Here is a 72089-nt window from a genome sequence, read left to right as displayed (position 1 = left end):
CTATTTTGGAAAGACCCCCACCTAAGAATCTTCAACATCTCATATCTTTTCTACAAATGTGCTCTTGGTACCGACGTTTCATTGAGAATTTTTCTGCTATAGCCCAACCTCTTACGAAATTAACAAAGAAGGATGTCCGTTGGGTGTGGAGTACCGAACAGGAAGAGGCCTACAACGCGCTGAAAACCCGGTTAACTACCGCCCCTGTGTTGCGGCAGGCTGACGAAACAAAGCCCTACATTCTAAAGACTGATGCCAGTAGCTATGCGCTTGGGGCAGTTCTGGTCCAGGGGGAGAAGGAAGATGAGCATCCCGTTGAATATGCGAGTAGACTGCTCACGGCCGCTGAAAAGAATTACTCTACTACTGAACGAGAAGCGTTAGCCGTAATCTGGGCGCTAAATAAATTTAGAGCATATGTTGAAGGTCATCCTGTGACTGTGGTGACTGACCACCAAGCTTTAAAATGGTTAATGAACCTAAAATCACCAGCTGGACGTTTGGCCAGATGGGCATTACAACTCCAAACATTCAACATAATCAATATAACCTATCAACCTGGGAAACTGAATACTGTGGCTGACGCGTTGTCAAGACCACCATGTTGTGAGGACAACACTATCTGTGAGATATGTTCTGTAATCGTGGATATGCCCACGAGGAGCGTTAAAGAAATCCGAGAAGAACAGATGAAGGATGATAGAATCCAGAAAATTATAGGAGCTTTAGAAGAAACTAAGGGAAAAGAGGATGCTGTATACTGGAGTAACAAGGGATACCTTATGAATAATGGTATGCTATACAGATTACACCCTGACTCCGAAGCTGATGATGCTCAGCTCGTAGTACCTAGTCACGAGTGGGCAAACGTTCTCAGTGCTTACCATGATGATCCGTTAGCAGGTCACTATGGAGCTGAGAAAACTTATCAGAAGATAGCCAACAGATACTATTGGACTGGTATGCGTAGTTATGTTGCAAGTTACGTGAAGAATTGCTTGGAGTGCCAACGGTATAAACCCTGTAATCAGAAACCGGCTGGATTACTGCAAACTACAAGCATGTGCCAACGATTTGAAGTAGTTTCTTTTGATTTGTTTGGACCGCTACCACAAACCGAAGATGGAAAAACTTGGATATTAATCGTTGAGGATGTCGCTTCCCGTTGGGTGGAGCTTTTCGCTTTAGTTACTGCCACAGCTGAAACCTGTGCAACAACTTTGATCAACGAAGTTTTCCTAAGATATGGGATGCCGCGCCGAGTAATAAGCGATAACGGAACTCAGTTTGTGAGTGCTGTGATGCAACAAGTTATGTACACCCTGAACATAAAGCACCAGTACACCCCGCTGTATCATCCTGAGGCTAATCCTGTTGAACGCAAGAATCGCGACCTAAAGACTCAACTCGCTATAATGGTACAGAGAGGAAAACATAATATATGGTCAGAGCTTTTACCGGCGATTCGTTTTGCTATGAATAGTACCACCGGCTCTACAACAAGTAAAACCCCGGCGTATTTGACGTTCGGAAGAGAACTAAGATCCCCCCGTGATAATGAGGTTGACTTCCGAAATATAGTCACCTCTGAAAATATAATACCAGAGATAACTCCAAAACTTGTACAACTAGCGGAGACCTTAATCAAGGCAAGAGAAGTACAAGAAATGAAGGAAGAGTCCCGTAAAGCATATGTTGATAAGCATAGGCGTGAACAGCCACATTATCAACCCGGCGATTTGGTACTAGTTACCCTGCATCCCGTGAGCAAAGGAACTCAAGGTACAACTGCCAAGTTTGCGCCACGTAGGGATGGACCATACGTCATCCTCAATAAACATGGTCCCACCTCTTTTAAAGTGGCTTCTCCAAATGAACCTACCAAGCCAATTGGCCTCTATCATGTTTCCGCCTTGACTCCATATAAAGGTAAGAGTCTGGAAACGGTTCCCGAACCCGTGCAACCACTTCGGAGAAGAGGACGACCAAGAAAGGAGAAGCCCATCAACCAGCCCTCATCGGGGCCCAAACGAGGACGTGGACGCCCGAGAAAATAATAATCCCACTATCCAGTCCACCACGCCGAGACGTCTTTGTGGACTGAGGGGGAGATTGTAACACAGCTTATGTTACTTTACTGTTTAATTAGAATACCTTGTATGTATTAGATATAACCCATACCAGTTCATTGATCCACTTGCCTTTTAAAGTTTTCGTAACTCACCAAAAGGTGCCGTTGTGCTACATTTCTAAGGTTCGCTCTGCTAAATTTCTAAGGTTTCATCACTAGATGGCGCTGTGCCTATGACGCGCATTTCTGCATCGCGGTGTTAAGAGTCTCCGGGACTTAATGACCCTCGCTGGATCAATGAATCTCGTGGAAGACAGCGACGTAGGGAGTGCATCCTGGGACTTCGTCCTACTTGGAAAAGTCACTAGGGACACCTCTATTAGCCGTTATAAACTAGTCTCTGTAAGGAGTTATTTTTGGATAGAGGGACGCTTCCCCGACCTTCGTCCTAAGGTCTTGGTCGAAGGAAGCCATCCCTATTTGTACGTCCATAACCGATTGTCGTCAACCGATAATTCTGTGTATTAGAAAATACATTCCTGAGTCTACGTGCGTGGTTTTACTTCGTGGTGTGAAGACCCCAAATTCCTTCTACATTGATTAATTTCCGAGTGGATTTGTCACTCGGTTTTTCCGCTCGGAAAATCCACCCTTGTGAAAAACTTAGGTAGAAAAACACTGCTTTCGATTTCATTTCGCAGAAATCTACAGGAGTATTACGGAACTAAGGATGATTGGATTAGTAACTGATTAAATTCGACTTGATTACTTTTAAGTGTGTCAGTTTCTTTACTTTCACCCCAGTTGCCTTAACATTGATTATATTTAACTAGGCGAGTCTACATTTATTACGTTAACACCCAAATTTTATTACATCTAAGTTCTTCATTTCTTTATCTGTCCCAACTCTTACAAAGCGGATGACAACCACATTATTCAATTAATCAACTAGACAACTAAATTCAATTCACGAGACCCACAAAAGACACTCAATTTCGAAAAAAAACCCTCTTAATAAAATCCAAATAAATCTATTGGAGGTAATGAAATAACAACAGCAGGTAACCCAGCTCCTAGATTGGTTTTAGGGCAATAATTGATAGCATTTGTTTGTGGGGCCCTTAAAACGTCTATTCAATTTCGATACGCAACGATTACCCCTATTGTAAAGGTTGGGAGAAGAAAAATGGCGGGCGTACGAACCCAATGGAGTTGCCAATCCATCTGCGTTTAAATAGTCGGGGAAAAGTAAATAGAGGGTGTTTTTCTTTTTTTTTTTAATGGGTTTGGATGTACTTCGAATAGTAGGTAAGGGAATTGTCTTCTATTTGGGAATTTTCGTGTTTAGAATTTGATGAAAATACTAACTATATTTTTTGTTTCTACTTTATTTTCGTTGCTTCTTGCTATGAGAACAGGTCTGCGAGCTCTGCAGTGGGACAGTAAAAAGGTTGAAGCTAATGATTTCTATAAAATCTGAAATTAAAAAAAAAACCAGGCTGTAATATATAATGCACCCAATTGAAGATTTTATTTTAACAATGCTCCAAAACTCAAAGAAACTTGAATTTAAATACATTCCAAGAGCTTATAATACTTTCGTACGATCGATACTTTCGTACTTAAAATGCCATGACCATACCAATTCCTTGTTGGATTTCCGCAAGCCGTAACGGGAAAATCCTAAACATTACATTTAACACAATTTATCGGAATACCGTTGTTCATTCCTTTAAATCTAAAGTCTTAACAAATTCAGTTAACTTAATAAATTACTGGATTTGTTGCCAGAAGTAATCAGAGAGGAACGCGAAGAATATTTTTATTTCGACTCAGTCAAATTTCGACCTTATTCCTTTAGCCATAAAGATTTGAATAGCAAGAAGAATGGTATAACCTCATATCATAAGCAATTTAAGCTGCAATGGAAATTAAACTGTATACATTAGAATTAAAGTTTCTAATCCTATTTGAATTTAAATAGCTGACGCGTACCTTGGTGGTGTTATTTTAGTGTTATTATTTCTGTGGAAATCTCCTTTATTGAGTCAGCAACAAGTTCACCTGGTTAAGTTCTTATTATTATGTTAATAGGCTTACTTGAAAATAAGAAGCTAGGTACTTATTTTCATCCTCACTTATATTATACTAGCTTCCGTCCGCGGCTTCGCCCGCATAGAGTTCGGTTATATCGCGTTTCCAAGAAAATTCTACAAAAGTCTGGCATAAAAACTATTCTATGTTCTTTCTCAAGGTCAACTCTATCTCTGTACAAAATTTTATTAAAATCAGTTCAGTGGATTAGGCGTAAAAGCGTAACAGACAGACAGACAGAGTTACTTTCGCATTTATAACATTAGTAGGGATTATCTGAAAATGAGTTTGTTTGTCACACTTTTGCTGAAAAATGGCGGAATATGTTAGGGTGACATTTTACACAAAGATGGCTGTTTTATCCAGATCGCAAATTGAGGTGTACGTCCTTAAGTTTCGAGTGAAACCGAGAGCAAAATCAAGTTAAGTAGGTATAATTGCTTTATCAAGTTGTTTACCTGCCTCACCGAAATTGGACCTTTCTTAGCGCAAGAAATAAATTTGCTTTCAATTAACTCAGTGGTACTTTATTAACCGAATTCTATCCGCTGGTTCTTTCTTTTGTTTGTTCTGTTTTATGTGCTTATTTGTGTTTTAACGGAAGTTCAATGGCTATAAATATTGTTACTGATATTTTTATATTACTAAGTTTTCTGTTTCATTATTAATTTTGTAATTATTTTGAAGCCAATTTTTTTGGAACACTAATGCGCTTATTTCTTATTTTAGATCTATTTAGAAGTAAATTTCCTTCACTGACAACATATAATATCAAACCAACTTTCACAAACGGTTGGCTAGCCTCAATGTAAGCTATTGATTAGCTATGTTATCGGTGCTTAGACAATATAAAAAAAACAAAGACCTATTACGCTTGCCATTTTGATTCTAAAAAAGGCTTCAATAAACCCATTCACAGCAGTTATTAAACCTTATAACGTTAACACACTTCAATAACAAACAGCTCGCTGAATATAACCAACAAAGTTGAATTTGTCGGGAACTTCAATCCACAACAGAACATTAACCTATATCTCTATGCAAGTAGAAACTGCATTCATGCAACGCAAGATCAACATAGAAATTGCGCCAACATTCAAATAGTTTGTACGTATGGTGTATACTCTCATAGCAGAGGCAGCCAACTTAGATTCAACAGAGCACTAATACTGATTTGTAATTTTTGTGATGAAACTATTTTAAGAGAAGAGGAAGACATATTTCACAGTTAAGAAATAAAGTTGGCTCAAAAGCGTGGGAGGATTGTTGGATCATGATTGTAATCTATCTATTACGTACCAATACTGTCTAATCAAAGAAAGTGACTTCCAGAGAAAAAAAAAGGTCATTTTCACTGATTGGAACTCAAATTACTCCTAAGTAAAGTAATAATAAAAAATACATTATTTTGTCAATAAGTAATTTATTTTATTTATTTATTGACACACCAACGACTTATTCACTAACACATTACATTAGGTATTAAGTTATATTGAATGGCGTTGCGGTGAATTCGTCACTTATAGGCGTGCACAGCACTTCTATAATCATTAATGAGAAAAAAATAAAAAATGGAATTACATGATGAAAAAAAAAATTAAAACAATAACAGATACAGTAGGACATTACATTAATAGCAACAATTAAAATTTAGAGGATAAGATTGAAATTGGTAACAAAAAATATACATTATAAATTAGAAAAAAAAAAAATAATAATAATAATCAGTTGTAAAATATAAAATGCATTAAATAAGGTCACACAAATTACCCTTTTGTGAAAGAAATGAACAATTAAATCGATTAACAACTGAGGATGTTACGTATGAATTCATTCAGACTGTTTGAAAATATGTCTAAATTGTTAGTACGCGTGATTAGCTTGTTGTAGCTAGACAAAAACCGGTATAAGGGAGCTGAACGACCAAGATTAGTTCTTTTTTTAGGCATTTTAAATGTTTCTGTTTTAAAATTGGATCTAAATGAGGTACGGCGGGGCACAATTAGACTGATCTCCGAAAACAACTCCGGTACATTCACCAAATTGTGGAGGGTCTTATAAAGGAAAACTAAGTCTGAGCACCTTCTTCGTTGCTCCAAGGAGCTCATCCCAAAATGGCGGAGCCTTTGAGGATAATCAGCTTCATGATCACAAGTCTGTGATCTGAAGCGGAGGTATCTCGTAAACTTTTTTTGAATGCATTCTATTCTGTCAATGTGGACACGATACGCGGGATTCCATACAGGAGATGCATATTCCAGTATACTCCTCACCAGAGAGTTATAGAGAACCTTGAGTGTGCCACATGAGCGGAATTCCTTGCAAGTTCTCTTTACAAACCCCGACATTTTATTTGCTTTGGCGACAATAGTGTCGAAGTGATATATATAGGATAGTTTACTATCAAGTTGGACTCCCAAATCACGAATGGTATCGACTTTTTGAAGGATTTTGTCGTTTAAGTGATATGCTGAAGGATGTATCAACTTTTTCCGTGTGAAAGTAATATGATAACACTTCTTAACGTTGAGAGTCATCATGTTACTTTGACACCACTCGCGAATTGCGTCCAAGTCCTCCTGTAGCAAAGCAACGTCAGTACCTGATTCAATTTCCTTGTATAGTTTTAAATCATCCGCAAACATTAAGCATTTTGAGTTTTTAATGGAGTGTATGATGTCGTTCACAAAAACAAGGAAAAGAATAGGACCGAGATGCGATCCTTGTGGCACCCCAGATGTTGAGGGATAAAGTGGCGACTGATAACCTTTTATAACAACTCTCTGTTGACGTTGTGAAAGATATGATTCGAACCAGTACAGCAAATGACCATGCACACCGTATTTTTCGAGTTTTTGAAGTAGAAGCACGTGATTTACTTTATCGAACGCACTACTAAAGTCCGTGTAAATTGCGTCCACTTGCACACCGTAGTCTACGGCTCTGCTGATATCATTAATGTATTGGACTAGGTTGGTGGCAGTGGATTTATTGTTACGGAAACCATGCTGTTGCGTAGCCAATTGAGTTTGAATGAGCGAAGTTAATACAGGACAGACTAATGATTCGAACACTTTCGAGAAAATTGAAAGAAGTGATATGGGCCGATAGTTCCTAACATCATTAGGCTCCCCTTTTTTAAATATAGGAACTACGTGTGCGATTTTCCACTGCTCGGGGAACTTAGAAGACATAAGGGATCTATTAAAAATAAGTTTGAGCGGTAATGCTAAATGTTTGGCACACTGCCTTATGAAATTCGGTGGTATACCGTCCGGCCCTGGACCCTTGCAGATATTCAGTTTTTTTAAACTTTTGAGAACGTCTCGCTCTGTGAAATAATGGCTTCCTAGCGCAAGCTGAGGGTACTCTTTGGACATTGTTTGTGTCGCAGCTGTACCGGTTGGAGATGCAAAGGTGGCAGAAAAATGTGAGGCAAACAGTTTACTTACTTCTTCTCCAGAAGTTGCCATTTTCCCGTTCCAATACATCTCAGATGGGATGCCATTAGATTTGGCTCTCTTGGCCTTCACGAATGACCAAAATGCCTTCGGATTCAATCTGATATTATCTTCAGTGTTAGTGACATACGTTCTGTAGCAACTTTTGATCATGATTCTAGAACGTTCCTCCAATATACGGTACTCGTATTTGTCCCTGGGAATAATTCAGGAGATAATTATTATTTTTCTCTATATTCAGCACCATATAATTTGCTAACGTACCGAGAATCTGGCCACGTTTTAACCACCTTTACGCTTATAGTACATTCCGTGTCCAACGTTTCTCAACATTTGTAAATCGCCCCTCGTCTAAGCCAGATTTAAACTTTGCCTCACGTGCAGTGGAATGGACTGCCGTGCATGCTCCTATTAACACGATTGCCAACTCTAAAACCTCAGTGTGAGAGACGATGAAACAAAATTGGCTGAAAGGCGGGGATTTAGATCAGGATTACAATCTGTATCAATTCAAAATAAACCAAAAATATGACTTCTAGATAAAAAAAATAAGTCATTTTGAGCAGAATTCTAATAACTATGGGAATCGATTTTCAACAAGCAGGTAATGTAAAAAAGAGATAATTATTTCCACAATATTTTCGTTTTATCTATATTTTGGATCTTTCCTACCTATAATCTGGCCACGTTTTAACCACATTACGCTTACACATTCCGTGTCCAACGTTTCTCAACATTTGTAAATTGCCCCTCGTCTAAGCCAGATTTAAACTTTGCCTCACGTGCAGTGAAATGGACTGCCGTGCATGCTCCTATTAACACGATTGCGAACTCTAAAACGTCTGTGTGAGTGATGATGAAGTTTTTAAAATTCTTTTATTTACGTAAGAAGATTTCAGTTGAACGTGTCTATTTTAAAATAAGATGATATTTTATTTGTGCTGTGTAAGTTGAGTAACAATCATAATGTGTTCTATATATTTCTCTTCCAACGTGTACTATATTTTTCTTACAAAGAAATGAACTACCTATCAATATTATTGGCTAGGTACTTTAATCCAGTGGCTGTCAACATTACGAATCGCTTAAACATCTAAAAGTACATCGCAAACTGACAACTTTTAGTCGGCCGACAGTTTGTTCGGTCTCATAACTCAGTATGGAAATTAATTTTAGTACGCACATAACAACGACGGACAGTCTCTCGACTGTACTCTCTCTGAAACTCTGATTTGAACCAAGATTTTCTTTCTTTTCTTTATGCTCGCCGGCAAGGTGGACGAGGCCGTCATCGACGTCTTGTATGGAGCGAACCTCTGCGCCCTACGCAAGAGGGATGGTGGCATTCGTCCAATTGCCGTAGGGACTACTTACCGTCGCACGGTAGCCAAGATTTGCTGTAAATTTTGTAGTGAGGGTGTTTCGGAAAAATTTCAGCCCCTTCAGCTGGGTTACGGCTCAAGAGGGGGCTGCGAGGCTGCCGTGCACGCGTTATCGACCTATTTAAATTGTGGCAAAGGAGAGGTCATTATGAAGGTTGACATAAAGAATGCCTTTAATTCAGTCAATAGGGACACCTTGCTGGCAGAAACGAAAAAAGAGTTACCCCAAATTTACAGTTTTATTTGGCAATGCTACAGACATCCATCTAAATTACTATATCAGGACAACCTTCTGGAATCTTCTGTTGGCTGTCAGCAGGGTGACCCACTCGGGCCTGTGATTTTCAGTTTAGCCATAAACCCTATAATTCGGCAGCTAAATTCGGAATTTAACGTTTGGTATCTTGATGACGGAACCTTGGGGGGCAAAGTAGATACAGTACTTGGTGATTTTTCTTTTCTCCAAAACAAATTTCAAGAAATAGGTCTAAATTTAAATTACTCCAAATGCGAACTTTTTGTACCGGACAATACTGACAGACAAGACACACTTTCAAAATCCAATGCAATAGCCCCGGATATTAAATTAATTGATAAGGACTCTCTTTGTCTCCTTGGTTCCCCAATATATGAAAATTCATTTTCGAATTTTATTCAGGACAAAATACAAAATTTCAATCATATTTCGGAAAGGCTGCTCCAAATTAACATGCACTCAGCCATCACAATCATTAGATATTGTTGTTTTGGCCCAAAATTAACATACTATTTGCGCGCTTCCACTCTATGGAAGCACACAAACCTTTTGGAACAACTTGACAAAATTATTAGACACACATTAACATCAATTTTAAATGTGGCCTTGGACGACCGAGCCTGGATTCAGGCTACTCTTCCCGTTCGCATGGGAGGGCTTGGCGTCCGCAAAATTTCAAGTATTAGCCTACCGGCCTTTATATCCTCCGTCCATGGTACTGAGCAATTGACCAGGAAAATTCTTCCTATCACACTGGCCAATTGCGAGGTACCATGTCTGACTGAGGCTGTAGAGGCTTGGAAAATCACCTGCCCGAATACTGATCCACCCGTCAACCCGTCCTCCCAGAGACAGTGGGATGAGCCGCTCTGCAGAGTTATACGGAATAATCTGCTAAATACGTCAATTTCTTCTGCAGAGCGAGCGCGCCTTCTGGCTGTGGGCGAATGGGAGTCGGGTCTATGGCTTCTGGCACTTCCGTCGTCAAACATAGGCACATTGTTTGACGACACCACTTTCCGGCTTGCTGTTTGCTTGCGTTTGGGTGCTCCGTGCTGCTCTCCTCACCGCTGCCACTGTGGCGAAGCTGTCAGCAGCCTTGGACACCACGGCTTGTCGTGCAGCCGCAGCGCGGGACGTTTTGCACGGCATGCGAATATCAATGACATAATCCGTCGCGCTCTTGTTGCCGTAGGCGTTCCAGCCATATTAGAACCCAGTGGTCTGGCACGCGACGATGGCAAGAGACCAGACGGTATGTCGTTGTTCCCGTGGAAGATGGGTAGGTCTTTAGTATGGGACGCGACTTGTGTCGATACTCTTGCACCATCTCACCTTCCTAGCTCGGCGCGATGTGCTGGTTCCGCTGCTGCGGCTGCAGAGAACCTCAAACGGCGCAAATATAGCACCCTGGTTGGTAACTATACCTTTGAGCCGTTTGGGGTTGAAACCCTCGGGCCGTGGGGTCCAAGTGCTCATCTGCTTTTTAAAGATCTGGCAAAGCGACTTGCTGACACTTCAAGTGACCCAAAGGCTGGTTTTTATTTTGGTCAAAAATTAAGCATTGCCATCCAACGTGGCAATGCTGCCAGCCTCTTGGGTACACTCCCGGTGGGCAGCGATGAGGAGTTTTTTGATGCCATTTTTTAGTTGTATATATGTATAAATAAGGCTTTTTTTTACGTCATGTAAATATGTACATAAACTGAACCCAACAATAAAATCTTCTATTATAATAATCTCTGAAAAAAAAAAAAAAAAAAAGATTTTCTTTAAAAAATCTATTTGCCATACGTCGGGCCAACTGTCGGCCGACTGTTCAGTTTGCAATGTATACGGGTATTTTAAAGGAGTTCACGTTCCGTGGTGGAATGGAGTTCCGTGCATGTCTCCGTAATGGAGATTGGGTTGCCTTTTAAAACGTCAACCTGTACAAATAGCCGGTGTAAAAGTTAAGCTTTGATATTTTTGGCTTTTTATATTTAGAGCTTTTGATTTAGATGTCGGGACTTATATTAGGACATAGACGTTCTAATTATAGGGGTACCGAATGTTTTGTGCAGTTCACAGATGTCAATTTTCAAGGGAAAATAGTGGTGTTTATGTTGACTGAGATAATTTGTCAACTACACCGCGATCGGGGTATATAAAAAACTAGCTTCTGCCCGCGGTTTCACCCGAGTCCCGGATGGCGACAAAAACTATCTCCCCTCTAATTTTCAGCCTAAACGGTTCAGCCATTTTTGAGTTATAAAATGTGTATCTAACATGACTTTCTTTTATATACATATTGATTTTCTGTCACGTGACAGACTAGAGGCTTTTTTCGGATGTCAAAAATTAAACAATCATTTTGTCATGCTTTCCAAAACTAAAGTCTAGTATACTGAGGTAAAGTAATAGCATATTGAATGAATGAATTGAACAATAACATGTTTTACTTTTATAAGATTCAACTTTAAAAAGGTTTGAAATCATATCAGAAAATCTACAATAATGTTCACTGTACATTTCTTAGCCACTGTTACTACATTATTTTGCACTATTTCCCTTGTGAGAACCACAACAAAAAGTAATTGAGTTCTGGGAGAAAACCAATGTTTTACAGCAGTATATTATTCCCTCGAACATTATAAAAAGTCTTAATCGAGTTATCAGTTTAATAACTTTTTGGTTAAATATTCTACAGATAGTTTATTATTTTCCAACAAATATACCCAGTTGTGTTTTTCAACGAAAATTAAATTCACCGAATAAATAGTTCCTTTTTCAATACCTATAAAAATTTTGTCGAGATAATCCACTTTTGAAAAAATGTTTTTAGTTGACAGCCACTACCAGCCCGTTTTCTCGAAATTTTTATTCCATTTTCTAGGAATCCAAAATATTCCAGTTTATACTGAAAAAAGACTTTATTTAACCGTGTTCAAAAACGAGTCCATTTTATTCGACTTCTATACCGGGAAGTGGTAAAAATTCACACCAACAGCACGAAAAATATCCACGCAATCAACAGAGCTGGAAAAGCTTAAAAAATAGCTTGATATTTGGATGATAACAATGCGTCGAAAATTCTAGATCACAATGCAGAATTCTAGTTCAAACAAGCAACCGTAGCGCTGCAGAATATCCCCACTCCATCAAACGAAAATCCCACTTCCAGAACCGCTTTAAATGCAAAGACTTCTATTGTAGTCTGCAGTGATAAAACATGGCCATTAGCTACCTTTGAATATCGTGAAAACTTTTCTTTTAACAAGTTTTCTGTAGCTGTGAACACCGAAAATTGTTACGTTCTATGAAAGAGGAGCTCGTCTGGCTCCTTGCAGCCTTGTGGGTAGATCGATTTTAAGGTTAAGCGACGCTTAACTATGTTAGTGTTTGGATGGGTGGCTATTTTTTAATGACGAGTTTTAGAAGGCACGTTAAATTGATGGGTCAATTTAAACATACTTGGCAGTTGCCAAGTGGTATTTTGCCCGGGTTTCTGGGCCGAGGAGGTCAGTAGACCGACGCTTCATGTAAAACACTGGTACTCAGCTGCATCCGATAAGAGTGGAAGTCGATTCCAACATTTTTCCTATATCCAATAAAGCATCATATGAACACAGTCATATGGACAATAGATATACTGAAAGCCGACCTCCATAGTTAAAAGAACCTAAGCACTTGACCTCTGTACATCGTAAAAGTCGGCTAAAATAACAGTTTTCACGTCACTACTGTTCTGAACCGATCAGTTTGCTTTTTAACGTCGAACCTACTCGTAAATGTCCATAAAACGAGACCGGTTTTATTGTTAGCCTCTAACCGTCTTACCACAAAAACTTTTAAACGTCAGTTTATGCCTTGTCTAAAAAAATGTCAAATTATGACGTTGACATATGGTTCATTTTAGAGCCACATTTTTTTTAGACAAGTGTAAAACAGTGGTTAAAGTTTTTGTAGTAAGGCCATTTACGTCCAATTTACAGGCTGGCACGAATTGAACCGACATTTTTAAAGTGGACGTTTTAAGAGTACGACTTTAATGCCGATTTATTGACCTTTCATCTTCGGTCGGGCTAATAAAGGTCCTTAAGTTGGCTGATTTCTATGACCTAGTACTTGCCTTATGAGGCCCAAAGTGGGTTTAATATATGGACGACTAAGTAGGGTTTCTACTTAAAACGTATTTTTTTAAACCATAAAATATTACTGTAACACTTTTGTTCCATTTTGAAAGGATAAGGAATATAAGAAATTCCACACTACTCGTAATATTTTAAGATTTAATTAATTGGTTTCTGTCCGTTAGATGCTTATCAAATTCAAAAAGAAGTATATTTTACCTTATATATTTTAAAATACACGTTATAGACAAAGCTCCTACATAACACTAAAGTGAAGTATAAAATACCATCTCCACCCAGCATTTTAGTGTTCCTCTTAACACTAACAACCATACATTAACACTGTACTTTCAAAGAGTACTAACAATTCGAAAGCACGGACCGTAATGATAAAAGCCAAAGGCATAAAGACTAATGTACGTAAAAAATAGCTGACTTCCATATTGGATGTAACAGAGTCCATGTCTAACAGCCAACGTATACTGCGAACTTTTAGTCGGCCGACATTTGAATCGGGCTCATAAATCAGTATAGAAGTGCCTGGTTGTGCGTATATAACAACTAAGGGCTAATTTCACTGACTATCGTGTATGTTTGCAGTTTAAGCGACAACTTTTTTTGCTTTGTAGCAGTTTTTTGTGTAGCTGAAATTGTGAAAGCTACATACTTTTTGTAAAAGCTTTTTAATCATTGATAACTTTAGGAACAAAAGTCCCAAATAAAATGTTTGCCTTCGACTATTCAAGGTTTTAATTTATATAAATAGATGTTAAAATGATGTTGTTTGAAGATTACCGTGGGTCTAATAGAATTTTATTTAAAGAAAGGTCTAATTGGACAATTTTATTTTTAAATTGTCCAATTATAACTTAATTGGACAATTTTATTTTTGGTGGAAAAGAGTTTAAAAAGTTCTATTAGACCCACGGTAATCTTCAAAATATACTGACAACCGAAACATTGTGCCAACTATCGGCCGACAGTTTAGTCTGCAGTGTCCGCAGCCTCTAATAGCCCGGTCCAATAAAGATATATCTTCATGTATTAGTGCACTGTCAGATGCGGCCTCATAAACTTTCTCCTCGTAAATAAAGACCTCTAAATAAAACTCGCAGTATCTTTCATCGTTGTATGCGCCTATAAGGAAATTTCGGTCAACCCATGCGAAAATATACCTTATGGGCTTTAGCGCTTAAGTCATTTCGAAATGCAAATTGCACAAGTTTGCTTAAGACTACAGAACTACAATGACGTAAGTGCCAAAGACAATAAGGTTGATATTACCGTGGACTGACATAAATGAATGATATATGAGTTTTAGCAAAAATGTATGCGAATTGTTCGAGGAAAATGATAAGTATTATTGACAAATTAGATAAGTAAGGTATGTATTAGGAAATTCAAAGTAAGGTCTCTTTGTTCTGATGTGTTCAGCAGCCTTTTTCTTTCATCTGTAAACGGATGATTGCTTGTGAACTGAGAGTTAATGAAGTGTAAGAGAGTAAGATGAATATAGTTAAGGAATACTTTATAACATACCTTTTCATATATATTGTTATACAAAACACAAAAGGTCACAGCATATTTTTATTTTAAATCTGTTTGTTTGTACACAAAAGGCTCCGAAACTACTGAACCGATCTGAAAAATATTTCACTGCTGGAAAACTACACTTATCCCGAGTAACATAGGCTATATTTAATCTCGATTCGGGCAGTAGTTCTCACAGGACGCGGGTGAAACTGTGGGAAATCGGCTCGTATAAAAAATAAAACCGACTCCCAAAAACACTGAAAAGCAAAAAAAACTATTCTTAGGCGCATCGGCCTAGAACAAGGTGTCTAATAGATGTTTCTGAGTTTATACGCCATCGACTTCTAGGCCGATGCACCTAAGAATAGTTTTTTTTTGCTTTTCAGTGTTTTTGGGAGTAGGTTTTATTTTTTTGTAAAAAGTTTTTTTATTTTTGGCTTTTCAGTGACAAGCATAATTTTCACTATCCGCATTTATGGAAAGTTCTCATCAATACGAATACGAGGTATATTCAGTTGTCAAGTTCCCTCGACCTTCTTCGGTCTCCATCATCAGGTCAGCTCCAAACCTTCACAGTTGCAAAGGTCTCGTCAATACAAATACTATAAGGCCAAACACGAGGTAGTTTATATATTCAGTTGTCGAGTTCCCTCGACCTTCTTCGGTCTCCATCATCAGGTCAGCTCCAAACCTTCACAGTTGCAAAGGTCTCGTCAATACAAATAATATAAGCCCAAACACCAGGTAGTTCACATATTCAGTTGCCGAGTTCCCTCGATCTTCTCCCGTCTCCATCATCAGGTCAGCTCCAAGTCTTCACTGTTGCATAGTGTTATCAGACGTACACCCCATGTTTAAGTTTTTAACCTATGCTCTCCTAAAATTTTCAAGAGATGCCCTCAATTTATCAGGGTTTCCACCATCAGATCCTGATCTGATGACGATGGGACCAAATGACAAGCATACCCTTTCAAATAAAAATAAAAAATTAAATCGGTCCAGGCGTCTATGAGAAATCGAGTAACAAACATAAAAAAAATACAGCCGAATTGAGAACCTCCTCCTTTTTTTGAAGTCGGTGAAAATGAATCCATTTAAGTAGGTGTACATATTTATTTGATTCAACCAGAAATATTTTTCGAAACAAAAATCCTTAGAGATTTCACAGTAATCAAAGAAAGAACGCTACAACTTACCCACTGTTTCAACCATCCATTAACTCTGGTACAAAAATATTTATTATTGTGTCCCACTCTTTTGTTCCCAATGTGTACACACATGTACTTACGACTTTAGGGAGGTACAGAGACGTACAGTTTGTTTTTAGTACTTAAGTGTACATTAAGTTGTGCGACGCAGTGAATTGTGTGCTCGACTGTACAAATAAAATATTTGCTGGTGTAAACATAAGAAGTGCAAATAGGAGGAAGTTGTCAAACTTTTGTCGTTAATGTTATTTTTGAAGTTCTATTTTTAAATTACCTATTATTTTTGTGGCTAATTTATACCACGAAATCTGAACCAAACTTAGGATATAATATAGAGTTGTAATTAATTTGATTAAATAGATAAAATTACCCTTTAGTGTGAAATGGAAATGCATACGGCTTAATTTCAAATTATCCATTAGTGTGAAAATGCATTAATTAACTTTTAACTGTAAATTCTTTTTTATTTATAAATGAGTTATTTAAAAAACTGATTGCCATCAATTTCAATTATAGCATTACACTGATTTTCAATTCATGATTCATCAATTGATGTATTTAATTGCTTCCATTCATCCAAAATACAAAATTGAAATATTAAAAGAACTTTAAAATATAGTCTACACTAATATAGTAAATATATTTTTGGTTGTTTGTTTGTTTGTACCTTACATGCTCCAAAACTACTGAATCGATTTGGAAAATTCCAACATAAGTTATATTTTATCCCGGTGCGGGCAGTAGTTCGTGATGTGGGAAAAAGCCTAGTAAAAATATAAAAAGCTTTAAAATATAACATTTTACGAATTTCTATTTTTATAAATAACATAAACTACTGACTTACGTGGATATTTTAACGAAACCACATGTAAACAAATTGCATTAGGATTTTACTAACTTTTTTTTATTTTTCTGTACATTTTAAGCACTTTTAAGTCCCAACGAGCTCCGCATTGAAACTCAAAGTGAGTTAAATTAACCATGAAACTAGTTTCAATCCAATGTATAAAGTTTTAAATATTTTTACCCTTTCAGGTCGGTTTACTTAGTGCAAAGGCTCAAATATATGTTGTGAAGTCACTGTAGCTTATATGCTTTGGGGTTCCGTATTTAAATGGTAAAAACGGGACCCTGTCAATAAAAGATTATTAATTCTAAATACATTGTATATTATAAATGTGAATGTGTAAATGTTTGTGAGAATGTATGTTTGTTATTCTTTCAACCTAAAACGGCTGAACAGATTTGGTTCTGCGTGGATAGGTTACTTTTTATATGCAATACATAGGCTACTTTTTATCAACCAACCACACGGGCGAAGCCACGGGTGGAAGCTAGTTATTTAATAAAAATTCCCTGTCCGTCTGTTATCAGATAATAATAGCTTATAAGCGGGGATATCTAGGTAGTTGTAATATTTTTATAGAATTTTAGTTGCCGTTTAAATAAAAAGAAGCTTAATAATATTATCAAGTCTATATTAAACTGATATTTATTTCATAATTCAATACTGTGATATTTTCATGTTACTTTATGCTCCATATTATAACGGTACTGAACCCTTCGTGTGCTAACACGACTCGCACATAACCAGTTTCCACATTTTCTTTGTTATAAATTCAGTGATTTTTCATCTGAATAAAAGGTAGCAAGCTTTTTATTTTATCAAAGACATTGCATTGTTGGCAGGGCAACGCTCTGCTTTCAAAGGCTTTTAATCAATAATTGTAGGTGTAGAATAGAAATCAGGTCTTGACTAGGTTTTCTCTTTGAATTAAAAGGAACTTTTATGAAGGTCCTTTTGCCTTTCAGTAATTTTGTTACCACTACAAATCAAGCATACTGACTAAATGGTTGATGGTAGATTTCTATAACATATCTGCGATTGATTTGCGATTAGAAATTGACTGAAAAAATTAAAACTTTAGCTCTGTCTAATTTCACTGAGCTCTGTGAAATCCATATTAGGTGTATCTGTGTTCCTGTTGCCTTTTTTGTTTCATGATCGCAGTTATCCCTTTAAACAATATGTGGCATGATATTACCTGATACCGTCAGTTGCACCCCTTATTTTTTCCTAAAAACCAATCACCTAATCCAAACATTTATACAATACGCACAACTACAAAAATAGAAACATCACAATCATGATTTCCTCGAAACTTTTTGACTCCGTTATCAAAACTACAAACCTACAAATGAACATTGACAAAGAAAATATTATTTTATGTATGTATTACATAAAAGATGTTTTCAAAGGAGCTTCTAACGATAAGGGTCTGATGGACCTTAGTCCCGTGTAAACCTTCAAGCGGCCATCTTGAATTATCAAATTGATGCCCTCGGCTAGCATTGGACATTAAAGGATGATATCTGTGAGAGGACAATGTTTGTCTTTTGTTTTTATCAATAGGTCATGGATTGAAAGTTTGTAATGATTCTATTTTTGAAAGGAAGGTATAATTTTCCCTGATTTTCTTGCTTAATTGGTAGCCTAATTTTCTTGACTAATGACAAATTTACAGTTGTTTCGTAAGCTGTATTTAAGTCGATCAAGATAAATGTTAACCCTATTACCTTAAACTTTAGATAACTAGCCGTTTTCCCGTGGTTTCACTCGCGTTCCCTATGAATTACTGCCCGCACCGGGATAAAATATTACCTATAGATGTAACTCGGGTAGAATGTAGCTTTCCAACGGTGAAAGAATTTTCAAATAAGTACAATTGTTTCGGATCAAAGGTCAAACAAAAAAAATATAAGTATCGTTAACATCTTTTACAGGCACATTAAAAATGTATTAACACCTCTTTCAGACTGAAAACAAATCTAAGCTATTGAAATTCTCAGTCAGGCTAGCAAACACTAAACCATTCAAGCATTCGCTTTATATACCAACAAAAAATAGAAGTTTTATTACTGTGTAACAACTGCTGAAACCACCAAATATGAATAGTCATAATAGTCATAATAAAAGTTATTTCCAACAAGAAATTTTATGGGATAGTGAATTAATTGCATCCCTTCCCCGCATCTGGGTCTAAGTACATCATTTTCCCTCAGTGACCTCATAACGAGCATCTGCTACTAAAAGGGATTCTTCTCAATAATTCTTGGTAAGAAAATGTTTTATATAGATGTAGGTTTGTGGTAAGTATATTATATTTGCCTCGAGGTCTCGGGTTCGATTCCCGGGTCGGGCCGAAATCGCTTTGTGGGTTTTCTTAAAACTTTCACAAAGCAGCCCGTAGTCTGGAAGTTGGTGATTGATTCACCCGTGCATCGGAGAGCACGTAAATGTCGGTCCTGCGCCTGATCTCTTTCCGGTCGTGTCGGATTGCCGTCCCATCGGGTTATGAGAGTGAAGGAATAGGGAGTGCACATGTGTCTGCGCAAATGCTCGTGCACTATAATATGTCCTGCGCAGCTGGCTGATCTCCTTAAAATGAGAACAGCCGCCGTGGCCAAAATCGGCCGTGGACGCCATTATTATATTTGTGGTTGTTTTTCACGGTTTTGAGGGAAATACGCAATATGCTTGTTGTGACTGGTGGAAATACCTATCATCAAACATACAATAATTTGGTCTGCAGTGGCCGCTATGGAAAGTGTCAGACTCTTACTAAGTAGTTGATTAACCAACGCTTGTTCCTTCAGCAGACCTTCATGTATCAGAACCCAGGACAGGGTAATTTTTGAGGTGCGCTTAAATTATTTTAATAAGACGCATATCAATTATTTTAGTCAGCTTAGAAGATTCAACTCGAAAGGCGAATAAAGCAAGCAGACGTATCTTACATTAAATTACACTAAAAGGATGATAAAAAACACTGTAAACAGAATTAAATCACTTTACATGACTTAAACACAGGTTTCTAAACAATTTAACTTATTAACTCTATTAAATCATCTCAGCTAGAAACTTAACTAATCGCCTTAACTATTAGTGACCCAAAACTATTTTCACAAGAACTACATTATAAAGGTGTGTTCCTACTGGGAGCGGAGCATTTACCCTTAAGGCTACATTACAGATACCAAAACTAGGTGTTCCAATCCTGCTGGGGCTGTGTGATTCTTCGAAAGAGTTACCGCGGCCCTGGTACATAAGGGGCTTAAGAAGGAACATGATGGGTTTTAGTCAGTAAGGGTCTGACACTCCCTCAAGCTATAACCACGGCGAGAGGGGTCACATGATGATTTCTCATCAAAGAAGGTATCAGTTCCGATGGTCAGAGTAACTGTTAAATCAGCCATACAGTTGAATGAAATCTGGATAGTAACCGCCCTAACGGCATTTTCAATATTTATCTACCTAGCTGTTGTTTCGCTTATAGGAGATAAGAACTTGACACTAGTTGTATGGAGCAAATGCAAAACATATATTTCAAGTAGGCCTACATCAGCACTTTCGAAACGTCAAACTAGTTGCATGGTTCCGAAAAGTGGGTCTTATAGAGAAGAACCGACAAGAAACTCCACAGACACTCTTTAAAAAAAAACAAGCCAATGCCAAAATTCTATCACTAGTAACCAAATCAAAAGATAGATAGATTATCGGGACCGGCTGTTAAACAATGAACTATGATTGATTTATAAGATCAAAGTATTCAAGTGTTTACCCAACTAATCTTTGTTTGGTACTTGAGAAAAGACATTTATTTCAATATAAGATTTCAGTGAACAATTTAGTAATTAATTACGGACCAAATTAGGCGAGTTTCAAATTGTTTCGGTATTTTCCTAGAAGCCAGCCAGCCAGCCTTGAGGATTGGAGTCAGCTTATAGCGGGTAGTTACATAATTATTTGGTTTCGTTGTTATTGTAAATTAAATTTGAATAGCTTAGAAGAAGACTTATTAAGATTAGCAAGGCTGTAAAGTTAATAAGTTTAGGTATTTTAAGGGCATGCGTAAATTGTTGTATCTTTTTTTTTGGGAACATCATCAAATGGCTATATCTGTGTTAGGCTTTTATATAAATCCGACTTCCTATTTGTATAATGAAATGAAAAAAAAATATTTAGTGCATCAAACCAAAAAAGCTGAATAACATTTTAATTGAAAAATTGGACGAAGTTACTTAAGTTATAGTTTCAAAACATTAGCACTTAAATTGGATGATACCTATGTGCCAATTTCTTCTTCAGTTTCAAAGTAAACTAATCCATATCAAAAGACGTAGGTATAAGATATATTTTTAATCTTAAAAATCCAAGCTAACTTTGAGAACCGCTTCCCACTCAGAGCTAGTACACTCACTACCAACCGTGCGTTTGAATTATTCAAATTATTCAAACCTTCGCATTTTGTACGGCGCAGGTTAAAATTAAGGCAGCCGCGTATTTTAATTTATTAAAGAAGTAATTTTTGTATAATTGGCTACCGTGATAGCTTACATAGCACTGTAGTAATGGTTTTGCTTTTGACTGTACATGATTTGTGAGGTCGTTAACCTGTGTTTTTTTGGTACTGAACTTGAAATGTTGGAAATGTATGTTTGTCTGTGTTTCTCTTCTATCTTTTCATTTTATCCTATTGGGTTTAAGGATTTTTCTGAAGAAAGGATCTTTTACCCCTTGACCTAACAAAGTCTTTTATTTTGCAGAGAACGTGTATTTGCAGAGCTGTTATAGAATCCATAGTTAATCTATACTAATATTATAAAGAGGAAAACTTTGTTTGTATGGTTGTAATAGATAAACTCAAAAACTACTGGACCGATTTTAAATATTCTTTCACCATTAGAAAGCTATATTATCTGCAAGTAACATAGGCTATATTTTATCCCGGTGCGGGCAGTAGCTCCCACGGGATCCGGGTGAAACCGCGGGAAAACGGCTAGTCATAGATAAGTTAGTTGTTTTGGCAAAAAGACTTAAACAACTTAATAAACCAGAGACTTCCTAATTAAATCGAGCAAAGCACCACTAATTACTTGAGAACTTAACCTCAATTGGATATCATTAGAAGTTGACGAAGCCCAATCGCCTAATAAATGGCTGAACGAAAATTGGGTTAAACTGGTTCTAACTGAATCAAACCGGCTACAACTGCCTACCTAGATTAACACATGTGTTAGTAAGCCACCAAAACTATAATCGTTAAGCTAAAGTCGACTCTACGGATAATAAATTAGGTCGATCCTCGAAGTTTGCAATCCCTAGGTTTCGCTTATTAAATCTAGGTTTGAAGAGACGAACGCTTGGGAAGCCAATTTTGAGCCGCACGGTCGTTTATTTGAGTTTCAAGTGGTTTAGACTGGTTCTGTCTAGCCGAATAGATTTTCTAATTAGGATAAATGTTAGAGAGAACATCGTTAGGGAAAATAATACTGCTAGTAGAAATCTGCCTTGAACAATGAACATGTGTGCTAATTTATTAAATTTTTTATCTCATACGTATCATATATCAACGGTTTTTACATCCATAACGTATCAATAAACTTCACATTTCTCCAACAATATTTTAGTCTTTTTGTCAGCTATAAAATACAAATAATAATAAATATCGGCCTTTATGGGTTAGCACGCACACACCCTTTGTTCAACAATTTCAGGCGAAACTTTTTAAAATTCCTCCGAGCTAAATTATATTAGTACGAACAAATACAGGGTATGTTAGTAGTATATTGGAAAAGTTTACGTTTCATAAATAAGAACTGTCCAACACTGATGAAGTTTTCAAACATTAGTTAACTTTAACCTATCAGTTTGCGTTTTAGGAATATTTTTTGTGGGTGAGTAGGTTTATAGTGAAGTTATGGACTGGTAAATAATTTTGTGGTTATAGTCTTATATAATGATAAAATCATTATTTATTGGCTCGATGAATCTCATACTTATTTTCAAAATACATGCGACCAAATATTGGACCTCCAAAATTTTAATTCGATTGCCATTGACAAACTAAGAAGACACCATGCCTTCTATATAACTCATTTTTTTTCCTAACCAATGAATGTTTTATTCTGAAAAAAAAAAAAAACTCAAGCTATATCTATTAACACGAATATACCTTAATACACGTAAAAGAGGATGTAATCCCATTAAAATTAAAAAAAGAAACGTACCACAGACTTCCCACATTAACCTGAAAAATGTAAAACAGCAGTCCTTTTAAAAGACCGGGAAAAATCTGATTTACATAATTATATTTTCCAACATACCTTCATAAATTATGATTAATTTTCTCCCCTGGAATCTTTTTAAGTAATAAGTAAATGTATTATAAATGGGATATTTCGTGACCTCGTTATTTTTTATGTTTTTCTTAAAGAAAATATTAATCAGCTTCTTAATTTTGGTTTGTTCCCACTAGTTCTACTGCTTAGTTCTACCGTAGAACTAATGGGAACTTTTTTTCCCAGTAGTTCTACTATTTTGTTACACCTCAAATAGTAGAACTAGTTGGAATTATGGTTTTTATTGGTATTCCCACTAGTTCCACTGAACATTTGCAGTAGAACTAATGGGACATTTTGTTCTACTAGACAGAAGAAGTACAGTCGACGGCCTGGGTGGTTATCTGTAGTTGCGATTTTTTTCAGAGCTCAAAATCGATAACAGTCAGAATAACTTAGATTTTTTTCATGAATTTCAACAAAAATTAAATGTTTTTCATTATAAAAGTACTTGGACAGCAGACATGAAGAGGAGCTAGGTGGTGTTTAAAATCAGACATTGATATTCATCTACAACACTACTAAATCAAAACATTGTTTATAATAATACACATTGAATAGAAATGTAAGTAAACAATAACGCAAAAATTACTTTGAAGAGACTGACTATTTGAACTGCAGCCCTATGATTTAGGCAAAAAAATAACAAATAAAAATAATCGTTTAAAAAAACACAATAATTCGCACATTTACCGTCGTACCACAAAAAAATTTAAACGTCTGTTGAACACTTGTATAAATGACAAACGACGTTGAAATAAGGTCCCTTTTGTAGCCACACTTTTTTAGACAAGTGTTCAACAGATGTTTAACTTTTTGTATTATAGTTCGGCCATTCAGAGAATGCGTTCCTGACACGTCGCGATTGAACTGACGACGTAACTTTGCAATGGCGTTGCAGTTACGATAAAAATATTTTTGCTGGTTGTTTACCGTTTTAACAATTGAGGAGCATTAAAACAACATTATTATATCAATAATCAATGAATGTAGTTACGTCGTCAGTTCAATCGCGACGTGTCAGGAACGCATTCTCTGAATGGCCGAACTATAATACTGTTAGTTTCAAACACAACACTCACATCAAACTAACAAAATCAAAATCAAAAAATCTAAAATCATTTATTCAAACTTGGCTGCAAGACAGCACTTTTTGAACGCTAGGTTTATTGTAAATTACAATAGACAGCCCCTAAAACGCCCGCCCTTCACCACTTCCTATGTGTTTTTGCTGGGAAGAAGAAGTGGCGCAACAAACTCCCCAGCAACACATGTCTGTCTGTAGGTTAGAAGAACCTTTCAACTAAACTAACTTTAGTGTGTTTTTTTTAATCAATGTGTCAAATACCATAGAGGTGTTATAAAATTTTATAACACCTCCACCTGTTTAAAATCAGAAGAACAAAAAGATTAACTAGCTCCTCTTCATTTCTGCTATCCTAGTACTTTTATAAAGAAAAACATTAGATTTTTGTTGAAAGTAATGAAAAAAATCTAAGTTATTCTGCCTGCTATCGATTTTGAGCTCCAAAAAAAATCACAACTATCGGCCGTCGACTGTATTTCTTCTGTCTAGTAGAACAAAATTATGTCCCATTAGTTCTACTGCCAATGTTCAGTGGAACTAGTGGGAATACCAATAAAAACCATAATTCCCACTAGTTCTACTATTTTGTTACACCTCAAATAGTAGAAGTAGTGGGAAAAAAAGTTCCCATTAGTTCTACGGTAGAACTAAGCAGTAGAACTAGTGGGAACAAACCTTAATTTTCACCTAATTTAATGATAAATTATCGAGCTCGTAAATATATGAAATTGTAGTGACAAAACTACGTTTAATCTATTTTACACCTAGGTTCGCTACGTAGTTACAATCAGGTGGCAGCTAGTTTACCAGATAATCTGCAGTGTATCAGTGTATTTAATTTAATAAATCTGATATTTATATTTTTTCAAGTCATACTGGCTAACTACAGCATAATTTTAAGAGAAGCAATACATAAATAATGGTTTATCTTAAACTTATCAATTCAAGGAAATTTCGATTGAATTCCCAACATCTTTAATCTCTCACAACACATTTCAAGAGAACTCACTTCCCACTATTTTTAAGCTCAAATCGTTCAGATACAATTTCTGAGTAAAACGTTTCAAACAAGAAAAAGACGGTTCAAACATGAAATAAAATGTCAAAAACCCACCTTGTTTTAAAAGAATAGCCGACGCTATCCGAACTTTGGTGAACCATTATATTTTACTCCGTCCAACCCGTATTGCACAGCTTCTAGAAAATTCCAACAGTGTTGAACGCCGTTCAAAAGTTTTCTAAGATTTACGAGTTATCTTTTGTATGGGGGCATGTGCTTTTAAACTTCAACGCCTTTTAAAAGCTGTGGGGAATATTAATTGTGTAGTCTTTTATTTTTTTTTAGAGTTTGTTACATTTTATTCGTGCGGTAAGCTAATTTATTAGGGTGAATATTATTCTTCCCCTTGAGTAGATAACTCATAACTTTTACTAAATAAGATCAAAAATAAAATTGTTCTCATACCTACTCATAAAATTTCAGAAAGACTGATCGATTATTGTAGGTATAATTGAAGAGGCTACGATTCACATTTTCCTTATGACCATAGTTCAATAAATTAACCAAACAAAAGCAATGAACTATTGAGGCATTTTACGCTTAATAATCACAATTAAAAACAAGGCTATCTTTCACTTGTGCTATAAATTATTTATTTCAAAATTACACCATCTTCATCTTAATTTGAAATCAAAAGGATCTCTGCTGTTCTTGGGTGGGATCAGAAGCAGATTTCCGACTGTCTGCAGTGAAATCTTATTTTTATTTATTTCATCTCTAGTATTTATTTTTATTTTAATTTTATACTGCGATTGCAGGGAGGTAGGCAGTCGCTTCTTGTAAAATCAAAAGGATCTCTGCTGTTCTTGGGTGGGATCAGAAGCAGATTTCCGACTGTCTGCAGTGAAATCTTATTTTTATTTATTTCATCTCTAGTATTTATTTTTATTTTAATTTTATACTGCGATTGCAGGGAGGTAGGCAGTCGCTTCTTGTAAAGCACTGGTATTCAGCTGAATTCGGTTAGACTGGAAGCAGACCCCAGCATGATTGAGAAAAAGGTTCGGAGAATGGATTGCAGGTATATAATGATATGTGAAAGATAAATTTAAATTTTCGTTTTTTCTAAAGCCGTTCAGTTAAACAACAAGCAAAAATTTTCGAACCTTCCGTGTAAAGAATTCCAAAAATGCCCTTGCTTTTTTTTGTGTTTGCGGAATTTTATATTCAGATTTAGTCCGCAAGCGTTCCCTCAAACATTCGTCGAATTAAACTTTTGGCTTCCTGAAGAAATTAAATGCTAACATAATTAGTAGCCTGGCACAAGTCATAAGATTATAGATTAAAGGCAAATTATTGTAGAAATAATAATTGTTAAGTAAATTTCAAGGGAGTCAGAACCTACAACGTCTTAAAACTAGTCTCACCAAGAGGTATCGTTGATCGGGTAACCGGGGGGAGGTAAGACAGGCAGTTGTTCCATGTAAAAGAGTTGTATCTGCCCCACGTAGGTACTGTTATTTATAATTATATTTTTTTAAATAATTTTCAGAGTAGACACTGTTATAAAGGTAAACAAACTTCTTTTCTGTTGTAAAAACGACAAAAAACTTACATACACTTACATAAACAAACTTCATATCACCACCTCTTATAACTTACACCGCTCACCTAGCGGGCTGTAAAGAGTTAGAACGAAGGACTAGAGGTTAACGACCGGAACGAGCGACAATTACAACCGAAACCCTGCACGGTTGTTAATACCTTCACTATATATACTAACCCTTTACTGAGACTTGCAAAATCTACGTATTTTTTTTGTTGGAGAGATTTTCAGCTTAGCTTAGTTTTTTGCAATTTGAGGATTGATTAAGTTTAATTAATGTTGGTCGCGAGTGTACCTTGGGTCGGTGCAAATATCTGCGGAAAGTAATATGTATAAGTGAATGGATTTAGCGTATTACATGTACTTATCATAGATTATATTGATTGCTGAGCTGTCGTAGTCTCATTGGAAGATGGAAATGGATTGAAATTATGGTCCAAAGTGTTTGTTTATTTACAAATTCAAACTTCTTTCTCAAATCAAAATACCAACTAAAATAACCTACATCTTTAAAGACAAACTTAAACCAAGTTCCAAACATTAATTAAATTTTATATTTCCGCGAATATTTTTACTCCATTCCTTTTGTACACCAATAATAGAGTACTTTTTCTACCTCCAATTTAGCCTCAGTAGATTGGCGAAAAAGAAAAAAAAGAGAAAAAAAATGGCCGAAACAAAAACACGACTACTTTTGCAAACTTTTAATTGCTTTAGCCATGTCCCAAAGACAGTGTAAAAAGGTTACGGTCCAAAAAAAAATACTCGTTATTTTTTTCAAAAGCCTATTTCTACGGAATGAGCGATGGTTACTCTAATAACTAAGTTATTTTAACACTTCTTTATAATTAACGTCTGGCAATTTTATGGCTGGAAAAAAATCATTAATATTCAGACCGACATTGGGGAATATTAAAGTTTAATTAAAGGTGACAAAAGAATTTGATACTTGAGTATTTTCTCTATCATGCTTCGCAAAAATATCTTAATATTTTAGCCAATATTTATTTTACCTAGCCCTACTGGATACTGATGTGAATTCACAAAGAATACGGTTTCTGCATGCAGGTACCCTGTCTTTACCCTTCATTTGACTTTTCTTTCTTTCTTTTCACTCAAACGGACGTACCGTTTGAGTCCGTAATATTTTCCGTAATTCTCATTTATGTATAACTTATCCTATATTTATTACGGTATTCACCATGACAATAATTAGGTCGCCAAAGTTGACAATACCGGAAAAACATGTCCAACTTTTGATGGCTACAAAAAGTATTACAACCACAATACCAAGAGTTCTTGTAAGGAAAATATTTGCGTAGATTCTAAAGGGCCAGTTACAAGAGATAAGGCAATTAGCCTAATTGGCCATGTTTTGTTTTAGAGTTCACCTTCAACGGTAATCTTAAAGTAAAACAAAGAAGATCCACATTGCTTATCATGGCTTGTAAGCTGTTAACTCGATTTAGGGTAAAGGGGTAAAAGGGCACTCTTTTTGTTCAAATATTTAGGGTCTGAAGAGGTAATTCGTCAGACTTTCTTGTACAATTCTCTTAATTAGGCGAATTTAATTAAACTGATGATTAATGAGAGGGTTTATCAATTTGTGTTGTTGTTTGCTGTGGTCGGTTCGTGTTAATGACGGTTTTGTTTCGTGTTTTTATACCCTTTCGTGTTTTAGAGACCCCTGCAGCATTTTCTTGTCTAGAAAATCTCTCTCGATGCTGATAGCTACTTAGAGTACTTTCTCGTTCGTTTTGTACTGACTTAAAAAAGGGGAACTCGATTCGTCAAAACATTTTTAACTACATATTTCGTCGATTTATTTCTAGAAAACACTAGCCTTTTGTGTTCCTTTTTTGGAGTGGATTATTTTAAGATGACTCAGCCAACTGTGGTTGCAGAAGACTGGCTATTTGTCGTGTTTTTTTATATTTTTATTCTAGCTTATGATTTATGTATTTGTTTCAGATTATGAAGCCCTGCGGGGGGCAGAGCCTCGGCCAGGCGCTATGTGGAGTGCGAGCGTATTCTTCCTCACACAGATAGTCGTTTGTCAATTTACTACTGGTAAGATTCTTTATCATTTACTTTTATGGTACATTTGGCCACTCGCTATGCCTCATCCTCCTCAGAGCCTTTTTCCCAACTACGTTGGGATCGGCTTCCGTCTAACCGGATGCAGCTGAGTACCAGTGCTTTACAAGGAGCGACTGCCTATCTGACCTCCTCAACCCAGCTACTCTATGCCTATGGCCAGCCAAACCGTGTACGTGAGCAAACTGGCAAAATAAATAAGAGGAATTTCTCAAAGGTCTAATTAGTCTTGATTAAAAGAAAGAAAGTAGTTAGGTACTAAGGTACCCGGAACTCGTAGATAGGTGTTTTGAAAATGGAGAAGAATATCTGATTTACTTCTCTACCAAAGTGTCAAAGCATTTTTATTTCTTCTTAAACATCAAAACACTTCTTTAATTTTATTGAATTCTTCCTCAGAAAACCCAACATCAACAACGACAGAAGAACCCCAAACTGTAACAACATTCTACGCGCTCAGCACAGGAATCGTTCCCGCACCCGTTATGCTCAAACTCGGCAACTCAACTATCGACAGCACGAAGTCATTCAAAGTCCCCCAACCTTCCCTGGACACTCCGACTTCGAAGCCGATCAAAGTCGACATGGTACCACATGTAGTGTTAAAGAATACGTACTTCGATCATGATAGGAAGTATGGCCCGAGTTTTGAAGATGCCCCTGATGGGAATATTACTAAGATTACAGTGCAATTGGGGGAGGATGCACATTTGAACTGCAGGATTAGTTTGCTGCAGGATAAAACGGTAAGTTTAATGTTTCGTTATTAATAGGGCATGAGTCGCCTTTCTCCTGGTTTTCTGTAAAGATCTGTTTATAGGGTTTACCCAACGTTTTATTATGTTTATACAACTTCTATTCAAAATTAAAAATCAACAATAATTTTTAGAATAAATAATCATGAAGTGAAGTAAGCTTTCGATTTTTCTAGTTTTGCACTGTTCTGTTCTTTGAGATGTTATTATCACGTTGATTACCAAGTGCCCAAAGGCAGTTATTTTTATTTGTGCCCAGGGCCGATGGTAGTTCTTTATATATCTCAATATTCTTACATAACTGTAATGTCAAGAGTAAGTAACTCTTTAAGATAGTTTTTTACTTTTTAAAAAGCTTCGTATAATACAATGTTCCCATTGCGTGGGATAAACCCGTTTTGGCTACTTGAACTAGTAAAGTCGCGTGTGTTTGGTACCCACGATAAGACAAGCGTTTTTCAACGGACACTATTAAGATTGCTGAAAGCTATAATTTTAAGCCACCTAATCTAATATAAAAGCCTTTTGGTAGCGTGTTAAACTACATTTTGTAAAATAAAGTGGGTATATATTCATTTTGGTAAAAACAACTTGATTCCTTAGCTTTTTGAAGTTATTAATTGTAGTGGGTTTTGGTCTAGTTTTACACGGTGTTTCAAGTCTAGATTGTAGATAAACTGGTTTTGTGGTTAATGTAGTTAAATTGTGTTTTGTAACGTCTTTTGAGGCGTAGTCAGTTTAGGTAAATAATGTAACTGTTGGTTAAATATTGTTTTTTTTTTTTTAATGGCTTCTTCAGTTACTTTTTCTGTGATATCAGATCTAAATGATGTTCTTTCCTAGCTTTTAGTCTGCTATACGAAGTGGCATCTAAATATATAGCGTTGATCGTAATGGCGCTTTAGGCTAAAATCAAACCGAATTATAATTGCATTTTCAATTATTTTTAAATAATTATAATAGTTCGAATGTAAACAAACAAATTTGTACGGAAATTAGCAATATTGCAGTCAAAAGCTAGTGAAAAATATTACTTAAGCTCAGTTCAATATCTAATCGTAGCTGTAATACTGTGACTGATTTTATAGAACGTAAAAGTAACCCATTTTTTTTATAAGTTGAAAGTAATCGTTACATTTTTATGTCATATTATGGAACAGCGAATATGTTATAATCATCCTCATGAATTTTTATTCGAACATAAACTGTTATGTTCTTATTACATAAACGATGAGGCTCAAGTCTTATAGATATCCCAAAAATCGCTAACGCGGTGTCCTGCGTGAGCGACGAACGCGACGCGACGCGACGCTGCGAACGCGACGAACGCGATCAACTCAAAGGAATTCCCTACATGCGGCCTATGTGACAGTCTGCGGCGAGACGCGACGTAACGCGTACTTGTTTTGAGGGCGACCAGACGCGACACCGCGAACTATTCAGAAGCGTTGATTGTTGTGGGACAAAAAAAACATAAATATTAAAGAAATCGTTTATTAGTACAAACAAGTTGGAAGATTGTTGCTGTCTGTACTTTAAATATGAACTTTCAAGCAAAATTGTAACACAACTTCTCCATGATTTGAGAAGTAATGACCAAAATCACGTAGGACATCTGTCGCGTATAGCATCGCGTCGCATTACGTCGCGTCGTGTTGCGTCGCGTCGCGTCGCGTTCGTCGCTCACGCAGGACACCGCGTAATAGTCTTTTCAAGACACACTTGTTCTCTTCAGAAGTTACAAGTAATCAAAGTGTTCTTAAAAAAGTAATAGACCGTATCTTAGTCGCATTTTCCATTTTACGATTGTAGTTTAAAATTTCAAGTACAAATAAACAGGCAATAAAAACAAAATAAATACGTAATAATTGTTATCATACCGTCTAAACAAAGAACAACAAAATGGTAAATAGGTGTCTTACTAAGCTGCTCCATATTTTTAACACTCTTTTAAAGTCCATCGCCTCATCGGATAAAATAGACGTATCAAACACCACATAAATTAGTACAAAACTAAAAAATATAAAGCCCACTAAAATATTACACAGTTTTTGGATGCTACTATATCCGATAGGACATGAACTCATATCATGATTATTTTTCATACAAAATACAATAGAAACCTTTCGCAAATTATTTCGCATACACAAAAGTAGGAATTATATGAAAATAAACTTCTGAAATCCTTTGAAGCTTACGATGGAATTTGTGAATGGAAATAAGAGCCTTTATTGTGTTAAAAGGGTTTTGTATCGTTAAACCCTGGTTAGATATTTCGACTTTGACCTTACAATAGCACTACATTATGTTAAGTTCAGTTTTTGAAGTACAATATATATACCCTTTTTTCGGGGTTATGATAATTTTTGGGTATGTAAGAAGTTTTAATATTCTAAGTATATTTTTGCATCAGGGTTGTTCCAAATATGCCTATAAGATTGACCCCCGGTTTGGTAAAAAAAAATACAATTATAATGGATCAAATAAGTAACTGGAGAATAATGATTATGATTTTTCTCCCTTAAAGGTCTCTGCACACAGCGGGCGCGGCACGGCGGGACGGGACGGCGACGTAACACAATGTACTAGAACGTCGCGTCGCGTCGCGTCGAGCGGGACGGCTCCGTGTGGCGGCCTCCGTAATATCTAGTACAATACAACTGCTCAGTGTCGCGTCGCCGTCCCGTCCCGCCGCGCCGCGCCCGCTGTGTGCAGAGACCATTAAACATTGATTTAAAAAATCGAAGAAAACAACCATTATTTTTACTCATATTTTAGCTACCAGCTTTTACCCGAAGATAGCCGAAAAGATACGAAGTTAGCCGAGCGCCTCGACTATTACTTTTACACACTTCGTTAGGCGCCTCTGTTAAACAACATGACATTTACAAAACCTCATTTAAGTTTACGATACTTGTAAACTTATACGAGACATTAAAATGAATAGTTTGTTTTGGCAATAATGCAAAGTCACATCATGGTAATATTGTGAGTATCGCAAGCAATATAAATATTTAAAGCTTGGCTTAGCTATAAATGCTTTGCTTAGCTATAAATATTTAGACTGGGTATACACATATCAATAAAGCAGGAAAGAAAGTCTATGGGGACTTGGCAAATTCTCTATAAGACAATGGAAACGTGCACCTAATATTTCACGTTTGCTAAGAATCTGTGATAGTTCTATATGCAATTAAAACCTTCGACTTCAGAGTCAAGGTTTATTAACTAAGTATTTGAATGCTTTCGATGCTATTCTTTCATGTAATATTTTTCCTATGTGAAAACAGTCTACCTTCCTGATATTCAAATCACTCGTTTAAAATAATAAAAGCCACAATTTTTTAGGTGCATTACACTTGTCATAATTTTAACATCATACCACTAAACCATATACAAACTTAAAAGACAACAACTTTCCCTAAAACCAACCTAAACCAATTCATTCCAGCCACGGACACCACACCATCACTCAAGCTAAACCCTCATAAATCCATTTTCTAGAAGTTTCCATTCATCTCCACTTAATGGACCGATCGGGACAAGAAAGACTTAAAATTCGTTAATGGCGGGAAGATCCGCCATTGTTGTTCCAGTGGCGCCATCTAGTCTCATTATTGGAATTGTTACAGCTATTGTCTGCAAAGTGGTCGCCCCGGGAGCTATAAGAAAGGATTATTAATCGACAGCTAAATTTTAAACTGGGAAAATTATCCCCACTTTAAATATTGGTCGGATTAAATCCCTAAGGGTTGTGTGTATTAATATTTTATAGTTAATCTATAAGGATTTGCGGTTTTAATGGTTATTTGGGATTGTTAGAATTCTAGCCTTTCGTCTGATTATAAGTAACACTACTACCTACGCTCGTAAATTGATAATGGTAGTGAATTATTACAGAACTTATTTAAGCTACTAATCCTCATTAAAGAACTCTAAACAAATGTTTTCGTCGAGAAACAGAACATGAATATGAAGAATGTAGTCAAGCTACAAATACTTAAAAAATATTTAGGAACATATAACGGAAATGTACTCGCTGTTTTTCACGGTAACTTGTAAAGCGGTTTGGTAGCTTTGGCGTGACTGCGCGACAGATAGTGTTACTTTTACAGTTTTTCAGTATTTTATTTGTTATTTCACCGACAATTTTACTAGATATTAGATTTTTATTATACGTAGATATTACCATCATGATACAGATACAAAACACAAATATTTACAATCATAATTTCCCCAGGATTATACTAAGTACTACACAATTTTCAGTATAAACAACCACATGTAATTTCTACGTAGGAAGCAGGAATGTGTAATACTTGAAGATTAGAACGCAGCCATTAGAGTAAGTACCCGCACATATCAAACTTTTAGTCGGCCGATAGTTTGTTAGGGTTCAGATCAGTATGAAGATGAACAGAAGTTCGCACATAACTAAGAAGACGTATTTAGCCGGTACCAGACCGACTGGCAACTTTGATTGTTATCAAGATTTTCTTTAGAAATCAATTTTCGGCAACCATTTGGTCAACTGTTGGCCGACTGTTAACCAAAAACTGTTAGCCAAAACGTTATATAGTAATTGTGGAATGAAATCGAATTCAAGTCAAAAGAGATAGATTAAAACCCGATGAAGATTATAGAGAAGGTACTTTTAAACGAGATCGGAAAAAGGCGGAAGTTTTCATGTGTATTACGTAACTTGACGAATACGCGTGGACCAGTTTTTTTTAATAGTCGAATTTTATATAGCTTGTTTAAATGGTCAAATTTCGTAGTTTTGGAAAGCTGTGTACTTATTCTGACTACAAACTATTTAAACAAATTAAATAAAATGTTAATTTCAATACACTACAATGGTTACAAAATCCAGGTCAGTTAGAAAACTGAAAGGCAACTTCAGATATTTTGTTTACGAAAAACATAATTACGGCTTGTACGGAACCCGCTACAGGCCATAATACCTCGTTATATTTGTTCTACAAGTTGTTTCAGGGCACAACTCATTATTTAAACAAACTTGTATATTATAATAACGTTATTTTTGTTAGAAAAGTACCGATACAAAAAATGGAGTATCGAAAAATTGGTGCTCATTATTTGTTTTGATTTATTTTACAAAACTTATTGTCAGTTAAGTCTTTAGGAATGTTATTTAGTTATACAAAGAAGGTATTTGAATAAGCTTTTTCAATTAAAATCTTTCGTATACATCCAAAGTAAAATGATGATTTATCATGCTCACTTGTATCATTCCGGCAAGTAAATGAATAAATAAAATCTACGTGCCAAAAAATCTTATTAAATGAAGAGGCAGGAAAAGGTATAGACATTCCTAGTACTTTCCTAATATTGAGGTCCCAAATAATAAGATAATAAGGTCCCAAATAATAAAGTCTGCAATCAACACGAGCTAAATACCTTCTAAAAATACCACAACCAAATATAACCACGCTTAATACTAATCTCGTTTTCACCAAACCAATAAAGAGACTCCATAAATTAAAGCACCGGGCAATCAGTAATTTTTTCTCATCTCCCATTCCAACGAATGTTTCCAACAGCTCAATTTGTCACTCAATCCAGTTAAGGAATCCTGAACGCTGATGAAGATGCAAAGTGCTGCTAATCACCTAACTTTTCATGGAGAATTTTCAATTGGGAATTCTGTTACGTCATTGAGAACATTAAGGAGATTTAACGAGCGAACAACAATTGATGCCCTATCTGACTGACGGGTTAATCACCTGGGGATTAACATTAACACCAAATCTAGTGATTTTCACATTATTAATGTTAATGGTAAATCGTTTTACAGAATTTATTTTCGGAATTATTTTGTTGGTAAATTACTTCCCGGAAAGTTTTTGATGGTAATGGATTGGGTAAATAGCTTTGTTGTAAATTTTCCGGGTCATTCTGAATGTTTGAGCTTATCTCTCGTGTAGGATAGGGATTTTGGACGGGCTAACATTAAATCATTCGTTTAATATTAATGGCATACAGTATCAAGCTTTTTGTGTTTTAATGCTGAAGTATTGTTTTTATTAGTAACTAAGTACATTGAAGCTTGTAGAGGAATGCAAGAAAAAACTGGCCGACTTAATGTCATTAATTCGTTACCGAGAAACTGGTACTCAAAAGGTTCCAGAAATAACAACGATTTGTTTTCAGTCAGTATAACATAGCGGCTCATATGATGATTTCCCATCACAAAAAAAGTAATTATTTTCCCCAAAAAATCCATCTCAATCCATTCTTAAGCCAATATTAATCAAGTATTTTCTTCTCCAGGTATCCTGGGTACGCCGCAGAGGCAAAGACGAGATGCCAGAGCTCCTTACAGTCGGAGCAGTGACATACGCAGCTGACAACAGAGTGACAGTCGCCAGGAGGTATCCTGGCAACTGGAGGCTTCTCATCAGGGAAGTCAAACCTGATGATGAGGGAGTTTACGAGTGCCAGATATCAACGCACCCGCCTAGAGTCAGCAGGACTTATCTGCATGTTAATAGTAAGTGCTTTTTATGTATTAGGGTTTAATTTTGCCAATTTCACCACACTTCTTGGGGATACTTAGATTTTAAACTCTGAAGTCGACAATCCATCTTTAGCATGCGTCGTGATTAACGCGTATTCCTTTCCAGCATTGAGACGTTGAAAAGGCAAATTATAATGATTCCAACCATGAAAGTTTATACATACTGACACAGAAAAGACATACTGTATGCATTTCTTTGTAATATGCATGTATATGAATTTTACATGAAATAAACTCAGATATTATTTCTACCCTAATAAAAATTTATTTCTTCCGAATTTTTTAAAAGTCGTCGCTTTATCGGGATGTTAAGACAGCTCACAGTTACATAAATCGAAGTCTACTTACATTAGACTATTAAGAACATTACCAGAATTCTCACTTAGCAATACAAGCAAATTCCCTTGTTTTATTCCTACAATTGTTCCACATAAAACCATTCCTTCCTAACAGTCTCGTTACACGTTCCTTTTTAGGGCTAAATGGAACCCAGCAATAGACTAAGAAAATGGCTGAAGCCTTAGGTCTTACTAAAACCGTATTGCCTTGAAATAAAACTGAATGTTGATATCATTTGTTTACCCTTAAAAGCAGGGCCGGATTTACCATGGGTACCAATAGCTATTGGGCCTTAAGTCTACATGGACCCCTTGCAGTTCAGTAATACCATATACACATATTGAGTTGTCAGTAGACCTCAGTAATGTCCGCAATTATTTTGTATTCTACTAATCTACTTTAGAACACCAATTCACCCTCAATCTGTTTTCCCGGTGATTAATAAAATATAAACCAGGAAGTCTGACAACCAGTCTTATCTTACCATTAGGTATCGTACCATTAGGTATCGGTTGTGGAGGTCACTTAGGTAGTTTTTCCTTTTATAACATTAATAGTTGGCTGCATCCGATTTCATTGAAAGTCGACCCAACATAGGCGGAAAAATCTGGGCGTAATGGATTACTGCTCGGATTCTGTTTGTGTTCTCTGCTATATACAATAGTAAAAGTGGAACTTTTAAAAGATTCTAAGATTTGGGCCCCTCGCTAGTTAAATCCGGCACTGTTTCTCAGAGAAGCCGATTATCTAAGTGCACGAAGTAAGTGTTATATTTATGGTTTAAGGGATATGTTATGTGTTGCATACATATTAATGAGAACATACGGGAATGGATTGGTAAACAGCCAAGCAAACGTGAGTCTTAAATCTATGCGAATTTTAGATAAGAAATTGACCATGTAACTTTCCAGTAGGTATATTTACTTACAGATAGTTAATTTTACAACTGATAATATTATCAGTCAGTATCTGATAAAAAATATTTTTGCACTGTAATAATTTTACTTTTACCCGTTGTATGCCATAGTGTAGTTATCTTCGAGATACTATTGATGTTCTACTGTCTTATTATTCCGAGCAGTTAAAATGTTTATCTGATTGCGGTGAAACCGGGCTTAAATATAAACAGATTACATGGACCTCCGACATCCAAACTTATCCATATAACATTCCCCAAAAAAGATGTAACTTTGAAAAATAATTGTTATGCCAAAAACTGAACTCAAATATTCAGCTCAGCTTCATCCTCAAGGGTAAAATACTAGTATAACATAGAAAAGCAATTACAAAGCTAATCACGTAGTAGTTCCCGCCTCCATCATCTGTACGACATACTCATAAATAATGTATGCTGTAAGTCCCTGGAGGGTCTTTTTACCGGAATACGGCCATATCCGACCTTGAAGGTCAACTATGACCCTTTTTGGTCGTCATTTGGGAGATGCAAAGTCTTCTAGACGGTGAAGACTGACCGGCTGATTGAGATTGATTTATTTCTTTTAATGAGAAGTGCTTTGAAAACTGCCTGCTCTATTGGAAATGATAAGTTTGTCATCTATATTTCAAGAATCTCTAATCTTCGATATTATTATTTTATATATTATGATATTATTATTGATCATCACAGTAATATAATATCGACCATGCCCTTTGCATTAGAGAATTCGAAGATTATGGACTACTCGTGTACCATACCACTTAAGTAAATTGGTTCAGTAGTTTAGACGTAAAAACTGAACAGATCGACGTCTACTTTCGCATTTACAATACTTATTAATACAGACAGGCCCAGTGTTAGAATAACAAAAGATTGATGCTAAGATTGCATTATAACGCTCGCTTCTTTTTAAAGGTAACGTTCTATTGCAACATTACAGCATACGCTCCGAGTCGTCAACTTAATACGCATATTACGCCAACACCAAATTGCCTGAAACATTACCTTTGATGTTTTACAGTAACATGATCGCGTATTAACTTGAGTAAAGCACCCTAAAACAAATTAACTTTCCTACTTTAATGTAAGGTTAATATGTTGCGTGGTTACCGGGTTATTATTATGGTTCAACTGATAAATGATCGCGGTTAGAGAAATTTCTGAATTTCATTCCGCTTGTGATGAACTACTTTAATATTTTGTCATCAGTCTCAAGAGTACCTCGTCACTATTTGATAATTTTATCTCAATTTATTCAGCCGTTTTAGTATAATTGCGTAATACACACAGAGTGTAACTTTTTTATCTTTTCTCAAAATCAAAATAAATATAAACCAGACTGACATTATGTTTATAATTATAACACAGCACGCAGTTTCAAGTATACCTATCCACGAAAAAAAAAACTTATTATTTTCAACTCCAATTACACGGTCTACATACAAAATTGTAACAAGGGACCACAATATCTTTGATCTCTAATAAATCATTAAACCGCATGAAATTTATTCAGCTACTTGAATATTATTAACGGAACGATTTATCAAATTAAACGAGACCTGTCTTGGATAGGCTTTACATTCGGTCTGGTGCTACGTAATTTGCATACAAAAAGTATTAAAATGTCCAGTAATAAAAGCATATTTTTTAGACAGTTATAAATGCTTGGACGTAGGTAATAACTTCATCAAAGTGGGGTTTGCTTAATTTTTTTACTAGGTAGAACTTACATTATGAACAGGCACGCCCCGATTATCATATTTGCTAGGTTTATCATTCTTTTTGACTCAATTTCCTGTACAAATAAATGACTTTAATATTTACATACACCTGTGTAAGTCAGTTCTAGATAATAAGTTTTTCTAGCTCGTATAGTCTATACTAATATTATAAAGAAGAAAACTTTGTTTGTTTGGTTGTAATGGATAAACTCAAAAACTACTGGACCGATTTTAAATATTCTTTCACCATTAGAAAGCTATATTATCTGCGAGTAACATAGGCTATATTTTATCCCGGTGCGGGCAGTAGCTCCCTCGGAACGCAGGTGAAACCGCGGGAAAACGGCTAGTATTTAATAAAATGCCCAAAACTGCGCAAAATCAAACAGATTTTGTCCGAATATTTACCTGATCCCGTAGTAGATACGCCTTATCCAAGTAGTTTGATATTACTTACTAAGAACTACGTAAGAAGGTTTTATTGATATTTATATAAAGGATAAAGCATGAATGTTATGAATATTTGAGCTGAAAGAGAAAATGTGGAGATGAAACGTTCATAAAAAATGTAGGTACATTTTAGCCATACTCCGGTGAAATTAAGGTTACTGGGAAAATATATAGCTACTTTAATCCTACTCTAAATTTTCTGGGCTGGAAATCTAGGCAGAGTTTTTACCGAAATTGTCTTTTCCATTTTAGTCTAGCTAACGTGTAAGATATTATCTGGAGACTCGACCTTCGGCCGCTCACGAAGATTTCCGAAAGATATTTCCCACGTTGTAATCGATATTTCAGCATTATTAATGTCTAGGATTTTACGGTATTCCGTGGCGGATATTCCGTGGAAGTTTCTCCTATATTGGTGGGGGTACTGAGAATTGTGGGCGATATTACACTGGTTCTTTGATGTAGTTTTACTATTGATAGTTATTGCGCTATCTGACTTTATGTGAGATGGACTTTAATTAATTATGTTCTTCGGTGTATAAAGGGTTAACGTTTATTATGCGATAGCGGGAAAAACATCTCTAATATGTACTGGAAAGTCTCCCAGTTAACCACCGCAGAGAAGTAATTTTCTACTCTCTTTAGAGAAAAAAGGGATTCAGCATTTTGTAATAATTTACTCGCTCTATGTACTCTCGTACGTACCCCCTATAAGTACCTATGTCATTTCCTATTATACTATCTTATGAACAACTTCTATGGCTTTATTGTTGACCCAAAACTGGATTAGAATTTTTCATTCACATAGGACAATTTCTGAGGTACGTACAGATTCTTACACGCATACATTGTACAACGCGGCTTAATATAAGTACTACACAACCAAAACGATATCAATTCAAGCTGATGCGATTATTGTGATCTTAATCGAATTAAGATGACAATAATCGCATCATCTCGATACCCGTAAGTCGAGTAAGCCATTCTCGATTCAGAATCGAGTTGTCACCGTCAATAGTTAGGAGAAAGTTTTAACGAGTTCCTTCAGTTAAGTGTGCTACAGTTAATAGTGTAACTGGGTTAAATGAGTGTTAGTCATAATGAGGATTACTGTGAGCTGTCGTCAGTTTAATTTTGTTACTAATTTGTATTTTATTTTAAAATGTTGTGATGGAAGTTTGAGTTTTAGGTTCAAGGATATAAGGTACATTTTTGGTGTTGATAACATTTAATTTTTTTTTGTAATATGCCAACATTTATTACATCTTTCTCAGAATGCTCGTGAAGCTGTATACTTCTAGTTGTGTTAATAAACTTACTATCAGTAAAATTGTTTCAACCTTTCTATTGGGTGAAAAACAGAATAGCCTGAGATCTCGATGACATTTTTGAGTAGGCAATTTGTGGCAAGCCATCTTACAACTTACCTTGTCCAATTTTGACAAAAATAAACAACCTTTAAAATGGTAACGAAACCATAGCCTGCTTTTTAACGTGGCAACGCCATCTAGTTGTACAAAAGACAACAGATGCCGGGAATACTGAACATCCCTTCTATAATATCACAACACGAAATCTGAAAGGCTTTCCGTTTCTATTTTATCAAAAATTCAACAAGCTAGCTAGAAAAAAATTAAGGTATCTCAAAATTACCTTGATGTCTGTCTCCCGTTCTTTAATACCTACATAACCTTCATCACTCTCCTGCCCTTATTTCAGTTTTGTTTCGAGCGGCTTCAAAAAATGTACTTAATTCATAATTCTTTTCCCTAGCTCCGCAAGTATGGGTAGTCGACGAGGCCGGAGCACCACTCCTGGAGAAGTACTACGAAGCCGAGTCAACACTAGCGCTGGTCTGCAGAGCAAGGCACGTGGAGACACCAGCCATGCTGACGTGGCTGCACGAGGGGAGGGCACTCAATGCTGACACCACTAGGGGAGGGATCAGGTGAGCATATTCTTCTAAGAATTATGGGAAGTTGGAGAAGTCCACGGTCAAGGGGGTTTTAAAGAAATACTTTTATACCTCTTTGTCATATTTTGCTGGTTTCTGAGAGAATTACTTCGTGTTGTTACTAGGCCGACCCCGTTAGTCTTTTTTAAAAAAAAGAAAAGACTATCTTCTGCATAAAAAACCACTTTTATTGTCCACAACACACACACAGGTTTTTTGTACACAATTTATCCGTTAAAATGTCCCTCTTACGGCCAGTTTCTTCATCAAAAGTTAAAGTAATGTCTGAAGTAAAAGTAACGGTCAAATTCGTTAAATTTGGTAACGCGACAGCGGCGCGGTGGCGTCCAGAGTCTAACTGACTAATGTAGATATTATATTCCGTGCTTCATAAAAGTGCAGCCTCAGCATATGGCGAAATGCAATGAATGCGTTGTATGAGGGTGAAGCTGACTTAGGCTTTATCGCCTTGTAATAAAGGTTATAACAGCTCCCCCTCTTAAACGAAGCTTTATCTCATCAAGATGAAGCGAAGTTTGTAAATCGAAGATGTGACCGTTAAGGGAGACATTTCAGTCTTAAAAATATTAAGTAATAGTAAAAGTACAATTCTAAATGAAAAAAAAAAAGACATTTGAAAAGAGACATTTGAGTCTTAAGAATATTAAGTAATAGTAAAAGTACAATTCTAAATGAAAATCAACAAAATAGTAAATTTATAGTTAGTTAACATTATCTTAGAAGTTAAGGTTCCTATTTGACGGAAATCTAACTTTATTAACTTTACAAGTGGGTTTATAATTTATGTGTTGAATAGGCAAAGACTGAATAGACTTATTGTCTTCTTCAGAGGTTGAAGATACTTCCGTCATCTCAATACTATTTGAAATATTAGATTTACGTTTAGATTTTTGATTATAACATTGATTGAAAATTTGAACACAGCATCCAACATTGGAAGATTGTTTGTTCTTAAAATATTTATATAGTTTATAAGCTACGTATAAGAATAAACACATGATTAAAATATAAGTAAAAGTGGAGTAGTAAGGACCATATTTAATAAAATGAGATTCCTTTTCCAAATTATTCAGTTCCTGCTCTAAGTTATCCATCTGATGCGTTGCATATTTGAGAGAATCTAAGTTGATTTTACTCAAAGAGATTGGCGACAAAAGCGGTAAGCTTTTATTAAATATGTCCTTCTTACAACAATCATCTGCTGTTATATCAAACCTTATATCTAAAGGAGACTTAGTAAATAAAGAATAAGAGCTAGTAGGTATTAACTGAACAGTTTTTGAATATCCGATACAATTGGGTGATAATTTTACAATTCCTGTACCGGTGATTGAATGATCATCAATATTTTCATCACACTTAATGGTCAATTTATTTGGATTTGATTGAACATATATCCATTTGTTATTTCTTAATTTTTGCCAAATATCAATCTGACCATACAATATTTTAGCATTGCATTCTGTAGGTAATGACAATGTTATTTCAGTTAAGATTTTGGATTCACAATTAGGGTTACTTATACAAGAGTATATAGTATTCAATTCACAGATAGAAAGATTGCTACTTATTATTTTACATTTATCAAGAGTGTCCAACATAGCATAATGCATTCTGTCATCACTTAATGCAATGTAAGAGTTAGAAGGTTGAATTAAAGCAAATGTATTATGTGAGTCATCATGAGGTGTAGGTAATGGTATGTTTTTATAGGCCATGAACCTATCGGGAGTGATTAAAGGTATTTGTAGTATGAAGATAACCTTGTTATTATAGTAATAAGAACTAAATTCAGAAACATCAATTATAGAATGAATATTTTGGATCGTTAAGGGAGCCGGGAAATCTAACCTTTTGCTTATTTGACTACTATGCTTAGTCAATTCTAAATAAAGATTCAAAGGGCTTATAACACTAGGATGTAGTACATTAACCTTAGAAAATAAAATAGAGTTTAGAGTAGTATCTAGTAGATTAGAAATAGCCAGTAAAGAACCCTCTATAATATTAAGAAGGTTGTTTAACCTAGAGGTGTATAATAATAGATTATCGGTCTTCGTAATTTGAGAGAATATTTCATTCATCTGACTAATTTGGGTATTTAATTTCATCTCGTTTTGATTAAGTTTGTAAATAGTAGTGTTAAAATTATTTACAGTGGACTTGATAATATGAATATTATCTCTCATTAAATGAAATAGTTCTGTTTCGCTCTTTTTGCATGACTCTATTGCAGCGTCATATTTTCGAGCATCATCTGCATCTAATGTGCCGAAAAAGAACTTTAAGATTTCGCCTCCAAATTCCAAAGATCGCTTAACTTTGTTTACTGATTGGTTTGAAATTATATGCGACAATGATTGTAGTTTGATGAAATCGGACTGAATTAAAACTTCGATAGGGCTAGACATATCTTTGCACGTACTTTCTTCTTTTGGTAAAATTTTGTCGCACAAATTTAAAGTATCATGTAACAGAGATTCGATTTTATTAAGATAAGGTTCTAAGGAAACTAGATCTACGTGGGTAATTACTTTCCAATGATCAGTGTAGAAGTTAATATTCGTTGTAGGTTCAAAATAAATCCCGGGGCTATGATAGATCGGGATGATGTTTGATTCGGTGCGGCCGAGGCATGAAGTGCCGTGGCAGCATATTATTCTGAAAATAAATATAGGAAATAGGTTAGGTTGTGGCAGGTTTAATTTCGTTGGTATGGTATTTAACAGCCCTGCGGCTTACTTGTAGAGTTACATTATGTTTATTATGTACTTTTATTATTTTGTAAGGGCCTTTCCATATAGGGGATAAGGCCTTACGTAACCTATGGTGGTGTTTAAGATAAACCATATCTCCTATTTTATAAGTAATATCGCGAGAGTTGGCATCATAATATTGCTTCGATTTTTCCTTGCTATTTAAAATATTTTGAATGGCTTTTTCACGACTATAGCGCATTCTGTATTGTAAAGCTCGGATATATTCATTGTATGTGTTACCGGTACTTTCATATAAGGATGTAGGAATAGATGGCTTGTGACCATACAATAACTCGAAGGGAGTAAAGTTAGTGGTACTGTGTGGTGTAGTATTATAAGCTAAGATTGCGGTGAATAGATAACAGTGCCAATCATTCTGGTTTTCGTTGACAAAAGACTTTAGGTATTCTTTCAGAGTGGCATGTGAACGCTCCAGAGCTCCATTAGTTTGGGGATGATACGGAGTGGTGAAAAGGGCCTTGACCTTAAGTATTGTGGTCAGTTGTTTAAATAATTCAGATGTAAAACAAGTACCTAAGTCTGTTAGGATGGTTTTAGGGAAGCCGAAAAGAGACATGAAATGAACAAGGTTCCTAGCTATTTCTTCACTAGTGGCTGTGACCATTGGGAAAGCGCTAGTGAATTTGGTTAAATCATCTTGTAATGTTAAGATGAATTTAAAATTCTGGAAACCTGCATCGGGTAAAGGACCTACGACATCGAGTGCCAACCTTTCGAAGGGTCTGGTAGATGTTGAAGTTATCTCCATCGGGGCTTTATTCGATTTCCTCAAAGGTTTATTAATTTGGCAAAGTTTGCACTTCTTAACGTATTGTTCAATGTCGGACCGCATGCTCTTCCAATAATACGCAGCTTTAATACGCGAATACATTCGTTGTGACCCTGGGTGACCGGCTATCACAGAGTCGTGGTTTTCTTTTAATATTTTAGGAACTTCTACTGGAGTAGGATAGATTAGTTGGTTTTTGTATATGTGGATCTTAATATTCGTATTGTGAAAAATATAGGAAATCATGTTATAGATTTTAGTATATGTGAGTTTTGAAAATGGATCTGTAAAATCTGGTAATGCAAGGCTAGTAATATTTTGACTATCGATAAGTAAGTTTCTAAGTTTAATTAGTAAGTTATAAACATCTCTATAATTAGTTTCTTCATAGTGATTAACTTTTGTATATAGAAAATAGTAGGTTTTATTTTTATTGTTAATGCATTTTATTGTAAGTGGTTCACGTTCGGAATTTAATAAGTCAGCGGAATTATCGAGCTGCGATAGTATTTCCTCACAATGAGGCATAGAGTAGTCAAAATCTAAAGAGACTGGACAAGCGATTATATTTAACTTGGATGAGTGTAATCCTTGGATACATTCCTCTACGATGGTATTTGAGACTGGAAGTTGGTTCGTGAATTGAGCTTTAAAGTATTGTTCATATGAAAGATTATTTAAATTATTTATGTCAATAGTATTGACAGGGCAACGGGATAGCGCATCGGCGTTGGAATTGAGACGACCTTGTTTGTAAACAATTTCGTAATCATATTCCTCAAGTTTGAGGCGCCAGCGAATGAGTCTGCTACCCGGATCTTTTACGTTAAATAGCCACACGAGGGGTCTATGATCGGTGATTATTTTAAATTTATTACCATATAAATACGGCCTGAATGTTTTCACGGCGAATATTATAGCTAGTAACTCCTTTTCCGTGGTTGAGTAATTGCCTTCAGGCTTATTTAGGGTGCGTGACGCGTAAGCGATCGGCTTATCTTTGCCGACGGGACCTTGAGACAATACTGCGCCAACTGCATAATTGCTTGCGTCTGTAGTTACATTGAATGGTTGCGAAAAGTCGGGGTACTGCAGAAGAGGTGCAGTAATTAGTTTTTCTTTTAGAATTTCGAATGCATGTTGTTGTTCTGTATTCCAGTGAAATACAGCATCCTTTTTTAATAGAGACGTAAGTGGTTTGGTTAACTTAGAAAAGTTTTCAATAAATCTGCGATAGTAGCCTATAAGGCCCAAGAAAGACTTGATGTTTTTGGGGTTTTTAGGTACTGGAAATTGCGATACAGCGCTGACCTTTTCAGGGTTAGGAGAGACACCCTTATCGGTAATGATATGGCCAAGGTAAGTTACTTCATGCCTTAGGAACTCACATTTGTCCGGCTGGAGTTTTAAGTTGTATTCACGAAATTTTTCGAATACTAGTTGTAGTTTCTGTATATGATCTTGTAGGTTCTGACTGTAGACGATACAGTCATCAAGATACACATAGCAATGTAAACCTTGTAGACCCGATAGTACAGTATTCATAAGGCGTTGGAATGTGGCAGGGGCATTTTTCAGCCCGAAAGGCATTCTGGTGAATTCATAGTGGCCGGACATATCAGAATTAGTGCTAATTGTGAAACCTGTTTTGGGCATGTCCTTGGGACAGGTCTTCAATTGATGGAAGCCACTGGCGAGGTCCAGGGTGCTAAAATATTTGGAATGACCTAGTTGGTCTAAAATATCCGTGATGAGAGGCAGTGGATAAGTCTCAGAAACGGTGACGTCATTAAGGCGCCGATAATCAATAACTATCCTCCACTTTTGTTTGCCAGAAGCGTCCATTTTTTTCGGAACTACCCACACTGGAGCGCTCCAAGGCGAAGTTGAAGGTTGAATAATTTTTTGGTCCAGCATTTTACGAATTTGGGAATCGACTTCTTGCTTGTGACATTCCGGGAAGCGATATGATTTGACATTAATAGGGGGTGCATCGCCTGTATTAATAGTATGCTCAATAGCATTAGTATATGTTAGGGGTTCACCTTCAACGTGGAAAATATCTGTATAGTGGGAGCAACATTCTAAAAGAGCCTCTTTTTCCTCATCATTAAGATGAGAGCAGCGGATGAGATTCAGTACCTTACTTACACGATCACTTTTTGAACAAGAGGTAGCATTAATATTATACGAGCTTATAGTTGAATAATCAAGTTCAAGGGGCGTTGCCGTCACGTGATAATTTCTTAATTCAATGTCACAGTCTGTAGTATTTAAAATAGTCACATTCGTTTTACCATTAGGTTTAATTGATACCATGCAATTAGCGACATAAACGCCTTCACGTATAATATGATCTAGTACGAGAGCTTCGTTGTTATGATAAAGTTCAGGAGAGTAATTTGATACAGTGCACTCGACAACTACTTCAGATCGAGCTGGAATGTTATATGAAGGTTGAGTATAAATAATAGGGATAGAATGATTATATATAGAAATTGATTTTGAAGAATAATCGATGTTTGTTCTAAAATAACTGCAAAAGTCGCTACCAATTATACCATCATAATTGGGAAGATTTATGTCGTCTTTAGTGACATGAAACTTATATTTATGTATATTTCCAGATAAGTTGAACTCCATTTGAAAGGTACCTAAAGTTTCGACTGGATTTTCTGAACTGTTAATGCCTTTTAATTTTACAGTTTCAGTAGATAAGCTTGGATGGTTTTGTAAACAAGATTCTTTGACAATGCTTATAGTTGATCCCGTATCAATGAGAAAACATAATTTTCCTTGAGCATGATTGGTACATAGGTAAGTATGAGGTAAGGCTACCTTTTTGCAAAAGTCATTAATTTCATATATAGGTTTAGGGTTATCACTAGACGTAATAGAACTTAGTTTAATCGACTGAGACGTAGATTTTTTGGAACTCATCTCCTTTGGATGAGATGCGGAATCAGAAATCATCTCTTCTGGATGACATGCAGAATTAGAAGAACTCATCTCTTTCGGATGAGATGTAAAATTAGAAGAACTCATCTCTTTCGGATGAGATGTAAAATTAGAAGAACTCATCTCTTTCGGATGAGGTGTAAAATTAGAAGAACTCATCTCTTTCGGATGAGATGTAAAATTAGAAGGTCTCATCTCCTTTGGATGAGATTTGAAGTTAGCAGAACGAAAGTTAGCGAATTTAGTAGAATTAGTAGGTGTCGTGTCGTTTATAACTTTGTTTGATTTTGGCAGACACGGTACCAAAATCTTACTTAGTTTAAATTATCATCATCATTAATTATAGCATCGCATGTGTGTGTAAGTGCGTCATTAGAGTTTGCGGGTGCCGAGTTACGGTCACGTTGTGCATTGTCAGCGGCTTGCCGTTGCTTCATATTATATTGAAGCTTGCGACACTCTTTAATTGTATGTCCAATATTTTTACAATAATTACAAGTTTTAGGATAATTATTGAAATTAGTACTGGTACTAGAAGACGGTGAATTACTATAAATTTTAGAATCTCGGTCACGCCTTTTATTCTTAAAGCATTCAGATGAACTATGACCCGGTTTATTACAGATGGAACACTGTTTAGAGGTTTTAGCATTAGATTTGGATAAATTGTATAGTTTTTCTTCGTCGATAGCATATTGTATTGCTTCGTTTAGGTGAGACGGGTTTTTGCAGCGGACAATAGTCGATATGGAAGGGTTTAACCCTAACATAAAGGTGTTTAAGGCAAGGTCCTCCATGGCTGCTATTCTGCCAGGCAGTTCCTTGTCATTTTTACAACTATAGTGTATATCGGACTGTATACGAGTCAATATTGACTCCACCCTTAAAGAAAATTTTGTAACATCCTCATCTAATGATTGCTTACAATGTTGCAGGTCTGATAATAAATGTGTGGCGTGCTTTTTCTCCCCGAAAGTGGCCTTTAGAAAGCTCTTAAACTCTGGCCACGATGTAAACGACTTGAGACTACAGGCTACTTGTGCTTTGCCTTCTAACTGTGAAATTATAAATTTACAAAGCACAGTTTGTTGTTCCGGAGTAGCTAATGACATGGCATTCTCGCAGTTTGTGAGAAATGCAGGTAGTGTTTCCCTGTCACCATTATAGGGTTTTATAAATTTGGTTAAAACGGACAAAGTAATTTTGTCGGACATTTCTTTTGGTTTAGGTTTCGACTCTTCTTTGGCGGCCATGAAAGATTATGATATGTTGGGCAAAATTTAGCTTATAGTTAAATATATTAGAATATTATTATTTAGAAATAATGTTAGGATAGATAAAACGATTAAATTCAGTGAAAGTAGAAAAGCGATGTAGTAAGTTATTTAGAATAATAGTATGAAATCCACAGACACGAATTCAGAGACACTTTGAGTTAGTAAAATGGTATTTCACAATAAACACTCACAGTAACACGATAGTTGCCGCTGGCACCTGCATCATCTGGTGCGCAGTAGGAACTCGGAGTCCGGAGTCTCGTTGCGATTTGGCGTATCAAGGTTGGGCAGTCACTCGATTGATTGACTGCGGAATTTCTCGGGTTTGATGGTTGGTGAGTTAGACCTGGAGCTTATGGTTGTTGCTGATGCCGTCTGCAGCAGACTCTCACTACACAGTGGAGGCTGTCAGTCGTCCCAGTGTCGATGTGGCTGGAGCGGGCTCAAGCTAGAGAGTTGAGGCTGACCGTCGTCCAAGTATCGATGTGGCTGGAGCGGGCTCAGGCTAAAGAGCTGAGGCTGACCGTCGTCCAAGCAGCAACGCAGGCTTGACCTTGGGTCAAGACTTACTGTCGGTCAAATTAACGGGGGGCTGTAGGTTAAGGATGCCAGCGTCTGTTTGACTCAACGTCGTAAGACTTCGTCTCTGGCATCCCACTTCTGACACCAATTTGTTACTAGGCCGACCCCGTTAGTCTTTTTTAAAAAAAAGAAAAGACTATCTTCTGCATAAAAAACCACTTTTATTGTCCACAACACACACACAGGTTTTTTGTACACAATTTATCCGTTAAAATGTCCCTCTTACGGCCAGTTTCTTCATCAAAAGTTAAAGTAATGTCTGAAGTAAAAGTAACGGTCAAATTCGTTAAATTTGGTAACGCGACAGCGGCGCGGTGGCGTCCAGAGTCTAACTGACTAATGTAGATATTATATTCCGTGCTTCATAAAAGTGCAGCCTCAGCATATGGCGAAATGCAATGAATGCGTTGTATGAGGGTGAAGCTGACTTAGGCTTTATCGCCTTGTAATAAAGGTTATAACAGTGTGCAATGTGGATGAAAAGTAGCCTAAATGTTAGTCTGATCATACAATATTTTACTGTCAAGTTTCACCAAAATTCAACCAATAGTGCGTGAAGGGGTAACCAACTGATACCCACGTATTAGTAGGATTTTTTTAAATAGGTAGAACATGTTTCATTTTATTCAGACAATTAAGGTTTTGCGAACATTGTTTAAACAAGAATATAATGCTGAAAATATTTGACGTTTCCAAAAGATTCCATTTTAAATAGTCAGCATTTTAGTTTGTACGTTTAATCACATTTAGATCACGTTTATCAAAGCATAGTACTTTTGTCAGCGAATCACAAAATGTTTTAATCCCGTATATTCACATGATAGAGAGATTAAGAGCACCCGCACACTACAGACAAACAGTCTGCCGAAAGTTGACCCGATGGTTGGCATTTTTTTTAAAGAAAATCTTGATTCTAATAAAAGTTTTCTGGAGACCTGGTACGGGCTAAATACCTGATCATTGTAATGTGCGTACTGCCATTCATCTTTATACTGATTTATGAGCCCAAACAAACTATCGGTCGACTAAAAGTCTTCAGTGTGCTACTCTTAATGAACCTAGATTATTTCAATTTAAGTTTCAGTGAGAGAGAGAAAATTTTGTCAAAGTATGTGTAAATTATTAAATACTGGAACTTGGTTAGTGGGTTAAGCTTACTTGGGAAATTACATTAAAGTTTCAGCTTTAAATATACCGTGTATGTTGAAGTATGTAAGGTGCTTATAGTTTGAGTGTAGTTTTTTTGGTAATATTTATATTGGTGAAGTGCTATATAAATACTGGTAAATGTTTTTAGATAGAGTTCGAATTAGTTCTAAAGTTATTGTTACTAAACTAAGTACGCCTATTTATAGGCTATATTTTATAGTGTTATTAGTTCGATTTAATGCAGCAAGAGGAAAAAAATCCTGTGCTTCACCTAGCTGTAAGCATACCTTAACACCAATTTTCAGATGAATTAGTATAACCATTCTTGAGTTAGAAATAATCGTGTCTTACTCGTAGATTTTGATACGATTGAAACATATCTTTCAGTACTTTTATCATAATCATATAATAATTTTTTAGCATATTTCATTTATATTTACATCAAAATATTCTTTATGTAATTCCAAGAATTCTTCAAAATGTAGTATACACTTTAACAAAATGTCTCCCGAGCCTAGTTTTCTGTCTGAAAAAGAATTACCAACAACTCACTTTACTTTTGATGACAGACAAAGGGTCAAATTAACAAGACAACTTCTAAACTAACTTCAAGTTCCTAAACTTAAGTGAAGAAACAAACTTGTGAATTTATGAGACAAGTACAAAATTCATGTTTTACATTTTTACCCGACTGCCAAAGAAGGAGGGTAATGTTTTTCGAGTGTATGTAAGTATGTATGTATGTCTGTTCCTTTGTGACCTCCTGTAGCCTAAACGGCTTGATGGATTTTGATGTATGAGGTATCGTTAGATTTGTCTTGATTACGGGAGTGTCATAGGATACATTTTATCCTAAAAGTCCCACGGGATATTTTTTCTAAATTTCCCTTTAAAAAAATATGTATGCGGTATCATTAGATTCATTTCAATCACGGGAGTAATAATTAATATAGGATACGTTTTTTCTCAAAATTCCCACGGGAACATGTTAATTCTGCGTCAACGCAAAGCAACTCATGCGTTAGCAAGCAAAAAGATAGGGCGTGGCCTGGCATGCGGCGCGCGGCGCGGTGCGGAGGGGGATATGCTCGAGTATACAGCCCGAATGCGGGCACACGCATAAGGGCACAAGGGTCTTCAGCAGTAATGACTCACCTAATTCTTTTTCTTCTTCACTACCAACAGTCCAGATTGGCGGTAAATTTATGTTGCGGAGTAACATCACTCGTAATCTAAAGCCAAATGTCGTCGAAATAATTTAAAATGGTACTTACATATACATAGTCTTCTACATCTACAACATTTTCGTTAAATAAAAACAGCTAAAAAGTTATAAATAAAAGAATTATTATTAAAAAAACAAAATACCCGACTGCACACTAAAAAAAGAGTAAAACAAGCCCCACAATAATATTTAATTTATAAATATTGATGGAAAGCATCGCAGGCGGGGACCACCTTGACCGCCACCAACGAAAATTCTGCTAAATGGTGCACAACCGAAATGACTATAAATAAGCCTCTGTTGGTCCCCGCCTGCGATGCTTTCCATCAATATTTATAAATTAAATATTATTGTGGGGCTTGTTTTACTCTTTTTTTAGTGTGCAGTCGGGTATTTTGTTTTTTTAATAATTACATAATGTTTTTGCTGCTTAAGTCTTGAAAATGTTACTTAGGAGTTAGTCATTAGATTTGTCAAACATCCCTGGACTGTTTGGGCAAATTATCTTCTTATATATAAAAATGAATTGCTGTTCGTTAGTCCTACTAAAACTCCAGAATGGCTGGACCGATTTGGCTTTTCTTGGTTTTAAAATGTTTGTAGAGGTCCAGGGAAGGTTTAAACGATACGAAGTTCGCGGGATCATCTAGTTATTTATATAAAAAAAAGATAAGTTAAGTCCAACCGGTATCTGTGGAGATCTAAGGGGGAGGCCTTTGTTCAGCAGTGGACGTCCTATGGCTGAGGTGATGATGATGATGATAATTAAGGTATTACAACTATAAAGTTGTGAGCTGACATCGGGTAAAAACTTGACATTCATGTGTACATCTAAACTATTTTTATTTGTAGTTTTCTTTTAGACTTATTCAAATTGACGAGATATTTTCCCTAAAGCGAATTATGATTGCCATTGCAGGCTCAATGAAGGCGAAATATTCTTTTTTTAAATAAATTTCTTATTTACCGTTTCAGTGTTCCGTAAGCTTTTTCATTTAGTGATTTAATTTTTTATGTGAAAAGGTTGACATTAAAGTTGTCTTTTTGCTCGATAGATGGCGTTGGCTCAAATAAAAACACGGTATGGTTTCGTTCCAAGTCTTTACATAAGTAATACGGACAAATTTTCTCTGATGTTAACTCACACGTGGCAAAACCACCCTGAAAACGTGTTTCTAATTAATGTTATCTTATTAAGTTTTATAGATAGCAAATTTTTGAAGAGGTCGAACACGACCTTGAGTGAGCCATTAAATCCTGTTTACAATTTAAGTCGCGTTTTTCGCAATTATTTTCATACAGTCTCATGTCTCGACTATCGGAATTCAGAGTCCCGGAATTCAGGCAAGTCCAAGTCCAAACTAGCCAGTAGTACTTCTACTTCATATATCTTCTGTAAGTAGTATGTACCTACATACATAATATTAATAATTACTGGTATATTATCTCAAAAAAGATACATGTCCTTTCGTATATCTAAGTTGTAAAATTTTATGGTGTCTTCGATATATCTGCCTAGCCTTTTCTAAACTATGTTGGGATCGGCTTCCAGTCTGATCTAACGCAGCTGAGTTCCAGTGTAAGGACAGGCTGCCTATCTGACTAAAAAGTCTCCACAACCCGGTTAACCGGGCAACCCAATACCGCTAGGTAGGACTGGTTGTCAGACTTGCTGGCTTCTGACTGTAACATTCTGTTACGACTACCAAAGATGTTTAAATGACAGCATATGTGACATAAGAAATATGAAATTTTAAATAGATCCCGCTCAAAACACGGTTGACAACCACCTAATAGAACGCTGATGCCTTGAATATTATTGTAATACTTTCTTTGAAAGTAGGTAATATTAATTTTGTGTCCGTAAAAGTTAGTAAAAGTTAAACAACATCCGGAAGACGCTGGATGCAGGTCGCCTGCAACAGGTATCTGTGGAGATCTAAGGAGGAGGCCTATGTTCAGCAGTGGACGTCCTATGGCTGAGATGATGATGATGATGATGATGAAAAGTTAGTTAATGATGGATACCTCTTGTTAGAGACATCCTAGCTTAACCAACTAAAAACGAGAAAACTAACTATACAGTTAGTTTATGACTATGTTTATAGCAGCTTCACGTAAAAACGACTTACAGAACTTTAAGACTTACGAATTGGTCAAGGGACTTCGAGAAAGAGTTTTATACCCTTTAATTTTTTTTACCCACGACGGAACGGAGCAGGTATATGCGTTTAGGGTGAGAGATGTGCGTTTGTGCGTTTGTGTGTTTGTGTGTTTGTGTGTGCGTTTGTGCAAAGTAATGTTCCCTCCTATCTTCTAAACTAATGATCTGATTTTGATGCGGTTTTCAATAACGTATTTGTGTTCGATGAGTTCATGTTCTTAGACCGATGTCATGACTGTAACTCACTAGGGGGCGCCACAATATTAGGGCAAAACAGCAAAGTAATGTTCCCTCCTATCTTCTAAACTAATGATCTAATTTTGATGCGGTTTTCAATAACGTATTTGTGTTGGATGAGTTCATGTTCTTAGATAGGTGTCATGACTGTAACACACTAGAGGGCGCCACAATATTAGGGCAAAACAGCAAAGTAATGTTCCCTCCTATCTTCTAAACTAATGATCTGATTTTGATGCGGTTTTCAATAACGTATTTGTGTTGGATGAGTTCATGTTCTTAGACAGGTGTCATGACTGTAACTCACTAGAGGGCGCCACAATATTAGAGCAAAACAGCAAAGTAATGTTCCCACCTACCTTCTAAACTAATGATCTGATTTTGAGACAGTTTTCAATAACGGATTTGTGTTCCATGAGTTCATGTTCTTAAACAGGTGTCATGGCTGTAGCTCACTAGGGGGCGCCACAATTTTAGTGCAAAACAGTAATGTTCCCACCTACCTTCTAAACTAATGATCCGATTTTGATGCGGTTTTCAATAACGGTTTTGTGTTCGATGAGTTCATTTTCTTAGATAGGTGTCATGGCTATAACTCACTAGGGGGCGCCACAATATTAGTGCCAAACAATGTTGCAATATAATCAAAACGTCTGATTACAATTCTGTTTTCATCAGCAATGTATACGTGCTTAATGCATGTTCCCAAATAATAAAAATTACGCCAGTAGTTCACTAGCGGGCGCTACAATATCAGTGCAAAATAATATTGCAATAACATATTATATAGACTATAATTCGTATATGCTCTCTAAATAGTCTGAAATAAAATTAAACAAACTTAAAAATTTTGAAAAACCCCCGACGGTAAAAATCTTATTGAAAAATAATAAAATAACTCAAAACCCCCGACCTAACCCTATTATATAGGAATAACCGTCGGGGGCTGCCTTTTCTATATGAAAATTCAATAATTAATTGAGTGTATTTTATGTCATCGTTAAACATCTACAATCCTACTAATATTATAAACGCGAAAGTTTGTATGTATGGATGTATGGATGTTTGTTACTCTTTCACGCAAAAACTACTCAATGGATTTTAATGAAACTTTACAATAATATAGCTTATACATCAGAATAACACATAGGCTACAATTTGTAAACATATTGTTCGAAATACTAAACCTGCGCAGACGAAGTCGCGGGCACCAGCTAATTCTTCAATAATTGTATTCACGACACTAGGAATCCTTTAGCTGGTTTAATGGCAGCCCCCGACGGATATTCCTATATAATTGGGTTAAGTCGGGGGTTTTGAGTTATTTTATTATTTTTCAATAAGATTTTTACCGTCGGGGGTTTTTCAAAATTTTTTCTTGTTGCAATGTTTTGCTGGAATTACTTCAGGTGTATGGATGAAAAGTTTTTTTACCGTTCCAATGTTTTTTAAGCTTTTTCAGTGATTTCAATTTTATGTGAAAAGGTTGACATTAAAGTTGTCTTTTTGCTCGATAGATGGCGTTGGCTCAAATAAAAACACGCTATGGTTTCGTTCCAAATCGTTACATAAGTAATACGGACAAATGTTCGCAGATATTACAATAACATGTATGTAATTTACTTGCAACAAAAACCGTGCTTAATGTTATCTTATTAAGGTTTATAGATAACAAATTTTTGAGGAGGTCGTACACGACCTTGAGTAAGCTATTCAATCCTGTTTATAATTTAAGTCGCGTTTTTCGCAATTATTGTCATACAGTCTTATGTCTCGACTATCGGAATTCAGGGTCTCGGAATTCAGGCAAGTCCAAGTCCAAACTAGCCAGTAGTACTTCTACTTCATATATCTTCTGTAAGTAGTATGTACCTACATACATAATATTAATAATTACTGGTATATTATCTCAAAAAAGATACATGTCCTTTCGTATATCTAAGTTGTAAAATTTTATGGTGTCTTCGATATATCTGCCTAGCCTTTTCTAAACTATGTTGGGATCGGCTTCCAGTCTGATCTAACGCAGCTGAGTTCCAGTGTAAGGACAGGCTGCCTATCTGACTAAAAAGTCTCCACAACCCGGTTAACCGGGCAACCCAATACCGCTAGGTAGGACTGGTTGTCAGACTTGCTGGCTTCTGACTGTAACATTCTGTTACGACTACCAAAGATGTTTAAATGACAGCATATGTGATATAAGGCTACAAAAAAAAATTGCTGTGAATAATTTCCATATTTGAATTAAATGGATTTTTGTAAATTTTCATTTTTTGACAAAGGCATTTGTTGGCAATTTTTTTAGATGATCTTTGTAATATGCGAGCTGCCGACTAAAAGTTTGTAGTGTGCGAGTACTCTAAATTAAACTCCTAATGTAAACTTCAGCTTTTCGATGCCTTATTGAACACTTGTCACGGCCGCTACATGAATAGATACACTTGTGATCCTAAACATATTATTAAGTACCAATAAATATCACCGTTTAAATACCAACCTAAATTACTCGAACCCTAAAACATAAAATATTTAAATCACCCATCAAAACAAGGCAATAATGGTTTATTCTACATTCTATCGGTACATTATAGTGCAGATAAAAAGGGGAAGCGAAGCCGGATTGCTTATAAATATACAATGTTAACGGGCCACGCAAACGTAGAACTTGCGGCCAGGCCAGACATATATGAAATTTTAAATAGATCCCGCTCAAAACACGGTTGACAACCACCTAATAGAACGCTGATGCCTTGAATATTGTAATACTTTCTTTGAAAGTAGGACATTTTAATTTAATGACTGCAAAAGTTTAGTTAATGATATATGTCTCTTTTTAGAGACATCCTAGCTTGACCAACTTAAAACGAGAGTATAGTTATATATAGCAGCTTCAAGCAAAAATGAATAAACGTATTTTGAACTTGACAGTAATATAGCTTAGGGCGCTTTTAACTTATTATGTTTGACGGCCTTAGACGAAGCGGTGCGCTAGACGTACAGGGTACCTACGGACGATGCTCTTTTTTCATACAAAAAGCACGGTGCGGCCCAGTTCGGCGCCGGTACGTTCGACAACAGGACTGTTACAATATACATTTCACCTTTAATATTACTGACCCAATATTTCTGTTCCACAGTGTAAAGACAGAACAAGTGCCGGGTGGCGCTGACAGCCAGTTGCGGCTCGCACGTGTCAACAGCAGCGATGCCGGCAACTACACCTGTGCAGTCAGAGGCGCCAGGTCTCATACCGTGTCTGTGCATGTACTTAACGGTACGTATTGTAGTAATATGTTACAGCCTTTTTATCGTCCCACTGCTGGGCACAGGCCTCCTCTCACATGGAGAAGGATTGAGCATTAATCACCACGCTTGCTCAATGCGGGTTGGTGATTTCAGACTTTTTATAGTCCAGGTTTCCTCAAGATGCAGTAATATAGTATATTTATTTTGCGCATGATGTTAGCATAAGCACGTGTCTAAATCAAAGACACAGCAACAAACCGTAGGGTAAAGGCGGGATAGATGCCCCACTTTTTGAAATATGCTTATAATTTAATAAATATTGGTTCTACATTAATAACACCTATGAATGTAACTAGTTTAATCCTTTATGTTTATTTGTGATTTGTCTTTTTGGACCTATATACTACACGTTTTGCAGATTTTAGCTTTTTGTAGACCTCAATTTTTGGGGATAGATGCCTACCCCTATGGATAGTTGCCCCACCTTGAAAATACTAGCGAGGATAGATGCCTACGATGCGGGATAGATGCCCTTCATACTGTTTAAGTATATTTATATTAATAATATTCATATAATTTTTGACTTTAATTTATTTGAAATGAAAAGTGTTTTGCAGTTTTTAAAATCTTTTTATATTAATTATCAGATTAATTAAAATTAACACAATAAAATTCTAAAAGTCTTTGTTCAACAAAAATAATGTATTTTATATTTTAAACCCTTATTATAAAATATTAATTATTTAGTTTCAACATGCAAAATCATAAAAATCATTCTTTCTTAAAAACCAAAATAACACAATATACTTAGCATCATAATATTTAACCGGACAGTGCTTTAAGTTTTCTACATCTCGAGCAAAAAATTCTGAAAAGTGTACAGGTTTCATGTAACCAGCACTGACACATTACATATTGAATCCAGTCGGATTTAGACTTTGTTTGTTCATAGTTTTCAAAGCATTCTATGCAGTTATTTTTATTTGTATCTTTAGGCTCATCCTGTCCATCTCTTTTAGTCTTCTTCACCGGCAAACCTTTAGTTTTCTATTCCTTAACTTTGTTCTTAGGTGAATTGTCTTCATCTTCACTGTTTGAACTGTAAATCATTCGTAATCAATAAAAAGTGTAAATACCTATACATAAACACATGAAAAACATATATTCAAAGCACTCATAATACATTCAGGGTACACGTGGTGTATGGAGGGATAGATGCCCCTAGGGGCACCTATACCGTAAAAAATCAGGGCAACTATCCTTTTTGACAGGGTTAGATGCCCTAGTATTTTTTTAAATAAATAAATACAATAGAGCAACTATTTACATTAAAATGTATGCTTCATGAACCAATATACATACGTAATAAAAAATTTGATGGAATTAATATCTACTTATAAAGTTATACAACAGCAAATACTCACCTTTAAAAATTTTACGCTCGCTGTAAGTTCGCCGCAGAGATGTATTCACACACGAGCGAAACGCGACCTCACCCCTCGATGGCGCGTGGCTAATTTAGGTGCGGGGTGCTTGTGGCTTCTAGTTAAACGATTGTTTCTTAATCGCGAGCATGGGAAGTTAGGTTTTTTAAAAATGGGGCATCTATCCCACTGCGGCATCTATCCCGCCTTTACCCTAAGCAATCATAGGCCAAAAATCTCATACTAAGTACGTATCTCATACACGTACTTACTCACTGCAATTTTTGGTATAAAACGGATCATAACAAATATTCTGCATATGGATAAACGAAATGAAAAATATTGAAAAAGTTTTTGTGCAATTTGCCGATTACAAAATAACAATCATTTTGAGTGGCTTTAAACTAATGGTGGTGCTAGAAAATTCCATGAATATAAAATCCATTTCCAAATACAACAAATTAATCACATTTGATCGCCAAATCATTCGAAATAATATAAAATTTAACCGAAAAATATAGCAAATATCAAAATATTCAATCTTTGATATTGAGATTTGAGCCAAAAAAGTTCCAGAAACTTCGATCTCAACTCACAAATGATATTATTATGCAAATAGAAAACACCGAACTTTTATACGAGTATCAGAAAAACTGATTTAAGTAGTAAAAGAAAACTTCAAAGCGAGAGTCGTGGCTTTAATAATAATGTTCCCGTTTGTAGTTGCACTGAAAATAATATAAATAAGTGAAAGAAGAATGTACGATTTCACGTTGACCTGGTCCTTATCTTTTGATCTATATAATTGCATTTTCTATTCGATTAACTAAATTTTTTAGCATTTTTTGACTGTTATCTTAGATTTAGTAGCGTGTAATGCCACAATGAAATTGACACGATTTTCCTTTGTTTTCCAAGCTGCAGTAATCTCAAAACCACTACATGAAAACTTATTATAAATACCGATCTCACTATACATTTCTGACCGATGTACAGTAGCAACTATTGAAAGTCAAAGATACTGTATTATGTAGATAATTTAAGTGCTGTACTTTAACTAACACATATCCATTCGTTCCAGAAGAAAGCCTAGCAGAACTGCATGCCGGGACTCGATCACTACATCCACCTACAGTGGGAACGCTCATTTTACTCCTAACGATACTTTATATAACAGAAGGAACACTGTTCCTAATACCTGTGATTTCTTTCGCAGCCCTAGCTTATAATGTACCGGCCTTGGGCCAACCAAATGAACTTTACTTACTGTTGCCAACGTGATGAAAAGCGTTTAGAACTATGTAAATATACGTTTGATTATGAAGATAAATTATGAATAGTTATTGGGAAATAAAATTTCATTGTAATATTTATGATGTTTTATTTGTTGCGTCCTTTGTGATTTGTTTTTGTTGAGGATGGAGATAATAATGAGGTTGTCAAGAAAATTTTATGGGTCTCACAGAAGAGAGTTTGAATAACGAATGCGATTTCGTACATAATTGTAACCTTCAGATAGAAATGAAATACATTGATAATATTATCTTGAGACTGAAATATACGCTTCGTTGTTATATTTATAGGCACTAATGAAACGGAACGTCGCACTGAAAAAAACCCTAATGTAAAATTTTGAGTCATAATAATCTTTACATATTTATATTATAATAAATAAATTATCCTCAAGTTATCCAAACCTTAGCATAAATTCAAAACAAAAGTGATTTTGCAGAGTTAATTTCTGCATTTTGATCTATTTTCGCTTAGTCACTCCCGCTAACAAGTCCCGAAACTTTTCTAAAACCGCTATTGTTTGTAGGTGTTCCAAAATTTCACGAGCTAAAATTCCAGAATAACTTCTGACCTGAATTTGGTATCAACAATGCCTTTTAAAACTTCGCCAATAAAGTTTGAAAAGTGGCTCAGTTCTTGAAAAATAAATAAGCTCACTTCAAAATTACAGGAAAGTAGACCATTAAAGACTTGTTCTATTTTTGGGTTTTATGAAGTTTACATAAATACTACAAGGTACTTTCGTGGAGTTTGTGGGTGATGATTATTTTATCCATTATTAGGCTTTACTCGTGGTTTTGTCCACGTAGTCTTAAGCTTCTATTTTCATATTCATTCTGCTGTTCCGAAAGGAGATGAATCAAAATTAGAGTAGGTATGCCGGGTGAGAACTTGACATTAAAGGGTATGACACTTTAGAACAGGAAAGGTTTATATAATAGCCGACATGGATGGACAATGGAGGATTTCGGTGTCGTTGAATATTAATAATGCTATGCTGATCAGGTCGAATTAAAAAAAAAAGCTAGCCCGGGCTTTAGTAGATAATGCGTAGGACTTTTTCTATGAAAAGATTTCCTAGGAAGCCTTTATTAAACAAACTCTCAAAAAAATATATATCTAAGAACATTCATTCTCCTATATGTTTTATCGTTTTGTAAATACATCCAAGTAAACGTTTGTCCTGTAATTGAATTTTTCCTTATCTTATAAATATGTCTCGTATTGATATTCAAAGCACAACGTCACATCACGCAGGTGTGTTCGAAGAATTGCAAGATTATCGAGTAAGTATGTAAGACGTAAGTATATTTCCAGGAAACTCTATTGTATTGTATTTTGAGATGATCTACATTTTGTTGGTAAAAATAGCTTTGTGAATGGAACTCAAATATATGGATAAATAGAAGAAGACAATTTTGTAATCATAAGACGAGCTAGGCTTAATCTCTAGCTTAACCTATTTATTTGGGTATGCTTTTATAAGAGAGTCATGAACACACAAGTATAGTATTTTGGCCGTTCTATGTCTTCCTCCTAGCCGATTATCGGCTACGGCGGCTGTTCTCATGTAAGGAGATGCCAACTGCGCAGGACATATTATAGTGCACAAGCATTTGCGCAGACACAGGTGCATTCACTATTCCTTCACACTCATAACCCGATGGGACGGCAACCCGACACGACCGGAGAGAGATCAGGCGCAGGACCGTCATTTACGTGCTCTCCGATGCACGGGTGTACCAATCACTAACTTCCAAGCTCCGGGCTGCTTTGTGAAAGTCTTCTAAAACGCACACAGCCATTTCGGCCCAACTCGGGAATCGAACCAGAGACCTCGTGCTCACTTGCGACAGCTAGACCAACGAAGCCATTCTATATCTCCCACGTAGACGAAGTCGCAGGTAACTGCTAGACATAATTAAAATTAGACTTATGTAGCACCTTGGCTGCTGAATGGTGACGTTGTATTTTAATTACTCAGATTTACTTATCCTACACGTAAAACCTTTATTTATCAGAAAGGCGATAAAACACCAGTAATTAAGACTACGCCAGAACGAAAACTACCTGAACCATCTGAACTACCTTTAAACAGAATCCCCTTCAATTCAGCTAAGACTGCAGAAGCTTCAAATAGTTCTCCTTTTACATCGAACGTGAAAAGACCAAGGATTCTAACTAAAGCAATGGAAGCGCTGATTAAATCAGATTCTGTGTAAGTACTAGTACACGCGTTGAGAGCCAGATCTAGTTATAGCGTGTCCTTTATCTGTGTAAGGACAGAATGTTACTTGCAAACGGAATTTGTAGATGGTCAATGGTATTACTATTTGTGTTTGGCGTAGAAATTATCAACCAAAAGAAAAAGTAAAGAAAAGTAGTCTGTCTTCACCTACCTCAGATTTTTTAGCACTTCATCACAAAACGTTAGATTCATTGCGTTACACACAAAAAAGTAATACTATACTTCGCATATATAATATTAGTAAGATGTTAAAAATAAAATGAATGTCACTGCTAATACTTACTTATTATGTCGCAAGTTTCACAACCTTTTCAACAAAATTCGATTTGATCATCTATAACGTGAAATCGAAGCCACTATACACAAATACTGAAAAATCTTGTATTCTCAAGAAAAATATCCCAAAGGAACAATTTATCATCTCAAGATCGATCGAAAAATATAAAATGCTAACTTCGTTGAAACTAGATAAGGCCTCATAAACACGTCTTATATTTTTTAAACTAGCTTCGTAAAAACTTTGTAGCTACCAGGAGATCAGAAATTCCAAGGAGTTTATAGTACCTAGTGCGGCTGTTAAGTTGGTATTACGAAGTAAATGTACTCGTCTAGTGGTTTGAAGGGTTGTAACACTTTTGTTGAACGTTTTGGGAAGATCTTGTTGAGTCATGTTCTCCTATAGTACTTTTTTATGAAGAGATATTTGGCTTGCTTACAGAAGAATATTTTGGAGGAAGCTTTATACCTACTTTTAAAATAAAAAATAATGGATTTAAATAAAACTATTGTTAATGAAGACATTTTTCTTATCATTTATTTATTTTTCAACATATAAATTACATTTTTAAATATTAAATATAAAAATATAAAACATTTAAAAATATAAAACATTGATATTAAAGACATTATCATTATCGTGCTTGTCTGTCTACCTTAAAAGGTAATCTTAACCATTTTTCACCAACTTAAGGTCTGTAAGTAGTTCGAAAGACTTACCGCGGCTCTGGTATACGAAGGGCTGCAGAAGATTTTTTTCAAAAGAGGTCTGAACCTTCTACTAACACGCACCTTACATATAACAGACGGAAAAGAAAGCTGAAATACTATTTTAGTTGAACTAAAAATTCAAACTCAAAGTACACTCAGTAAATAGTACCTAGGAATAGTAGAACCTATTTCAGTAGTAGGTAACTGTAGCAAGGAAGATCAACCGAAGAATAGAACCCACAAACTATTATAACACTATTACAACTATTAATTATACAATTTGAAGTAATTTGAACACTGCTTCCAGTCTAAATACACGTAGGAAAAGCTAAGGTAGGATTGCTTGAGCATTACTAATTAGTAGCGTAAGGCATAAGAGGTAGCGTGTAAATTTTTGGTCTGAGAACTTTATAAAGAGGTGAAGTACTGAAATATTTTAGTGTAATTTAAAATCCTTATAGCTCCTTCTGCTTGCTTACTTGCATGTTTCTAGAAATAAAAGTAAGAAATAAAATTCCGAAAGTTAAAATTCTGGACCATACTTTAATACATTTTCATGTCTGTAAAGTAAGACATAGTTGTAAACGTAGGCTTTAAATCCCTACTAATATTTAAAAAAATGCGTAATTCACTCTATATAGGTACCTGTCGCGTACCTTGTCTTACCAAAATTACTAATACTTTTACCCGGTTGCTTAGCAGTCTTCTTAGAACGAGGACGAAACCGCATTTTTTTGTGTCCTCAACACAACAAAGTAGCCAAAAAGAGCTTACCACATAGTCTCAGCTATTACTAACATTTTCAAAGCGAATTATTCAACTGGATAAAACCTCGAGTTACTTCGCCCGTCGACTACATTCAGTGCCGAAGGAAGAGCTCCACTATGTTTAATATCTACTAAATTTGAGGCTTACCACAGATCTCGGAAGGCAACAGAGGCGCTTGCGGTAAATTACGTTTATGTCTTTCATAGATTAATTTGTAAGTCTATCGTTTAGGTAGACGAAAATAACAACACTATGGAAATATATTCAATCTAAGTGTACATAGTTGAGTTTGCCAGATAGGTTTAATCATCAAAGTAATTTTGTCTAAAATTGCTTATTAATTTAAATAGAAAGCTACTTTTCATCTGGGCATGGGAACTATTTGTCGCAAATCTGGTATCCGTTTAAAATATTTGACTTATTGGTAAACTGAACAGTAATCTAACAATTTGTCAAGCTGAAGACCAGGACTTTAATGCATAATTTTGTGAAAATATATTCAGTAATGAATCAACAATGACTGGTGATCATCAAAATATAATTATCTCCATAATAAAATAAGGTCATATCTGCCCTAGTGCCAAATAATATAATATGTAACGTTGCGAGTTGCGACATTGCTCACGCACACAGACACACATACACACGCACACAGAGACATACTCACAAAAGCGTACAAGTTGAGTTTACTTTGCTAAATTCCTTTCACATGCACGCTTTTTGGAATACACGGGGAAGTATTTTGAACAGAGCCGTTATAAGTTTGGCAGCAATCATAATCTGCCCAATTTTTCGACCTATTTTGGGATCGCCTTCCAGTCTCACTGGATATAGCTGGGTACCAGTATTTTACATGGAGCAATTGCCTATCTCACCTCTTCCACCCTTCAGAATCTCTAGTTTCTAAACACCCGTAACTATTGTCAATAACCTGACAGCCAACTCCCATGATGTTTGATGATAACCCCGTGAAAGTTGTCATAATTGTGCTCGGTCTCTATATATAAGAAACAATTCGTCTTAAAAATTACAAGTAATTAGCTACGTCGGAGCTCCTTCGTGCACCAAGATAAAAAGTAGCCAAGCAGTCAAGCCAACAAACACTTCAGCTTCATAATATTTAGATGTAAATCTACCATAACCTGCCCGTTCAAGTTAATACCCCCTATATTTCCACCAACATGAAACGTTTAGCGTGCCTCACGCGAATTCCCTGCTCTATTGAAGTGGCATAATGTCGTACTTGTATCGCTTACCTCTAATGTTAAATATTAAGGTCCTATCTAGATGGATATGTTTGTGTCCAGCATGCGATATTCTGTTTTATTGTGAGAGGTATACAATTGGAAATTGATTGCAGTGACTTTGTAGATTGTTCATAGTTTAGGAGTTGTGACTAGGTATCGGAAAGATAAGCCGTAAAAAGGGGAATTGTACAAGACGGTGGAGTTTTTAATGGGGATAACTACTTCGGTTTCCCTTGAACGCTAGTGGTATAGGAAAATAATTTCTTGGCTTAATCTGATGTCTTTCACAAAATATAAAGATGAGGGCATTGGCCCTAGTAGTAGTAGTTTTATTGAATGTAAGAAGGTTTTATCAGATCCAAAACTTGAACTAAACCGCACTGCGTCATAAACCGTGAAAGCAGGTACTAAATTACAGCTCAGCTTGACTGTAACAACCCTTAAATAAAATAGCACTCAACAATAAAATTTTGAACTACATACACAACCCATAAGTTTATTACAACGCCCATAAAAAAGTCATATCAAAGAAATTCTACAGCATTAAATTGCTATAAAATTCAATTAATATTCGCAAACGAGATAAGTACATATAAACATTGAAATTCTGGTTTCCAAAAATAAAACGGAGGTTTTCAATTAAAATATCATTAAATTGGTACACATTTAAATCGCCACGCGTTTTACTGCTAAACGAAAAACGGCTCATGGCGTATTATAAAAGAAAAAATGAGAACAGAAATTCCACTCCTAGATTATTTTAATATATTTATATTTCATGTAACCATCAATCAATTATTATGATACATGAAATATGAATTAAGTTACAAGATCTAGATCTAGATACTAGCCGTTTCTTTGCGGTTTCGCCCGCATTTTATAGGAACTACAACTGCATTAAGTAGGTATTTTTTTTTATACACAACAGCGAAAAAACTTTTTAATTTGTTCAGTAGTATCGGAACCTTAAGGTTTCAAAAAAAAAACCTTCTTCATTGTATAAGTATACATTACCACACCGACTGCCAATGAATCTTGCTATCTATTGGTGAAAAGCACATGTACATCCACACAGTAGCTTTCAGTGAATCGCAGACAGACTGATTACAGAAAAGTTTATTTTTTATAATACGAAGTAATTATTGTTCATGTACTGGAACTCAGGACTCGACTGCTAATAAGGCTTCTGTATAAACCTGTTTCGTGGTCGAAAGCAACCCAGTCCGCGAGCTGAATTCAATTGTAAGACAATTTGCCGACAATACCCGAGTTTTCACACTCGGCTGGTGTCGCGTCAAACAAACCAGCTTTTTGGAAATATATTACATGATAATCTAGATATGAGTATCATGATGCTGAAATTGAGATGGATTTTTGTGTTTTACGTGGAATAAAAATATGAGAGGTGATATTGTGTAGTGGATTCACAGTGTATATTTTGCTTGATCTTGAATATTTGTAATGGAAGGTTTTGGTAAAGTTGTGGTAAATAAAAGATTTGGTTCTAATGAGCCTCTGTAAAAGCCGCTTTTAAGTTTTAGTTAGCCGTTAGGTTGCACATGTTAGATAGGATCAAACGTTAATGGGATACAGAATTACCATAAAAATAAATATCAGCCTACTATCAGGCCAACTATTGATCCACAGTTTAGTCTGCATTCCAATAAAATAAGTACCTAATATTCATTTGCAACTAAATCGCAGAATATTGGCCGAAAATTAACCTCCCAAAAAAATACGGTTTCATCACAAAAACCGGTTATTTTAGTAGGTATAATAGGCACATGTAAAGGTGTTCCTACACCCGAAGGTCGCCTGTAACTGGCATTCAACAAATTGCTTCCGTGTCGATGTATGGGCCGCCATTTATCTTTTGTTAGGCTTTAAGAGCTCTGCTTACCCTATAGGAAACAAAGCGAGAACTTATAATTGACTTTTACTATACTGATTAAGTAGGTACTTATTTCTATTTTTTGATTATGTAAAATGCGTAACTTGGTTGTCAATGCAGATTGATTGATATTGAGGTAAAGCTGCGGTTGCTACGGTCGGAACATGGATGGGTGGTCATTTTTTAAGACCGAGTATGTAGATATGTGAACTTTATTGTACTGGGCCACTGAAACAAAATTAGGCATATTAGCTGCTTGTATGTCGCTTATTATAAAATAATAGAAAATCAACTGTGTCTCGCGTATATCTGCCGCTCCGACATATAACCGGTTAACAGTAGTATCTAAAACATCGAATATTTGAATCGCTTTTAAATATTTTTAGCAGTAGCACACATAGAAACGTTATTTTTTTATTCTTCGTCAATTAACGTATGTTATTTTTGGCCAGTGCGGTTTCTATACAAAACTAACTACAGCGATGGTTAACAACTACCAAGTTAATGGAAATAGAAAAAAAAAACATTCGATTCGAAAATACAACTGCTAGTCATGCGGTTCACGTACCTATGCAAAATTACTAACGAGTGCAAATTGTTTTTACATATTTTTTTGACGATGAAATGTAGAATGCTTACTTTAAAACTACCGACTATGGCTTAATGCGAAAAAGAAACTGTTTTATTTGATGAATTGATAGATAAATAAAAAACTATGTCGGGACACTTTTTCACACACGGTCGGTTAGCCCCCTGGTAAGCTATTGATTAGTTTGTGTTATGGGTGTTAACACAACTTAAAATCAGATATAGGTACCTACCTGTTTATAACAAAGGTACATATTACAACGTCCAGGCGATAATATGAAGCAATTTTCCTCAAAAGTCATACATCAAAACAATATATGAAACCCTATGCATTTCCACACTCGCAAAACTAGAATGATATTACTCGTCCCGTGTTTTAATAAAGTCAATTTCTGTCGGATAAAGAACTTGCATAGAGACTGCAATACCACATTCTGCAATGCGTTTCAATTCGCTTACGACTCAATTAAAACTGGCAACGCATTTCAGAAAGCTCTATAAAGCGTTCTTTGGGAATAACAGACTTTTTATGGGTATTTTAGGCTGTGTGCTTTGTTTTCAGTTGCACTTATTTTGCTGGTCAATTTTCAGTTGTCAGTCTAGGTACTTTCAGGACCCGAGAACACTTTTTACTAAAACATCATCGAATGTTACAGACTTTTCACACTGGCAGAGTTTCCAAGCGGTTTTTCCGCGCGATAATACCCGTTTGAATCGAGCAATGTCGCTCTTTCGCGAATGCCAATATGAAAAGGCTTCAAGTCTTGCTGGTTGATTAAGATAGTGTTCGAAATCAGCGCTTGCTATTTTTGGCTATCGGTTTGACAGTAGAATAAGTCAGGTAATCGCAAGCGTTGTTATAATTACGCGGCTTAACCAAGTCGTACATCTCATTATATGCTACATTTGGGCTTTTAGCTATTATCAAACAGCAAATTAGCTGCATTCTTAGTTATATTATAGATCATCACATCAACTAGAAAAACGACCCAATATAAAATGCCCACATAAAAAGCCTGATACAAAAACGTTACGTCAACCATTTCCATATAAACACACATTGTCATATTTTCCCGTTGTTCAGGCTTCGCAATGATTTATGTTGATATAAAAATAAATATATATGGTACGTATTACTAATGGTTCCCCGTTGAATGTTATGGCTACAGCCCATGAGAGGTATTAAACTTGCGGTAAGGGCGAGTTTTTTGAAGTCGTGTTGGGTCCTTCTTTGTGAGAAGATAATGAGAAGACCAATGACCTGCAGTAGGAGAATAAATGCTGCTAATGATGTGTAAGGTCTATTTTGAGTAGTTGTCGTTATTAAATTAGGTAAGGGTATATTTTGGAGTTGAAAGAAATTAACAGAGAAAGGGAATTTCTGGTAATCAATGACTATTGATGAAACGCAGATAGATTTTGATGTTGAAACTATGTATATTGTCCAATTAAAATTGTGTACGAGTATGTTGTCTGATAAATAACTGACATGCCCCGGTAGCTGCATAAGAAGATGAAGTATTTTTAGAAATTAAGTTAGCTTTTTGATTTCTGTAAGCGTGGTCAAAAGGCTTGATGTATAAGAAGACTTTGAAAACGCATTACAGTATTAAAATAATTTGTAATTCTACCTGTTAAGAAAAAAGTAACACAATATCCATACACCCCATTAAACATTCTCAAGTTTTACTTAACAACACTTTGTTATCAAAGCTTACCAACATCACGTTAGTAGCATTATCGTACTACCGAATAACTTGTCAAATAGTTTCACACTTCAGACCACGGGACCCCAAACCAACTTCGCGTAGAATACCTCAATTTATGGGTCACTAAAAATTTATGTGGGCATTCCTTTTCAGCTGACTTTTGATGTGTCAAGACCCTTAATATTATGGGTAATGATGTCGTAATGGGTAGAAGTACGTTTGGATTGGGTAGCCACAATGGTCATTTTCAATATTTGCTTTATGATTGTGTGACAGTAAATTATAGCTATTGAGTTTATAAACAAAATTACTTACGCAAAATAAATTAAATTTTATGAAGATCCTTAGTTTTTTCCGCATGTTACCGCGCGGATCGTACGAATTAGCGTTACTGCCGGTACAAACAGGCTTAGCCTTTTTATCAAATCAAATCAAATCTTTTTATTTTCAGGCTGCATGGGCCCATACACAGTCGACTCTCGTTAATTCGAAACTCGAGGGACTCTTAAATATTACGAATTATCGAGTTTTTGAAATATTAAAAGGTTCGAAATTTGTGAGAGAAAATAAATAAAACATTATTAAGTGTTGATCAACTGCTATTTTATGACAATGTCAAAAGTTTAAAGACACATTTGCGTGCATACAAGTATTCATAATGTGAATTAATTAATCATTCGAAACAGCTCCGTCATACTGCTTCAAAACAGATTGCTGCTACTCAGACTGCTCTCTGACTCTGACTTACAATCTTTCCACCTCTTTCTCTCTGCAACTTTGAATTCTCGAGTCTTGGACAACTAAGAATTCGAATTAACGCGTCGTTTTGTTATATAGCAATGCTTTTTTCGTTCGAATTACCAAGTGCATAAAAATGTATTGATTTAGTTCGAAATATAAAGAGATTTTGTAGGGAACTCGTGACAACTTTGAATTAACGAGAGGTTCGAAATATCGCAGGTTTGAATTAACAAGAGTCGACTGTATATACCTTAAAGACTAATATACATAATATATTATACAAACATTGTTAGTATATAAAAAACTTAAATCTATGTTAGTAACACTTCTACGCACTATGTCACTCCGTGCGGTTCTGTGGCACTTGTCCGCGGAAGCGACGGAACACCACGTCCTGTGGCCAGAAGTTCTCGTCCAACACGAGGTGCAGGAAACACGTCGGCACTCGCACCACGAACGCCTTGAAGTTGGCGTTATGGCGCGACTCCAGCAGCTGCACTCTCGGGTCGTTTATCGTCCCACTGCTGGGCGCAGTTCTCCTGTCACACAGAAAAGGATTGAACGATAATCATTAGGTTTGCACAATGCGGATTGGTGATTTCAGACTTTAGAGACTACTGGTTTCCTCGAGATATTTACACTTATATTAACCTTTAATCTTTTTGGTGACCAAGATACACTTGAAAACTACAAACAAACTTATGAAAATTGTAACTAAAGCACTTTCCTGACCTTCGAATTGAACCCACGCACTCATAATTAAGACCTACCTACTATACCCTCTAGGCCAGCACAACTATGGCACATACGCATTGTCGAAATTACTATAGCCATATAATTCTCAAGCAATTTTATGTGTGGGTTCAATACCCACGAACCTATTCGTTTGAATATCCCAATTCGTTTAAAAGGGTAGGTATAGCCATATTTGTATATTCTTGCTTATCTTTAGCTTTTATCTGTAACGGAATAAGCAAGTATGGTGAAAGCAATGTATGC

General features: G+C 35.9%; 1 protein-coding gene across 1 annotated transcript; it reads left to right on the top strand.

Annotated features, from left to right (window-relative positions):
- The first annotated feature begins 28963 nt into the window (after positions 1-28963).
- On the top strand, positions 28964-60954 carry LOC124637065. Its single transcript, XM_047173385.1, has 6 exons — positions 28964-29062; positions 29489-29835; positions 36139-36358; positions 41606-41780; positions 58086-58222; positions 60703-60954. Exons 1-6 carry the CDS (start codon positions 29005-29007, stop codon positions 60897-60899), a joined length of 1134 nt encoding a protein of 377 aa, XP_047029341.1. The 5' UTR covers positions 28964-29004; the 3' UTR covers positions 60900-60954.
- Positions 60955-72089: the final 11135 nt, after the last annotated feature.

This window comes from Helicoverpa zea, chromosome 15 (assembly GCF_022581195.2).
Source record: "Helicoverpa zea isolate HzStark_Cry1AcR chromosome 15, ilHelZeax1.1, whole genome shotgun sequence".
Taxonomy (NCBI): domain Eukaryota; kingdom Metazoa; phylum Arthropoda; class Insecta; order Lepidoptera; family Noctuidae; genus Helicoverpa; species Helicoverpa zea.
Note: the sequence above shows the minus strand (reverse complement) of the source record. Positions and strands in the feature narration are given on the sequence as shown.

Excerpts from the sequence above, each read along its gene's own strand:
- LOC124637065 (XM_047173385.1), top strand. The coding sequence starts at position 29,005 with ATGTGGAGTGCGAGCGTATTCTTCCTCACACAGATAGTCGTTTGTCAA. Across the intron at positions 36,359-41,605 it reads GACTTATCTGCATGTTAATA|CTCCGCAAGTATGGGTAGTC; the intron begins GTAAGTGCTTTT and ends TCTTTTCCCTAG. Across the intron at positions 41,781-58,085 it reads ACCACTAGGGGAGGGATCAG|TGTAAAGACAGAACAAGTGC; the intron begins GTGAGCATATTC and ends TCTGTTCCACAG.